This window comes from Lepus europaeus, chromosome X (genome assembly GCF_033115175.1).
Source record: "Lepus europaeus isolate LE1 chromosome X, mLepTim1.pri, whole genome shotgun sequence".
NCBI classification, from domain to species: domain Eukaryota; kingdom Metazoa; phylum Chordata; class Mammalia; order Lagomorpha; family Leporidae; genus Lepus; species Lepus europaeus.
In genome coordinates, this window is record NC_084850.1 from 24,952,301 (window position 1) to 25,024,389 (window position 72,089).

Consider the following 72,089-nt stretch of genomic DNA (forward strand, 5'->3'; position numbering starts at 1 on the left):
ACTAATTAGGTTGCACTAACAGAGAGTTTTATATTCAGATTTAGCTCACAGTTATTGAATAATCATTTGACTGATGAGGAGATAGAGACTCAAATAACTTTGAGGAGCTTGCCAAATGTCACAGGATTACACAGCTAGTAAGTGTCTCTGCCAGGTCTGAAATTCAAGCCCCTTGACACAGAGTCAAAATCTCTTTCCACAAACACTGAGATGTTTAAGTGAACTCCTCTCACTCTATGCTGTATAATTCTTTTTTTAAAAAAAATTACTTATTTATTTGAAAGGCAGAATTACAGAGAGGCAGAGGCAGAGAGAGAGAGAGAGAGAGAGAGAGAGAAAGAATCTTCCATCCGCTGGTTTACTGCCCAAATGGCCGCAACAGCCAGAGCTGAGCCGATCCAAAGTCAGGATCCAGGAGCTTCTTCTGGGTCTCCCACGCGGGTGCAGGGGTCCAAGGACTTGGGCCATCTTCTACTGCTTTCCCAGGCCATAGCAGAGAGCTGGATGGGAAACACAGCAGCTGGGACTCGGACCAGTGCCCATATAGGATGCCAGCACTGCAGGCAGAGTCTTTACTTGCTATGCCAGAGCGCCGGCCCCTGTGCTTTATAATTCTAATGTACTTAGTTGTTTAAATCAGAAACATACTCTGTATAAGCCTAGACAGACAGAAGCTAAATATCTTGAACACATAAGTCTCATTTTGTGTGCACATTTGCTTCCATGTTTATGTATTTGTGTAATTATATTACCCTGTGCATGTTTGCGTATTTATGCATTCATGTATTAATGCATGCACATATTTACATTGCATACTTTTATTGTTCTCTTATGCACTTATATCTTTCTTTATCTTACTTGTGAAGTTGTGAAGCTCCCTCAGTACTATTACATGAGAGTACATCAGTTGATTTTATCTTAATTTCCTATCATTTTTCTGAGTATTCCAGCTTACAACAGATCTTGCATTTCAGTTACAAGAGCCCAGCTCTTGAGTTTCAGGGTGAGAGGACAGAGAGTGCACCTGTGTGCAGAAAAAAATGGCTATCCTTTGGAAACCCCTCCAAGCCATTGGTAGCATTCACTGCTTGAGACGCCTGCATCCCATATCAGAGTACCTAGTGCAAGCTCTCACTCATCTGCTTCTGATCCAGCTTCTTGGTAATATGCACCCTTAGGAGGCAGCAGGGGATGGCTCAGTATTTAGGTCCCTTCTACCTATGCGGGAGACCCAGACTGAGTCCCAGACTCCTGGCATCAGCCTGCTCAAACCTAGCTATTGCAGGCATTTGGGAAGTGAACCAGCAAATTGAAATTCAATCTCTCTCTCTCTCTCTCTCTCTCTCTCTCTCTCTCTCTCTCCCCCCCTTCCTCCTTTCACCCCTGTAAATGCAATGCAAAAAGACAGAAAAGGAAAATGAAGAAAACAAGCCTAGGAGCAAGCAAGAAGTACTGTGACACCGAGGAGGAACCAGAAATCTGAGTGAGCTCAAGAGCTCTAGTTTGCCCAGAAGACTGGAAGGCAGAGTGCAGAGAAAGGGCTAAGATGAGGGAGCTGATGGTTTCCAGCCTGAGAATGATGTGGGATCCTGTGGACGTTTTCAAAAGCAAACAAGAAAAGCTCATGAAAGAATGCAGTGCACTGATGAATGAGGTCAAGGGATTGAAAGAAACCCAGAGAGAGGAAAATTGTCGAATACATATCATGGAAGAGAGAATCGGTATAAACGAGGACCAAATTGAGCTTCAGTCTCCAAAGATAAAAATTTAAACAGACGCCTCTTCATGGTGCAAGAAGAGGTGATGGATGTTGAAAACACATCAAGGTAGTATAATATCCATGTTTGCAGCATCCCTGAAGGTTCAGAAAATGAAAACAGCCTTGCAACCATTATTGAGGACATTACTGACAAAAATTTGTCCAGAACTAAACAGAGATTTCAGCTTAGATACAGATGAAACTTACAGGTATCTTCTCAAATACGCCTTGCACATGAAAAGTCCAATGCACATAATTAAAGTTTTTAAACTTGAACGAAATAAAGAAATCATCCTTCAAGCTGCTCAGAGAGAAAGAAGTCATTTTCTTGAGTCATCTCCCACTGCTTCTCCCAGGCCATTTAGCAGAGAACTGGACTGGAAGTGGAGCAGCCAGGACATGAACCGGCACCCATATGGGATGCCAGCATTGCAGGCAGAGGCTTTACCCTCAAGCCACAATGCCGGCCCCCAAGATGTAATTTTCAACAAAATAAAGATAGGTCTGACACTCAAGTATGCCTTAGTAACAGTGGAAGAAAGATCAAGCTGGAAAAAAACCTGCTATCAGCTGATTTTCTTGGGTCTGAACCCCCAGTGAACAATCAAGCCAAGCTAGCTTTCCCATTTGGTAATAAGTGAAGAATCTTTGACAGTCACAAGGACTTGATGTACAGTGTGAAGGCCCCGACCTGCAGCTTGCCAGGGCTCACAACCCGCACCGCCCTTCAGGACTCCGGCTGCATCCTACCCCATCCCTCATTCAAAAGCTGCTAGCCAGTTCCAGAACCCTGGTCTCCCCCTGCCCCAGGAGTAGGGTCTTAGGTCTGTGACATTCCTAAATAGTCAGAAATATTCACAATTTCTATGTTTCAATTAAAACAAAACAAAACAAAAAACCCTCCTAAATTACTGGCTTTACTGAAAAGAGCTGCAGCCAGCAAGGAGGTACTTCTTCAAGTAAATGACTAAATTCACTTAGAAAGCCAAGTTTCCTAGTAGAATGTAGATCTTATTTTAATGATTAATTGTATTGTGATCAGGGTCATTAGTGGAAAAGGAAGTAAAAACGTAATGATGTACCCAGTTGTTATAATATATGTATGTGTGTATCTACATGCATGCACACATACATACTTCATGGGAAGGGAGGATGGAAAATGTTTTTAAAAAAGAAGGAAAATGGGAAGGGATGAGGGAGGGATTAATGGGAAGCAGGATGTGAATGCATCAAGATAGTAATTCAGGATGGATTGGCTAGGACGACATTGAGCTATGATAGATCAAATAAGAAACCAAAATTGTCAACTTGAACTCAACGAACTATATAAAATTGGCAGAGTTGTTTAGAGAAAGCCCTTCCCCACCCTCTGTCAAGGGCACATGGGTCTTAGGAAAGTTGCCCATGTCCTAGTGCACAAAACAAGTAGAATTCAATGAGATGTGTGGACACTTAAATGAGAGCCTATGAATCTCTGTTGTTTTAAGAAACAGATTGTAAACAGTGGGTTATGTTGCAGTGATGTGTTTTGAAATTGCTAACTTATATTGCTTGTGCAATTTAGACATCTCTATTTAACTTTAATTATATAGCTGATTAATCATACAATAAATGGAAATAAAAGAACCCAGTTGTTGACTTCTGCGCTTTCCTTTGGACAAGTGATTAAAAGTAAATAGAAAAGAGCCCAGTTGTGCATTCCTGAGTAGAATTCTCCTGCTGCTCCCCGCCTTCCCCTTCGAAAATTCCTATGGTGTGGACACATCGGAGGCATGTCAGCCTCTGCAGCAGTAAACTACTTTCCTGGCAATTGGATTTTCAAAGCATTCTGCCTGGGGCCAACTTAAACTATCCTCGAACCCTCCCTGCTGCCTGTCCTAGGCAGTGGGACTGAACCTACCTGCTTTCCTTCTCCAGCCATCAACTTCTTGCAGCACAGAAAACACTTTGCAGCCCACCTTCAGAGCCCTCCTGCATTTTCCAGCTCTGTCTCTGAATCTGTCCCACACTCCATCATGTGCGCAGATGCATATTGTTTCTCACATAGGCAACATTTATCCTGTGATGCTAGGAGGTTTGCTGCTTGGGGACAGCGGACCAGCCAGTAGTCTACTTTTTGTGTGTGGACAGTACACAGGTCATACAGAATTTTGTGGCTCTGCTAGATTGGAACAGAACTAAATACCATCTTCTCTGTCTACCCATTAACCTTACGTTAAATTCACCTAGGCAATCACACTGTTCATTTGCTTTGCGACAGCACCCAGAAGGCTGATCACACAGGACAATGAGTGTTCTGATTAAATAAGTTTCTGGTCTGGTCAATCACTTGCTTTTGAATTATTCTACGAACCCCCTGCACAGCCCTGAAAATGCAGTCACATATAGCTTCTGGAAGTGACTTAAGGCACCAAACTATGGCCTTAACCACTGAAGTGCTTGACCAAGGATACATTGAAACCCAACCTCTGTGGGTTGGCCCCAGCCTTCCTGTCCAGCCCTATTTCCTACCTCCAAAGTAACCCCACATTGCGCTTTGCCCTTGGCAACTCACTTGCCTGCTTGGGCCTCCATTTTTCCCAGAACACCAGTTGCCTGAGTGCCTCTCTAATCTACTCCGCACCCCATGCTACTCCTCTGTGCTGCAGAGAAGGAGAGTGGCTGGGACCAAGCGAGCAGTGGGGAGAGGTGCTAAAATACATTATCAACTTTCGAATGAACCAAACACTCCAGAGATCTGACACAGGCATGATTTCCCCCAGCAGCGAGGTGGGAGCAGGGGGAGGGGCAGCACAGTGCTCATAACTCTCTTGAGAGTGTATAGAAATTATCAGAATTCTTGGGTTGTTTGGAGAAGTTTCTGCTTCCCAAAGAAAATCACTGCCCTAAAACAGAAAACTGTAAGGAAATGGCTCGTTAGCAACAGTTTCAACACAACTCTCTAGAGGGAAAATCCTGATTTGTAACATTTGCTTCAGTGAGGAGAATTCTCTGACCATGACCGATTTTGAGCTGCCACTGTGATGTCACTCAGTGCTGGGTTGAGATAAGATGTACTCATTCGGCTGTCCTGAGCCAGAGTTAGCCAGTTCCAGCACACCACTGGGAATAGGCCAGCTTTGCCTTTGGGATGCTCTTGCTTGGGATACTAAAAAACAGAGTTAGATTGATAATAATAATAATAAAATTATGGGGAAAGGCTCCACAGACTATCCTGTGGCCCTTCATTGCAGGTCCTTCCCTCAAACTCCACCTTGAAGCTCTTCTAGTGCTGCTCTGACCTCTGATCAGCCTTGGAAATGTGAAGGAACTTCAACAAGTTAGTGGAAAAAGCCTATTTGAGGGAAAAAGAACTGTGTGCATTGATTTCAAAGATATGTTTGTGCCCATATAAAATGATCTTAATTCCATTCTTCCATGAACTTTTTGAAGCTGCCCCTTATCTCTAGGACCAGAAACCTTGTCTAACAAATCACTTTAGTGCTGCCTCTACATATTATCATACTCCTGACCTCACATAATCTGGTGTACAGATGCTCTTTAACTTACATTATGGTGATATCCTGATACACCCATTGTAAGTCAAATATGCATTTACTACACCTAGCCTGTGGAGCATCCCAACTTGGCAACACAGTGCACTGGAGTCTTGGTGGCTTCCACTTATAAATGCAAGCCTGATGGGGAGCTGCTCTCGCTGCTGCCAAACCTCACAGGTAAAGAATAGACTGCATGCCACTCTCCTGGGAAAAAAATCACCACTGAAAATCCAAAAACATTTTCTAGTGGATGCACATTACCTTCACACCATTATAAAGTTCAAAAATCGTAAATTGAACCATCACAAGTCGGGGACCATCTGTATATTTAATGAAATCTGCTGTTTAACAGGTGTCTCATAATCCATAAAACGTGACTCTTAAGCCTTTGCTGGAAGAACCCTCTGTTCTAGGTCTGAAAGTGAGAAGGGGTGTGGCCCAAGAATATTTGTGCAGGATAGTAGAGGCTGGAGCTCTCATCCCAGCACCTTCCTCTCCATCCTACCAGCTCAGGGGGCCACAGAGAGTCATTCATTCCTGAAATATTCCATTAAAGAGCTATTCAATAACAGAATAAACCAGATGAGAAGCCCAAGCTTCTTGCAGTGTGTGTGTGTGTGTGTGTGTGAGAGAGAGAGAGAGAGAGAGAGAGAGAGAGAGAGAGAGGCTGACTTAGGGTCAGAGATACACTCTGTGTATCAGGTTCACAATGGAGGAAGACTAACAGGGTCAACGTGAAGAACTCCATCTCAGATAAATCTCACCCCCACAACTCTCACACCCTCTTGACCACTATGCCTGGTTTTATAATTTCGACCACTCAAGCTTTCTCCAGGGAGGGTGTCAAGGTTCAAAACCTACCAAGCTAACCTGGAAACAGAGTTTCTGCCATCTTGTAGTTTGAATGAAGGACTTTTATGAAGACTGAGTAAGAACTCCCTTTAAGACTTCAAAAATATCCCAGAGCAAAAGGCAAGAGGGAGTGTTATTCTCACCCAGGCAGCACTCCCGAACCTTCTCAAGCCTCCACGCCAGGTAGTGAGGGTTCTGGGCTCAGACTGCTGGTCTGAAAATACAAGCTTCAGTCCCAACTTCAGCTTGTAGAGAGACATGGGACTCTATCATTGTTTGCTTCTACAGTATTAATGGTATATTTGATTGGTGCTTTTCTATTTTACAAAAATACTTCCACATTTTGTTCAGCTTAGTTTTGTCATCCCAAGCATCTATTGCAGAGGCAGCACAAGGCAATCATTCAGAACATGGGACTGTATATACAGAGTCTCCAGACTTGACCCTTAGCTCTGCTGCTTTCTGGCTGTGTTGGCTTTGGACAGGTTGCTTATAGCTCTGTGTTACAACATCTTCATCTGTAAAATGGGGCTGATAATGATAGCTAGCCTACAGTGTTGCTATGGGGATGAAATGACTTAAGATTTATACAGCACTTAGTGCCTGATTCTCTCATGGTGATTTGTATATAAATGTTTTGAAAATTGGCATGGATGCTTCCACGCTAGAGATAATAACTGTCACTACTGTGCTCTAAGCAACCACCAGATTTGTCCAATGTAGCTTCTTCAGTGTTTCAAGAACTCTTGTTCTCCCCATCTCTTCCGTTCCCACTGCCCTAGTTTAGGCAAATAGGCACAGCAAACTGCCAGCCCTGCGGGGCTCTACTTGCTGGTCTGCACTATTGCAATCCTCTTCGACTCTGCAGGCTCCCCCTTGTCTGGCTGCCTCCTGCTCATGCTCTATCACAGTGTGTCCTTAGATTCTAGACTCTTCAAGAGGAGAAACCATCATCTTTGAATTTGTTACCGGAGAAATTGCAGGGTTCTTGTCTTCGCGCAAGAAAGAATTCAGGCGTGAGACAGAGAGTAGTGGGAGGTAAAATAGCAAGGTTTATTAAGAAGGAACATCTGTAAGGACGGATGGGCACCTCTCCAGACAGGACCTGAGAGAGAGTGCCCAGTCCCTCAGACTGGGGGAGAGGGGGGGCTGCATGGGTGAGTGGAGAGTACACCCGGCCAGGCCAGGCGGGCAGCTCAGCAAAGATGCAGAGCTGAGCGCGCAGTCCAGTTGAGGCTGGGGGTTTTTAAGGAGATGGGTCTTGCTTCCCCACCTCTGCTCCTCTTGGAACAAAGGGCTTTTTGGATGTAAATAGAAAAACTTCTCTTGAAGGTCTGAAACAAAGGACTTTATGGATGCAAATGTTATCAGACCTGAGGAAGGGAGCAGGGTGTTTGAGATGCAGATACTGGGCTGCACCTGGGAGATTGTGGAAGATTTATCAGGCAGGAAGCAGGAAGGGTGAGGGCCTCCACCTGGCTGGTTATCAGGTAGAAGGGGGCAGGGCAGGCAGGATGCGAAATCTGGGCTTCCCCTGAAACATTGTTAGGATGACTTTGAGATGCAGATGCATATAGATGTCTTCTCTTTAGGCCTGTCACACACACATAAGCTCATAACTGACTTCCTACCTAACAAATTATCAGCATCCACAACAGTGCCCGCCACAAAGAAAGTACTCAACAATCAAGTGTTGAGTTAGTGGCTGCTTGCAGTGTCCCAGACCCTGTGTGTTGATGTACATGAGGGGTCTCATTCAATCCTACCCAGATCCCTACATGGCAGCAAGTGCAATTGTTATCCTCATATCACAAATGAGAAAACTGAGGCTTGGAAATGTTAAATGGCTTGTCCAGAAGCACATAAATGTTCTCATGGCCATTCTCTTCCTTACCCGATCATCTGCAGTGTATAATGATGGAAAATAGGTGAGGATACCAGGAAGCTACAATTGATATCACTTGATCCATGAAATTATGATATTGCATTTGCTCATCAAAGAAACTTTTACCGGGGCTGGCGTTTGGCACACTGGCTAAAGTCACCACTTAAGACACCTGCATCCCATACCAGAGTGCCTAGTTCAAGTCCTTGTTACTCTGACCCAGCTTCCTGGTAATGTACATCCTGAGAGGCAGCAGATGATGATTCAAATACTTAAGTCCATGCCGTGTTGCAGGTTCCACATTCCAGGTGCCTGGCTTCAGCCTGGCCCAGCATTTGGGGAGTGAACTAGCTGATGGAAGACATCTATTTATTTATATTCTCTCTCTCTCCCTCTCTCTCTCTCTCTCTCTCTCTCTCTCTCCCCCCCCCATAAAAAGAAAATAAACTACTTTTAAAAGACCTGTTAATATGTTTTTAGTTTGTTCTCAAAGTATCTTTCCTTAGATAATTTGCAATCTTTTGTGAAGGAAAAAGTCACAGAATGAAAACTTGGCTATTTCTTATCCAATTGGTCTGTAATATTGATACTGCTTATCAATTGGTCCGTGAGACCATTGGAGGCTACACTTTAATCCCATCATGTATGTCAAGGGTCTAGCTAGGGTCTTATCTATGCATTATGATTAAAAATATTTTATGGCCAACAGAAGTTATAAACGGTAGCGCCGTATAGTCAAAATCATGTTATTCTGAGGCAGGCGGGGAAGGTTTTACAGATTAACGGTATTGGTGGTGGTGGTGGTGGCAGTGCCAGGTAGCATTTATTGAGTACTTAGGATGTGCCAGGCCCACTGTGCGATTTTGCTGGCATTATCTCATTTAAGCCCTGTGCAATAGGTTTTGCTGTTTTCTTTGACAAGGAAACTGGGACTCAGAGAATTGAAGTCACTTGCTTGAGGTCACGCATCTAGTGGCTGTGGAAATCTCAATGTGTGGGTCTCGAGAAAGCCTCAGCTTTTATTAAGCTAGACTTTGAAGGTTGTCCACATTACTTAGTCTTCTCTGAGCCTCAGTTTCCCTACCTGTAAAATTGAGGAAAAAAAACTCACTTGACTTGTAGGGTTACTGTGAAGATCAGAAGGAACAGATGTCCGGGACCCAGGAGCACACAGCAGATATTTAAACCATAGTAGTGATGTTTATGCATAAATGGGACATAATAAAATCTCAGATCCCTTTAAAGACACTGGGGAGCTGGAGAGGAGACTCTCCAGTTCTGGATGTCTTAAGAGGCGGCCCTCTCCCCCTCCAGAATAGAGTGGCCCAATGAAACTCTGAGCGACAGGCGAGGGGGCAGGGGCCTGAGTTTGGCTCCAGCAACCTCGGCAGGCAGTCGGGAGAGGGGCGGGGAGCTGGGAGGGGCGTAAAAACTGCGGGCGTCACAGGACTGTAGGTGCTAGGCAGAGTTGGTGTAGGTGGGCTCCCAGAGCCTGGCGGGGGAGGGGAGGAGGTCGGGGCGGGCCGGCGGGCGGGCGGGGGAGAGAGGTAGGCGGGGCTCGCAGCCTGAGAGGCTGTCCTTATACAGCTCTTCGCATGCCGGGCAGTTTGCTGCATCTGGAGGAGCTCACTGGAGAATCTCCAACGTCGGAGCAGCCCTTCAACTACCGTAAGTACCTGCAAATGAGCGCATAGTCCAGTGGCTGAAGATTAATTACTGGCCACCAGATCCCAAAATGAAACCCCGAAATAATCTCCCTGCTGTAATTAATTGTCGTAATTCTAACTGCTCTCCAGACTAGCCCTCGCCACCCCTTCATCCCTTCCTTTCCTCCTCCCTTGTCGGATCCCAGCGCTGTCTTACTGAGAATCTCTGGGCAGTGTGAAATCTTCCTTTATCCTTCTCAGTCTTCCCTCCAAACCCTGAGAGGAGCAGGTACCCGGCACCCCGCCGAGCCCAACCCCTTTGATTCCTGGAGCCCTCAAAGCTATGCAGGGGGCGAACCTTTAGGCATTTCCGGGTCTGTCACCCTCAAAAGCACTGCGGCGCTGCCTAAGGGTGGGGAAAGTGCTTGGGGTGAGGTGAAAGGGGAGGGTAAAACGGCCCAGAGAGCCCAAGTTGGGGGTGGGGGTGCGGGTGAAAGGCCAAAAATGGGCGTGGCCTATTAACCTGCATCCTAGGGCTGTTCACACGTTGCCTGGGCATTAGATTCATCATTTGGTCTGGCTATTCAATGGAGCAGCTGGTTTAGTGATTGAGAAGGGGTCAGCCATGCTGAGAAGCCCAGCTTCCCTGAGTCGCTCAAACTCCCAGGAGGCAAAGAACCTGTTTTGGGGGTCCAGGTGGCAAGTTTGGGACCTCAGATGGCATTTCCTGTGTGGAATCCCAAGTTGAACCTTCCCTCTGGCAATAGAACGTGGCTTCTCCCAATAAATCCTGGCCCAGTGCCTCAGGGGAACAAAGCAACAGGGTGGCACCCAAACCTTGGCCTGGCTCTGAGATAGAAAGAGCGCCTTTAGGGCAGTACACGGGTTTGGATGCCTGCTTTGGAAAGAACAAATAACCGCCTTTTGAAAATGAAATTCTCACTCTATGCCTGGCACCGTACATAACATAATCTCTAATTCATCACAACGACAATGCTAAGCAGCTACCACTCCTCCCCTTAATGGATAAAGAAAGTTCCGAGATGGTCAACTGAGTATTTCTCCAGGCAAAGTGAGACATGAAAAGCAGAGCTCTGCCTCCTTCCATCATTCCCTGGCCACCTCTTTTCCATAGCCCTGATATTGTAAAAATGAAACTTTTCCTCTTCTCACTGCTCTATCCTACTTCGTCTTTATCTATCTATCCATCTATCTATCCATCCATCCATCCTACCTGCTGCTCTATCCTACCTTGCTGGATGAGGTCCTAGGATCAGTTTGGAAAAGCAAAATCACCCCCTGTCTCTGTTCTGGAAACTGCTTCTACCCTACTCTACTGAGCTAGCGTTAGACAGCTGCAGTCAGCTAGGCCCTCAGATGCTGAATACAGAGTTAGTTGAGGAAAATTATCCCGAGTTTATGTAGTGGTGACACACTCTGGGAGGAGAGGAAAAAGGCACAAAATTTCAGGGGTGTACCTTGTAGGTATATGTGGGGGCCTATGGTTAGCAATGACTTCTGGGAAAATCCAAAGACCTCCCCGAACTCAAATAGCTTTGCCATATTTCCTGAAATTCAATCAATTTCCTTTTCCCTGGGGGCAATGAACAAAACTGGTTAAAAGCTATGGGCAGCCAAGAAATCCTTTACACCTTATGTTAACTTAGGTGTAAGCAGCTTGAGTCCCCAGTACCTACTTGAGATGGGAGTATTGAGCTTTGATGGTAAGAGGTAGGAATGAGACTTGTATTTGGATGATCTGAAGCATTTCACAGAAGGGAAGGTTTTGATAGGATTTGATGGGGGGGAGGGAAGTTCAGGAGGGGGACAAGGGCTGCCTTTGGAATAGTGGTTTTAGAGGATGGGTCTTGGTGTTAAATATGCATTTTAATGTTGGCCCTAACTTTTTATATCTTTTGACTTTGAGCAAATTATATATTCTGTCTAAACTTCAGTTCCCTCACCAGCAAAATGGGGATGCTAAGTGTGTTGGAGGACTCAGTGTGTGTGTGTGTGTGTGTGTAAGCAAAGGATCTGAAAAGGAGAGACTGCCAGCTCCCATCTCTTCTGTCCCATGGGGCTTCTGAAGGCTTGTTTGAGTTTGCCTTTTGGGGCCTCTGAGATCCCAGGGGCAAATAGACATTCAACCAAATCTGTCATTGTATAAATCTGTCATTGTACATGCCAGCAAGGACCTTGGAGGGGATGCTGGGAAGTGAGGAAAAGAGACAAGCAGAGCAAGTAGCAAGTGGCCTTGTAATGGCCCGCATGCCTGTGAGGGAGTGGAATGTAGTGTTGTCAAGGGCAGTTCAGTGATCTCAACTAAACTTTAAGGAGCAGGACAAGTCCTGTGAGTAAAAACAGTTCTGCCTTTAGATCCCACCACCTGCTGATAAGCAAAAGCCTTCAAGACCCAGAGCGCACAGCCGGCGCCAGAGGCCCCACAGCCCTGCACAGACCAGGGAAGGAGGCCACCATGCTGCGGACATTCTCTATCTTGCTCTTTTGCATTCGTGAGTACGAGGAAGGGGTGAAGGGAAAAGCAACCGTGTCGGGGGTATCCCAAGAATGAGCACTTTGGGGAGGCGGAGGAGAATGTTGAGGTTTGAGGGTAGAGTGGAAGAATGCAGGGGGCTCTCCTTTACGATAATCTGTCTTTTCAGGGCTGAGCCTGGGTGTGCCATCCCTAGGTAAGTGAGTCTTGCCCTCTCAGGTGCTTTCCTTCCTGAAGGATCCAAGACTTTGGCCTGCCTCCATGACCCTGGACATAGCTGGTTTGAGATCCCAAAGACAGATTAGGCAGGTTGGGGAGCACAGCCCCTCACTGCGTGACTGGCTTCCTGTGGAATAGTGTGGAAGTTTATCTCTGATGGAAAGGAAGGCAGATTTGTACTTTATTCACCAACACACTTGCATTCCTTGAGCTAGTATCCTGGGGTCTGTATCCCACACCCCACACAAATAGACACTGCTGTCCCTAAGGGAAGCCAAAAGAGGGATGTCTGTCAGAGCTAACTTTAGGGGATATTGTGGGGCATGTTGTGGGAGGGAGAAGGCGGGGCTACTCACATCTTTTTGATCTTTGGGAATAATAGTGATGGAATCTCAACCGGAGCTGTGGATAGAGTCCAACTACCCGCAGGCCCCTTGGGAGAATATCACACTGTGGTGCAGGAGCCCCTCTCGGATATCCAGCAAGTTCCTGCTGCTGAAAGATAAGACAGAGATGACCTGGATCCGCCCTTCCTTCAAGACCTTCCAAGTGTCATTTCATATAGGTGCCCTTACTGGATCCAATACAGGTCTTTACAGGTGCTGTTACTGGAAGGAGACAGGCTGGTCGAAGCCCAGCAAAGTTCTGGAGTTGGAGGCACCAGGTAAGAAGACAAAGATAGGTACTTGAGCATAAACTCCAGCTCCTGGGATTCAAACTTGCTTTCCCACGGCAGGATTTGTTTCATTCATTCATTCGTTCGTTCACCTCAAATGCATGCATGTATGCATGCATGCCTTCCACAGTTAGTAAACAAGAACCTCTGTATTAGGCTGTGACTCTGGAACAGAGATCACGCAGTGGAGCCTCATTTGAAGTAAAACTCTACTTTGCTGCTCTTTGGGCAGCACTGTCCCTGCTCTTCCTAATTCCAGTTCATTCTTTCCTTCCAGGACAGCTGCCTAAGCCCATCTTCTGGATCCAAGCTGAGACTCCTCCTCTTCCTGGATGTAATGTCAACATCCTCTGCCATGGCTGGCTGCAGGATCTGGTATTCATGCTGTTTAAAGAGGGATACGCCGAGCCCGTGGATTACCAAGTCCCAACTGGGACAATGGCCATATTCTCCATTGACAACATGACACCTGAGAATGAAGGGGTTTACATCTGCCGCACTCACATCCAGATGCTCCCCACCCTGTGGTCAGAGCCCAGCAACCCCCTGAAGCTGGTTGTAGCAGGTGGGTGTGGCCATGGCTGCTGGCATCTGACAATTGTTGTCCCAGGGATCATGGCTGGGTGAGCCAGGGCTTCTGGTTTTACCTTCCTCATCCATTTCTTAGGCCCTACAAGGCCCGTGAGCTAGAGTCATCTCACATTTTCCTGAGAAAGAATTAGAATCACACACGCTGCAAGTCAGATGGATGGGAGCCCATCATTTGACTAGGGAGTGAACTCAACAAACTGTCCAGCAGCTTTCATTCAGTGCAGCTCTATTGCTCTCTACCTGTTCAATATCATGCCTTCATTCATTCAACCATTATTTATTGAGCACCTAATATGTGCCAGGCACAGCCAATGCAACCTTATAAACCAATTTTTGAAACTTTAGATATAGTCTATTTATGATTATTATTTTCAAGTGTGGAAAATAGAACAAATTGCTAGTGCTGCTGATTAAAAACAAACAAAACAAATGGCAAAGAAAGTGGTAGTTCATGTTGTAGAAATGGCTTTGTAAATTACTTTGGTCCCACAGGAATAGAACCAGAAAGACAGCACCAAGCTCTAAACACAGAAGGCTCCCTAAAATGTCCAAATACCAGACACATACCCCAGTCCTAGCCCTCTCCACTCCTGACCCATGGCCTGGGTGTTGATGGAATTGGCCGTATTTGTTTTGGTCTCTCTATCAAGCTAAATAGGCTTAGGGAAAGCTGTGGTGCTACAGAAAGTACCCTGGACTTAGAAGCAGCAGTAATCTGGTTTCTAGTTCCACCCCTGACACTGCCTCCCTGCATGATCTTGAGCAAATCATTTCACCTCTTTGTGCTTTGGTTTCCTGCACTCTAAAACAGGAAAACAGTGTCTATCCAATCTATTGTGTAATGCCTCTCTGTTCCTCAGTTTCCTGATCTACAAAGTTGGTATAAAAATAATGCCTACCTCACAGGGTTGTTGTGAGGATTTACCTAATTATAACATATGTACAGTGCCTGGCATATATGTTCTCAATAAATGGTAGCTATTAATTTCATTACTATAGCTTTTTATTGAGGATCAAAGAACAAAGAGCTGTCTGTTTGAACTGAATGCATGAATGTTTGTTGTACGCATGCCCTTCCAGCATAGATCCGACTAGCACACACTTTCCTATTTACCTGCGCACCATTACTCCCAACTAGTCCCTGAACTTTTGACTGGCAGGGACCATGCCTTCTTTAACAATGTACTCCTAAACCATCCTAATTCCTCGATAAGCATAATACAGAGATGAGTCTTCCATAATGGATTGTTGGGTGTGCCTGGGGTTGGGGTGAAGGAAAGAAGGAGTGGTATGATGGTGAGGTTTGCCTTCACTTTTGTAGTACAATCTCCTTGCAGTAAAATCCATGAAAATGAGGGCGTGGGCTCATTCTCAGAGCTTACTTTGATTTAACAATCTTATTGGCCAAATTCTATTGATTGGCTTCTTCCAAACTCATGTTGGAAGTAGGGTCTTATGTGAGGTTAAAGTGTTCCAAAGCTCTCAATACAGCAGTGACACTCAGGGTAAACAGAGATTAAAGCAGAGTCATTTTCAGAGTTTGATTCCTCAGGTGGTTGGAAGAACTCCATTTGGCATTTCAGAGACTGAGGACAGTACACACACTCCTCCACATGGCTAGAGCTCAGTAGAGCTTATAAAGTTCAGTAAAAGTGCAGAGGCATAAGCAGACCTACCCTTGATTACCTCTAGTTTCCAAAGAAGGGGCAGAGAGAGGATACAGTAAACTTCAGCTATCATTTCTTGTCCAAAGAAACCAGGAAAATAAAAACCAAAGCCATGAGAGAAGAATCACCCTACCTCTAACTTCAGGGTCTCTTGCCTTTCTAGGACTCTACCCCAAACCAACTCTGACAGCCTATCCTGGGCACATTATGGCACCTGGAGAAAGCCTGAGTCTCAGGTGCCAAGGGCCAATCTATGGAATGGCTTTTGCTTTAATGAGGCTTGAAGACTTGGAGAAGTCCTTTTACCACAAGAAATCCATAAGGAACGAGGCATATTTCTTCTTCCGGTCTTTGAAGAGCCACGACACTGGACATTACCTCTGTTTTTACTATGACGGGTCCTACAGGGGTTCACTTCTTAGTGATATCCTGGAAATCTGGGTAACTGGTAAGAGAGGGGTATGCTGTGGAACCCAGGTTAGGGGATAAGGATACAGAAACTCCCTTCGGGACTCCCTGGAAAACCTAATCGTGCAACCAGGGCTGACAGTGGAGAAGAGTACAGAAGTTGTACAAGTGGGGTTAGGCATGGATTTGCCAACAGTGTGTTGCAGGAAGTGGAGGAAAAGAGCTCTTAAGCTGCAGGAAGAGGAAGCCCATTAGCCATTTCTGTTTTGGGTCTCATTCTAGACACCTTCCCTAAGACCTGGCTACTTGCTCAGCCCAGTTCTGTGGTCCAAACGGGTCAGAATGTGAGCCTGCAGTGTCGAGGACCAATAGTTGGAGTGGGACTTGCCCTCTACAAGAAAGGAGAAGACAAACCACTTCAATTCTTGGATGCTGCCAGCATCAATGACAACAAATCATTCATCCTCAACAATGTGACCCTCAGTGATGCTGGCATCTACAGCTGCCACTATCTTCTCACCTGGAAGACCTCCATTAAGATGACATCACACAACACCGTGGAGCTTGTGGTTGTAGGCAAGTGCTAACAACTGCTTTTTATCATAAGCCTGTTTTTTTAAAATCATTATTACAGTGTTCTAAGAAAGAACTAGTTGTCCTGTACTCTCTCAGAGCTATGAGCCAAGGGGAAAAAAAACACTGGAGGGTGGTGTCGAACTTTTTCCAAAAACTTTAGGGACCTTCTCTCCCAGGATTATTACTCTCAGAATGGCCAAGCTCCATTGTAACCCTGGGAAAAAAATCTTTTCCTTAAGGCCTGGGAAAGTTCATATGTGTAAGTTCTTCCTGATTGAAAGCAGGGAACCATGAGTCTTGGAGCACCATGTAATAGGCCAAGGAATTTTGATTACAGTCAAATTTTGAAGTCACTGGTCAAATGGAAGTGGAAAGGAAGTGAAGACCAAATGCAGAGCATAGAAGCATTAAGTCAGGGAGAGGAGGCCTGGGTTCAAGGTCACTTCTAACTCTAGTCTCTGGATTGGTTTCAGATAAGCCCCCTAAACCCTCCCTGTCAGCTTGGCCCAGCACCGTGTTCAAGCTAGGAAAGGCCATCACTCTTCAGTGCCGAGTAGCTCATCCAGTCCTTGAATTTTCTCTGGAATGGGAAGAAAGAGCAACATTCCAAAAGTTCTCAGTGAATGGAGACTTTGTCATCAGTAATGTTGAAGGGAAAGGCACAGGGACCTACAGCTGCAGCTATCGCATAGAGGCGCACCCTGACATATGGTCACAGCGCAGTGAGCCTCTGAAGCTGATGGGACCAGCAGGTGAGAGGCTAACTCTTCATAGGAGCTCCCCTGCATGCCCCTGGAATTCTACAGCAGTGCCCAGAAAGATGTAAGAGATGGAGTCAGGGGCTTGGAAGTCTGGGCCCGTGGGTTGGGGTCCCCCCTTCCACCCGGGCTGGTGTCACAATCAATTGAAGGCAGTGAGCAGGATGCCTTCAAGGTTCACATCCTCTATGGAAAGGACGGCCACTTCTGCCTCACCTTCTCATCATAAGTAGTTTTGGTAACCAGCTCTCCTTTCCCTATGGAACGTATTCACCTGCCCCTCTCCCCACCAAGGCCCCTGCTTCTGGTCTTCTCTGGCCACAGGCTTTCTCACCTGGAATTACGTTCTGAATGAAGCTATCAGGTTGTCCCTAATCATGCAGCTTGTTGCCTTGCTGGTGGTAGTGCTGTGGATAAGGTGGAAATGTCGGAGACTCAGAATCAGGTAACTGTCTTGACTCAGTCCTCTCTTTCCTGAACCCAGATGAGTCTAGGCCTAGGCTCCCTCTGAGTTTCAGGAACAGGTCATGCTATGCTTGAGATAAATCACAGGGATGTATCCTACAGGTCTCCTGTCTTCTGGGCTCACCTCACAGAGGGGCAGCACCCAAGCCCGAGGGTGGAAAATCGTGTAATTCTCCAGAGCTGGAGAAGTGATCAGAATCACATCCACTGACTGCCACCCCTACCCTCACCCCAAGATCTCCTCCCAAACCATTTTGCCCCTCTGATGTGATTGACTTCCTCCCCCTTACTTGGCCCTAACCTTTTCTCTTCTAAGAAGTTGTGCTGCCCTGCCCCTCAGGTTGTTATCCAACTCCCATGCTCGCTTGCCACCCTCACTGCAACCTCTCAAGGGCTAGAGGGTCTTGTGCTCCATCCTAGTTACTTCACAAAGCTAGCCTGTCACTCTGGCCTCCAACCACCTGTGCAGAGCACTCTTGGGACATAGTCTTCACCTGGATGGGCATCTGATGAGCCTCAGTGGACGGAGCCATGGACTCAGCTTCTTTCCCTAACCCACGAAATGGGAAGCCAGATTGATTCTTCTGCCATTTCCTTTGATGTTTCGGTGTTCTCTGGTCCAGCTACCTTTCTCCCTGCTCACTATGCCTTGTGCTCAGGCTAATGTTCTTGGGAATGAGACCTCAGCTCCTGAATGCCTTGTCCACTCCCTCCCACCCGCTTCTGGCTGCATTACCCTCCTCCACCGGGATCATAGACCTGTGTGTGTCTAAGAGTGTTCAATACACAACGGATGCTGACTATGGTTATGTGTGTCTGTGTTTTCCAGTGGGATATGAGGGATAGATTGTTTGGGCAATGAGGGGGGGGGGCACCTAAGGCTTCTGAAAGAAAAAAAAAAAACACCCTTTGAGTTTTCAAAAAGTTTCAGTGGAGGTCAAGTTCTAGTTTTTGTCAGGATCTTTCCTGAGGCCCATGCACAACAGGATAATCTTTGAGCTAGAGGTTAGGTGAAAAAAAAATGTGTCTTCACATGCCCCACCTGGGCCCAGGACCAGTACATCAAATAATGAGCTCAGAAACTAGATTTCAGAGAAAGCAGCTTTGAAAAGTATGTTTTCCTGATCAGGAAGTAGGGTCAGCATTTTCTAAGTACAAATTGTCCAATGGATTCTGGCTTAATATCATCTAATTCTACAGGACCCATGACACAAAGCTACTGCTGCACATGTCTAGTGATGATCTGGGGGGAGGGAGGGAGGAGGATCCCTGTCCCTGGCAAGTTTAGCTCAGCACTGACTCTTTTCTGGTAATTCCTCTGGCTGCCTAGGCAACCCTCCCATAACAAAGGCAGGTGAGGCAAATTGGTCTGAGGACCAATGCTGCCATAATAACAAATGCTTCCAAACTTAAACTTGATGATGGAGAAACAGACAAGTTTTTTCCTGCCGTCCCGACACATGCCACCCAGAGATGCGGATCACATTGAGCTCCAGGAGTTCAGAGAGCAGGAGATACAAAAGCATTTTCACATCTGACGTCTCTCGATTCCAGCAACAGCCTATTCAGGAGCCACGGGGAGCTGACATATGATATGGGCTGGGGAGGGGGAAAGGGGAGGGGGGCACGTAGGTCATGAACGAGAAAGAGGTTTGCAGGTGGTTAGGCCCTCAAAAAGAAAAAGTCATCAATGTCAACAGAGATTATATCCCATTATCCTGGGAATATCCAATTCCTATTGGGTAGTGAGTAAACCAATGACATAAATTGCCGCCCCCTTCTCTCCGCCCTCCCCCTAATCCCAGCAACTCCTCTCCTCTCTTTTCTGGTCTCACTAGAGAAGCCTGGTTGCTGGGAACAGCTCAAGGGGTCACCATGCTCTTCATAGTCACGGCCCTTCTCTGCTGTGGTGAGTACAAGGGGGTGGGGAAGGGGCCTGGGCAGAAGGCCGGGGTGAAGTGCTGCGGGGGCGGGGGCAGAGCCCTGGCAGCAATTTCTTTTGCAGGACTGTGCAGTGGGGTATTGACAGAAGAGACTGGTGAGTTTTCCCTGCTGCAGACTGGGACATTCCTCTCTGGAGATCCGAAATAACTACAGAGTGTCAGTGGCAGTGGCCAGGGAGTGACTGGTTGGGAGGGAAGGACAGCCAGGAAGGGGCACTTGCTAAAGCTGCTGGCAACATTCACTCTCCAACTCTGCCTTCCTGCCTGCAAAATTTCCCCCAACTTCTGCACTTTGCTGAGCCTCAGCTGAGACATCCGCTGCCCCTTTTCCCCAGCACCTGAGGAAGGAAGGAGGGGAGGAAGGAAGGAAAGGGTCCAGCCTGGGGTTGAGAAGGGAGGTGGGCGGTTGTGATCTGGGGCAGAGGTCCAAGGGCAAGGAAAAGAGGAGGGGGTGCGAAGGAAGAAGATGGCTTCATTAACTCTGCTGTTTCTAGAAATAATCATGCCAACCCCAAAGCCTGAGCTGTGGGCAGAGACCAACTTCCCTCTGGCCCCGTGGAAGAACTTAACCCTGTGGTGCAGAAGCCCTTCTGGCTCAACTAAGGAGTTTGTGTTGCTGAAGGACGGTACCGGGTGGATCGCAACTCGCCCGGCCTCAGAGCAGGTCCGGGCTGCCTTCCCCCTTGGTGCCCTGACCCAGAGCCACACGGGGAGTTACCACTGCCATTCATGGGAGGAGATGGCTGTGTCGGAGCCCAGTGAGGCGCTTGAGCTGGTGGGGACAGGTAAGTGAAGGCAGCAGGCCCTCCGGGGGCGGGTCCCCGGCACCCTTGGGGACTCCAGCATTGTTCCTGGGAGTGGGGGAATGCACACGGAGACCGGAGCCCAAGGGACTGGTGCTGCTGGGAGGAGAGGAGGGGCATGAGGCTGGGGGAGGGGCGGGGAGGGGAGGAGAATGAGAAGAGACTGACAGCCAGAGCAGAGAGCCAGCCCAGGCTAGATCTCTGTTCTGACAAAGTGACGCGGTGTGTGTGGGGGGGTGGGGGGCATCTGAGCACCTCCAAACTTCTGACTTTTTTTCCATCCCATGTTGTTGCCCAGACATCCTCCCCAAACCTGTGCTTTCGGCTTCTCCCCCAGTCCGGGGCCAGGAGCTGCAAATCCAGTGCAAAGGATGGCTGGCAGGCCTGGGGTTCGCTCTGTACAAGGAGGGAGAGCAGGAACCTGTGCAGCAAGTTGGTGCTGCGGGGAGAGAAGCCTTCTTTACAATCCAAAGAATGGAGGATAAAGACCAGGGCAATTACAGCTGCCGCACACACACTGAAAGGCGCCCCTTCAAGTGGTCTGAGCCCAGTGAGCCCCTGCAGCTTGTCATAAAAGGTAGAGCTGGAAAGCGGGTGCGAGGGAGGAGGGGAGGCACAGCTCTGGAGCGGACACTCCTCTCCCCACAGCAAACTTTGCTGCTGGTCCTAGGAGCCTGTGTCCAATCTTAGAGCCAGGCAGGCGTGGCGCTGGGAGTGCCAGGGCCTCTGGCTGCACGATATTAATAGCCATAATCGTTATTAATAGCTTGGGTTTGTGGAGGCTGATTGAATTTTTCTAATTATTTTCCCATCAATTATCTCATTGAGCCATACGGCGGATCTTCAAGGGAGGTGCAGCAAGGCCCCCTTGCCCCCTCTTGTCCGAATGGTCAAACTGAGGCTCAGAGAAGCAGCAGAGCCCTAGTGAGCACTCACTCCTTTCTTCCCCAGCCTCCGCTGCCTGCCCTGATGACAGCCAGGATTCCCTGGAGGAGGGGGCTGGGGTGGAGGAGGACAGGGCTCTGTGTGGGAGATTTTTAAATGCACTGACTTCTGAATGAAACACTACAGAGAAAGCAGAGCAGCTTCTTAGCCCTGGCGTTTGCTTGTTTTCTTAGTTTGTCTTAAGTTGTTGTTGGTGGTGTATTTTGTTGTTTTGCCTTCTAGAAATGTACCCTAAACCTTTCTTCAAGACATGGCGCAGCCCCGTGGTCACCCCTGGTGCCCGAGTGACTTTCAATTGCTCCACCCCTCAGCAGCACATGAGCTTTATTCTGTACAAGGACGGAAGTGAAATAGCATCCAGTGACCGGTCTTGGGCAAGTCCGGGGGCCAGCACCGCTCACTTTCTGATCCTATCAGTGGGTATTGGCGATGGAGGGAACTACAGCTGCCGCTATTACGACTTTGCTATCTGGTCTGAGCCCAGTGACCCAGTGGAGCTTGTGGTGACAGGTTAGGAGGGAGAGAATCCCGGTGGAGGAGGTGCCCCCATCCCTGGGACAGTGGGTGGAAGGGCTGTCAGTGGGAGAGGAAGACAGGCTCCTCCTAAAAGATACTGAGAAAGCGCTTAGGACAGTGCCTGGCACGTGGCAAACAGTCCCATGTAGAACAGCTGTTCTTATTACAGGAAGGAGAGACAAAGGAGAGGGGGAGAGGCAAGTCATTCACTTCTGCAGAAAGAAGTGAGGCAGATGGGGTGGGGGGTGGGGGTGGGGGTCCGCTCCAAGAGCCAAGCTCCAGTTGCCCTAGTTCTGAAATCTTTTTGTGGCTTGGCCTCAAGCTTTAGGTTCAGTGTCCACTTTTTCTTTAGCTGGGCTGTCAGAGATTGGTGGGCTGGACAGCCCTCAGAGAAAGGGAGAAGGCCTTGAAATGTCAGCTGCGCATTATGCAGTCATTACAAACGACACTTTTCAAAGGTTGTTTAACATCACAGGAAGAAGTTAACAACATAAAGTGAAAAAAAATCCAACTACACAACTGTGCATGTGGTAAGGCCTCAGTTATGTGAATAGTTATAGCCACATGGACATGAGCATGCACAGCCAAAAATACATGGAAAAGAAATATAAACAATGGTTATGTTTGACTGATAGAATTGTGTTGGCTTCATTAGCTTTTCCCCCCTGTATATGCTAATTTTCTACTATAAACATATGTTATTTCTTAGTATAGCACAAAGAAAGTGATTTGCAGAATGCTGGGGGAGAGCGTCTCTCATGTTGTGATCTCTTTAATTTCAGAATTCTACCCCAAACCCACTCTCCTGGCACAGCCAGGTCCCGTGGTGCTCCCTGGGAAGAATGTGACCCTGCGCTGCCAAGGAGCTTTCCAGGGCATGAGGTTTGCCCTCTTGCAGGAGGGGGCCCAGGCTCCCTTGCAGTTCCAGAGTGTCTCAGGGAACACGGCAGACTTTCTTCTCCATACAGTTGATGCAGAGGACTCTGGGAACTACAGCTGTATCTATTATGAGACCACCATGTCAAACAGGGGATCGTATCTCAGTATGCCTCTTCTGATCTGGGTGACTGGTAAGGGCACACAAAACATGCGAATGGGATGGAGACAACTGAAGCAAGGGTTAGAGAGAGAACTATAGCATCCAGGAAGGGAGAGATCGAGACTTGATTCTGTGAGTGATAACTTTCCATACTTCCCACTTGACATCTTTGATCTCTTTCTCCTCCTAGACACATTCCCCAAGCCATCACTGTTTGCGGAGCCCAGTTCTGTGGTCCCTGTGGGAGAGAATGTTACTCTGTGGTGCCAAGGGCCGGTGCATGGAGTAGGGTACATTCTGCATAAAGAAGGAGAAGCCACTTCAGTGCCACTATGGGGATCCACTAGTAATGACGGGGCATTCCCCATCACCAATATGTCTGGCGCTAGCATAGGGCGTTATAGTTGCTGCTACCACCCGGACTGGACCAGCCCTATCAAGTTACAGCCCAGCAACACCCTGGAGCTCATAGTCACAGGTAAGGGAAAGGTGCTCTGGAGCGGGCAGGAGAGTGTCCCAAACAGGGAATAGACCAGTTTTGGGGAGGTGGTTTTCAAAGAGCTCAAGGAGAGGCAAGCAGCAGCCTTTCGTCTTTCTCGAACACCGACTTCAGGGGTGATGCCCTGGGAAGTGGCCTCTTCTCTCTGACCAGGAGTACATTTCTTCCAGGCTTACTCCCTAAACCAAACCTACTAGCCCAGCCAGGCCCCATGGTGGCCCCCGGAGAAAATATGACCCTTCAATGTCAAGGAGAACTGCCAGACTCAACATTTGTCCTGTTGAAGGAGGGGACTCAAGAGCCTTTAGAGCAACAGAGGCCAAGCGGGTACAGGGCTGACTTCTGGATGCCAGTGGTGAGAGGTGAAGATTCTGGGATCTATAGCTGTGTTTATTATTTGGATTCTGCTCCCTTTGCAGCTTCAAATCACAGTGACTCCCTGCAGATCTGGGTGACTGGTAAGGTCCTGGAGACTTCAGTTAAGAGTTAGAAGTTTGTAGTTTTTAGCAGTTAGCAAATAAGAGAGTAGAGGGTTGGGCTCAGAGCCACTTCTTCTAACTCTATGTCCTTGTTGGTTGCAGATAAGCCCCCCAAACCCTCTCTGTCAGCCTGGCCCAGCACGGTGTTCAAGCTAGGGAAGGACATCACCCTTCAATGCCGGGGACCCCTGCCAGGTGTTGAATTTGTCCTAGAACATGATGGAGAGGAAGCACCCCAGCAGTTCTCAGAGGATGGAGACTTCGTTATCAACAATGTAGAAGGAAAAGGCATTGGAAACTACAGCTGCAGCTACCGCCTCCAGGCCTATCCAGATATCTGGTCAGAACCCAGTGACCCCCTGGAGCTGGTGGGAGCAGCAGGTGAGGAGACAGTCCCCCTCTGGTGGTCCTGGCATGACGCACGTGGGATCCCAGGGACAGTCCCCATGGAGACACCCCGAACAGGAGAAGGGAGGGGCATTGGAGTCAAGATGTTGAGGAGGTGGGACCTCAGGTTCACTCAGACAGTGAGAGGAATTCTTTCAAGGCCTTTTCCCTCCACCTTTCCTGGGTCACTGACCATCCCTCTGCAGGCTCAGCACATGGCTCCCACGTGAACCCTGGAGGAGGCCAGAGTAAGGAGGCCACACGAGATCAAGGGAGACGCACACGTGCTAACCTCCGTGGCCTTGGTCTCTGCTCTTTGATCACCACAGGGCCAGCTGCTCAGGAGTGCACTGTGGGTAACATTGTCCGGAGTAGCCTGATCGTGGTGGTTGTCGTAGCCTTGGGGGTGGTGCTAGCCATAGAGTGGAAGAAGTGGCCTCGACTCCGAACCAGGTAAATGCCTCATCTCGGCCTCCTTCTGGGACACCTGAGTGCTGCAAGAAAAACAGGGATCCCCATGCTCCTCTAGCATCCAAGCCCTGCCACATAGCCTGCTTTTAGGTTAACAGTCCTGGATTCTCCCTTAGTCCTGTCTTTTTCTTTACACAGGGGTTCAGAGATAGACGGAAGAGACCAGACCATAGTCCTTGAAGAGTGTAATCAAGAAGGAGAACCAGGCACCATTACCAACTCTCCCTCTTCACCCTCTCAGGAAATCTCATTGGAACTGCCAGTGCCGTTGTAGTACTTCCTTTGCAAGAGCTTTCCTGTCCTCTCTTTTACCCTCAGATGCCTGCAAATCTACTGCTTACCCTGGGAGTCAGCCCCATCTACTGATCCTTGACCTTTAATCACCTGAGCTATGTCAAGGGGATTCTGGGGGTTGAGGCTTCTACCAGGGTGAGATGTTTCCTGAAGAGAGGTTCCCCACCCCATAACTCCTCACTGTACTGATTTACTGGTGCATGAAATTCTATTAAAAACATATTCTTCTGAATAAAGAGACTATTCACTATTTAACTGCAAAAAAAATGGTGGCAGTGGTCTTCTATTGTTCTGTTGTCCACTCACAGTTTAGCAGGAGCAATGTATTGGGCCTGATCACCAAGGCATAATATCAGACCATGGAACTACTAGGACAGAGAAAGAAGTTCAAATAACAGGGAGGAGGGAGGGCTGCAAAACAGGTATTTCCCAATTTTGGTTAAGACATGCCACTGACCAGAGGGTCCTTTTGTCCTTCTATTGCATGATTGAATGAATGAATGAAAAGATGAATGAATGAATGAATAGCAGTGTTTCCCTCCAAGCTGAGCCCAAGGATAACTAACACCAAAGTTGCATCCTTTATACCATGTTACTTTCAGGTCCCTGGTATACCTGCTTTCAAACAGCAGGATTAACCCTTTTGGAACACTGAAATTGGCCCAGTGTGCTTTCTGATCCTTATCTAACAATTGCAGACTGCAAATTAGTTCACTTGTAGGGATAGATAACTGAAAAAAGCTGAATCTTTGCCCCTCCCTATATGAAGGACTGTGTTCCCAAAGGAGTGCTCTTCTAGTGGTGGGAATCTCAGGGAATATGCAGGTGAAGTGGATGGTTTACAGCAGGGGATCCCAGATGGGGGCTGGCTCTCATTCCTAGCCCTTGGCCACCTTTCATCTTGGATCAACATGCCCCTTGGTCCATTAGTTTGGGAATTCAGTACACATTAGGGGTGTGAGATTGCAGAAGGAAGCTTACCTAGTTCCTGAACCTTGTTCAAGACCTCAGAAAAAAAGATCTGTGAGTCCCAGAGGAGGTCCTGACCCCTTCAAACAACACCCTAAAGTTCTCTGTTCCCAGCATTGTTTAATTTCTAAGCTAATACTGTTCAATAAAGCAATGTACAAGGGTTTAGCACACAGTGAGTTATTTATCCCTGGTTACAATAAAGTTTAGAAAGCAACTGCTATATTCTTGTATTAGGAAATGTATTTACCCAGCAAGTTAATGAAAAAAGTGCATCCCATTTCCCTTAATCTTTACAGAATGAAACACTCTGAGTATTATAGACTAATTTGTAGTAAGCTCTCTGGAATGTAGAAGTACAAAGTCCCACTCTGATTTCCATTTGATGAGATTCTATTAGTTGCTTATACTAATTTCTTACAGTGTTTCTAAAAATCGCATTTCAAAAGTGCTTTTACATTTGAATGTAGCCAAAACTAATTGTTGATTTTTGCCAAACACCACTCTCTGCCCTCAAACTCTCTGTCTCCAAGCCTCAATCATGCTGTATGTTTTGAACACTGGAAGGAGGCCCATCCTTGATCCTTTATTTTAGGATAAAAGTCTTTTGATCAGGTCTGATTTTTTCTCCAATCTTTGGGTGTTCCAAAATATATATTGTCAAGGCTAGTTGTAGAGCTGTGCAAGTTACCAAGCAATTGCTTGATTGCTTTAGCTGTTCACGAAGATAAAGAGAAATGGGAAGAAAAGAGCAGAGAGCAGAGGACTGAAATTTAGAGAAGCCTTCAAGTTAGCAACACAGGATGAAGATAAAGCAAACACGACAGAAAAAGACTCTTGTGAAATCCAGCCATTGAACCTGGGGTCTGTTGTGTCAAAAAGGTTCAAACAGAGAGCCTCCCACAATCAGAGAAAATTCTGATAAACCTTGCAGTGAGAAACCAAGAGTGAGATACATGTTGACACTGGACTGTTGGTTGGCTTTCTGAAAACATTCATATATTTTATTAGAGAACCAAGTTCTACACATTTGGGGGGTAGTTGTCAATTAGTTGTGAAATACTTAATGACAAAGAATGGCTTTGGGATTTAACTTTTCTAGTCTGTCAGAGCCCTCTCAATGAATTAAGTATCTATTTATAATGCAGAAGTCCTCACAAACTATCTCAATGAATTAAATATCTATTTATAATGCAAACGTAGCTTGTTGCTGACAATTCTCCACATGGTATGTTTTTTCAACCTGGTTGCCATGGGAATCAGTCCCTTTACCCCTGGCTGGCCTCTAATCATCAGCCCAGCATCAAGTAATTTCTGGGAAATGGAATCTCAATTAAGATGGAATGAACTTTTGAGAGGAGAATTTGTCTCTGGGACTCCAGGCAGAAAGGCCAAAGACCTCTACCAAGTCCTAAAAAATAAATGTAAATTACCCCTGATCTTGGGTTCACACATTTTTGGCTCCAGCATCTGAGAGCTATAAAAATTGTCAAGTAAATGTGACCCAATCTGGCACTCTGAATGGAATTCCCTATATATCAAAGCTGACAGGTAGATACACAGCTTCTTCTTGTATACATCCAGGGATAGGGAGCTCACTACTTCATGAGATAATCTGAGAATTTCACATTGCTCAGTTAATCCCATATCTAACTGTTTATATTACCTTCATACTCACTGGTTCTAGTGCAACCCAGATGAAATTTACCTCTTCTTCTGTTTTGCTTTTTTTAATAGAATTTTCCTTTTGGATGCTTTTAGTTTAATTTATCCTTTTATTTTAAATTTTTTACAACACAGAAAAATAACAATTGCACATATTTATGATGTACCTTGTGATGTTTCATTACATGTATACAATGTATAATGTCCAGCCAGGGTAAATGCATCTATCTCCTCAAACACTGAATATTTCCTTATAGTGAAATGTTCAAAATCCTGTCTTCTGGATTTTTAAACTATTTATTAATTTATTTGAAAGGCAGAGAAACAGATGAAGAGAGGTTTTCCATCTGCTGGTTCACTCCCCAAATGTCTGCAACAGCCAGAGCTGGGGAAGAGCAAAACCAGGAGCCCAGAATTTAATCTGAGTCTCCCACACAAGTGGCAGGCACCCAAGTGCTTGTATCATCACTTACTGCTTCATAGGGCACACATTAATAAGAAGCTGAATCAGAATAGAGCTGAGACTTGAACCGAGGCATGCTGGTATGAGACGTGGGTGTCCCAAGTGGTGAATTAACGGCTATGCCATGTGGCAATCTCTATTTTTTTTAAAGATTTATTTATTTACTTGAAATTCAGAGTTACACAGAGAGAGAAGGAGAGGGAGAGGGGGAGAGAGAGAGAGAGAGAGAGAGAGAGAGGTCTTTCATCCATTGGTTCACTCCCCAGTTGGCCGCAATGGACGGAGCTGTGCAGATCTGAAGCCAGGAGCCAGGAGCTTCTGGGTCTCCCACGTGGGCGCAGGGGCCCAAGGACTTGGACCATCTTCCACTGCTTTCCCAGGCCATAGCAGAGAGCTGGATCAGAAGTGGAGCAGCGGGGATTCGAACCAGTGCCCATATGTGATGCTGGCACTGCAGGCAGCAGCTTTACCTTCTAAGCCACAGTGCTGCCCCTGCTATTTTTTAATATAGAAATATACAGTGCATTAACATTATCTGCAGTCATTATACTGTGCGATACAAACATCTACTTCTTGCACATAACAATCACAGAAAATTTGTAAAACGGGAATTGGCCACACAATCTAGTAGTTGTCACTCGGTGGTGCTTCCAGAGTTTGGCCAACATCCATTTGTAGATGGCCCTATGTAATTAACTCTCAATTAGCCAGGTTCCAGAGATACCAAAGTTCATGCTTAAGCCACTTCTGCCAGATTCAATCAAGCATTGTATGCCTTATATTTCTGTCTATTCTTCAAATATTTATTGGTTGCCTTCTATATGGCAGACACTGTTGTGGGCACTGGATACAGTAGTGAATGGGAGAGGCAACAATTCCTACCATTCCAAGGCAGAAAACATAATTAATAGAACCAGTAACACATTATATGAAATATTACATGGTGATGAGTGCTGTGATGAGAAATAAAGGAAGAAGATACAGAGGTGTACTTTGTGGGGAGCTGTGATTGTAAAGGGTAGTCTAGAAGACCTTACTGAGAGGGTGATATTTGAGTTGTGATTTCAAAGACATGAAGTCTTCTAAAAGACATTAAGTCGTGCAGCTGTCTGGCAAAGTATGTTCTAGTCAGAGAGGACAGCGGGTGCCAAAGCCCGGACGCAGGAGAATGCCTGGCTAGTCGGAGGAACTGTGAGTAGGTCAGTGTGGAGGGAACAGAGCAAGCAAGGAGGAAGGTAAGAAAGAGCTGAAGTCAGGGAGGTAATGAGACCATGACCAAGAAAGACCCTATAGGTCTTCGAAAGGACTTTGACTTACACCCTAAATGAAATAAGAAACCAGAGGAGTGTAATTCCATTTCAATAGGACCCTCCAGCCTTCTTCATGCAGAACAGATGGAGAGCGGCCTAGGTGAAAGCAGAGAGATTTGTTAGACTATTGCAATAATCCTGGCAAAGGTGGCTGGGTTAGGCTGGGATGGTAGCAAAAGAGGCAATGAGAAATAGTCGGTTGTTATGATATAATTTAAGGAAAGAGTCGACAGGATTTGCAGACAGATTGAATGTGGGGTGTGTTCTGTAAACATTTTCATTAGAAGAAAGAACTGTTTCAAATATTGCTTTCATGTTTCCCTCTCTGGATTATTTTCATCTCATCCACAAGAAAGAGTTTTCAATTCCTCCCAGCCTAGGTCACCATTTCTGGACAGTTTGTCAATGACTTTGTCATGGTCCATCCAGAAATGCTGGGCACCTGCAGTGATCTCACTAGCACAGAGTACAGAACACAGTGAGAGGATTACATTCTGGGATCTCAATTTAACATTGCCATTAATGCCATCGAAAATTACATTAGTCCTCAGGCAGCCAGATCACACGGTTGCCTCACAGGAAACTTGTGGTCAACTGAAACCCACAGCTCTTTTTCGCACAAGCTTTTGCCAATTCAGTCTTGTACTTTCCTTGTGCAAGTAATGTGTTATTTTGCAATTGAGTTTTTAACTAAAATGTAAGACTTGACATACATTCCTGTTGGGTTTTATTGTAGCAGTCCCAGCTTGCAGAGGTCACACATTACCACTTGGTGAGCCTCTTTCTATTTGTCACTCCTGTAGGCACTGTCTCAACTACCTCCTCACCACAACGGGAGGGAAGCCCTTTGCTATTATTATACCCATCCTACACACATGAGAAAACAAAGGCTCAGAGGGGTTAAAGACTGTGCCCAAGGCCACCCAGCTCATAGCCAAGAGCAGAGCTAGAATCATAATTCGATTTTGTCTACTTCCCAAGTCAGACTCTTCCCACCTTAAATCTCGGAGAGCATAGTACCTATAAATATTTACTAGCTCGACAACCTTTCTACCATACTCTTTTGTTTGTTTTATTGATTGAACATTTATATTCATTGCACAATTGGTAAGTTCTGTTCCAGGGATTTGCCTTTATAAAGCATCTTGATCTTTCCCACACATCTATGAGGTAGGGACTATCATTATTTGCGAATATCACAGAGCAGGAAATGGACGCAGGTAGAAGTTAAGCATGCTGCCTAGGGCACACAGCTAGGAAGTGTTAGGGACAAGATTTGGACCCAGCCTGTCTGGCTGTAGAGTATGTGTTTATAACTGCTAAGCTATGCCATCTCAGGTTTCTTTGAGATCCTGACCTTGCACTCTCCAGGGAAGGAGGTACCTCTGCCTTACTCACTCTTCACTGCACAGAGCTAAACCAGCAGCTTTCCTGTGGAAATCCAACTCAGCTCCCTTTCACCCCTGTTTCCCTTCCTTATCATTGAAAGCTAATCTCCAGGCTTATTAAGAAGAAAGACTTGTGCATGTCCTCCTACCCCACCCCACCACCACCAGATTAGTCTTGAACTCTCTCCTTCTCCATGTAAATTAAGCATATAGGAGCCTGCCTAGTCATGTTTTCAACTGGCTGTGGTATGGATTTGTGGAGAAATTCAAGCCATTCACCTGAGCTCTCCAGCTGTAAAGGATGTCTTTTGTGGTGAAACCCCTTGTTTTTTCAGAAGGTCATCTTTGGCACCCTATGCAAACATCTGGGAACATTCTACAGGAATCATAGGCTTGTAGAACATACAGGAGCCAGAGTTATTTTTGAGCTTGAGACAAATTCTATAAGGGGTCACTTGTTTCAGGAAACTTGCCCAAAGTAGCCAAAGTTCCCTTAATTGAAAGAACATTATTCAAGTCATTACTCCATTTGGATCCCAGCTATCAGTCTTCAGGAATTTATTAAATGATACCTCAGAGTTGCACTTGACCATATTCATTCAGACACAGTGAAGAAATCCTAGATTTGGAGAATTCTGGAATGGGAAGTACATCAGAGGCAATGTGATGCAGACTTTCTACAATATACTTAACAAGTGGCTGACCCACCACTGCTTGATCCCTTCTAGAGGCAGAGGAAGCAGGGCTTATTACCTATACGGAGGAAGTGCTTTTTCATTTATCAAACCCCTGAAAGCTGCTGTCTTCCTGTTTTATACCCGCTGGCTCAAAGAAAATGCATCACCTAAAACTCCTCCTTAAGTCTTCACTTTCCAAGTAAGATACTGCCATTTGCTTCAAATGTAGTAACCAGAGTAAAACAATACCTTAGAGAAGCTCTAATAAAAATTGAACACTAAGAAACTATCACTTTCAATGTGATGGACATTATGCCTCTATTAATATATCTTTGAGACCTCAATAACATATTTAACAACAGCATAAAAGTGTGGGCTGCTATTAAGTTTGACATTAACTAAAACTCCCATGTCTTTTACAGTAGTACTGCTAAGACTTTCTCCTTCTTTCTGAGTTTATGAGCCAAAAGATGCAATTTTGTATTTGCCACAGCTACATTAAGGCAAGAATATATATTTTAATGTTCAGCTTCATAACTACTTGTCTGCTTGGAAAATTATTGAGTCTTTCAACTTCAGTTTTCATTCCCATAAAATGGAGGTAATCATTATTCTAACTTTGTATCACTATGGTAAGTATCAAATGATACAATATATGTGAAAGTGTTTCACAATTATAACATTGTCTCCTCAAAATAAAGATTGATGATGACAATGATGAGCACTTCTGTTTTCTGCTGTACAGTGGGCACAGATATCTCTCCAAGTTTGATCTTCATTTCAGATTCAGTCAAAATCTCACCCTTAGCCAACAAACTTCCTGGGTTTGCAATAATTCATTAAACCCATATGTTTTGTGTATAATCATTTAATGAGTTAAATATTCAATTATCCGTACTATCACTGGCCTCCATTTCTGCATCTGATTTGAAAGAACATCACAGAAGTACTTGCAAAGATTCTCACTAAAGCCCAGGTAAAGCATTTTTTGCAGCTTCCTCTTACAAATCCATCCAAAAGGAAATGAGCTTAGTCTGGCATGACTTGTTCTTAATGAACCCACGCTGGTTCCTAGTGATTAGTAAATCTCTTTCTAAGGGCTAAGAAATCATCTTAATAATCCATTCTAAAAGTTTGCAAGGATCCACGTCAAACTCACCAGGCTAGCATTTCTAGATTCTCCTCCTCGCTTTGGGGAACAAAACTTGTTGTTTTATTTAGTCTTTTTGCACCTCTCTCCTTCTCTACAAATCCTTGAAGACTACCAACAGAGGTATCCAAGCTTACAAGACCAGAAAGAAAGTGCAACATGCTAAGCTGCATATATCTTTTCTTCCCCATTTTTCTTAAGTGGCAACATTCATCTTTGTTACACTGATGTAAACACTCATTCTGCAACTAAGATCATAAGGTTTATATACCATACTTTAGAGAATCCAGAATGCCAGTGAGCAAGATAATTTGAGTACACAGAAGTGTTCTTTCTGGAGTGTACTTTACAGAGTTGACACTTTTACTAGACCTTGAAACATGTCTCTTTTTTCCCTTGAGATAAATTTATTCATTTTTAAATTTATTTTTATTTATATAAGGGGAATGGATTTCATGTATTTCATATTTACAGTCTTAAGAACATAATGATAATTCCTACACTCTCCTATTTCCTTTCTTATTTTTTTTCTATTTTTTGCGATGACATACTTTCAACTTACCTTATAATCATAAGCTTAATCCTCCACTAAATAGAGAATTCGACAAGTGGTAAGCAGAAAGGCCACTGTCCTTCATGAGTATAGACAAATGATCAAATCTCAAGATGCCAATGTGCCCATGAACCACCAGGGCATCCCAGTCAAATGCAGATTCTGATTCAGTAGATCTGGGGCAGCACCCAAGCTTTCATATTTCTCACAAGCTCCCAGGTGATGTTCACGCTGTTGGCACACAGATGACACTTTTTCTAACATGGCTCCAGAAGAATGGCTCTAGACCTCAGTTATACACTAGAAGCACTTGAAGAAAATGTCTTAAAAATCACCACCATCACACTGCCCTCCTGAAGAAATAAACCAGAATCTCTTAGACCAGGGACCAAGGACTCAGTGTTCTTCAAATTCCTTGGATTATGCCTATGCTCAGCTGCAGTTGAGAAGCTCCCCTGAAGGGGCTGGCGCTGTGACACAGTGGCTTAATGCCCTGGCCTGAAGCGCCGGCAACCAATATGGGCACGGGTTCGAGTCCCAGCTGCTCCATATGGATGCCTGTTCGAGTCCTGGCTGCTCCACTTCCGATCCAGCTCTCTGCTATGGCCTGGGAAAGCAGTAGAAGATGCCCAAGTCCTTGGGCCCCTGCACCCACGTGGGAGACCCAGAAGAAGCTCCTGGCTCCTGGCTTTGGATCGGCGCAGCTCTGGCCATTGCAGCCAACTGGGGAGTGAACCAGCTGATGGAAGACCTCTCTTCTCTCTCTCTCTGCCTCTCCTCTCTCTGTGTAACTCTGACTTTCAAATAAATAAATAAATCTTTCTTTAAAAAAAAAAAAAAGCTCTCCTGAAGTTAGTTAGCTTTCATCTTGCTCTTTAGGAGGAATCACCAACTATCCCCTGACTCAGGCAAACTGCTGAATTATAGGTCCACACCTGCCCACTACAGGCCTATTCACAAAGATACCATGTTATTTTTTTAACTTTTATTTAATGAATATAAATTTCCAATGTACAGCTTATGGATTACAATGGCTTCCCCTCCCATAACTTCCCTCCCACCCGCAACCCTCCCCTCTCCCGCTCCCTCTCCCCTTCCATTCACATCAAGATTCATTTTCAATTCTCTTTATATACAGAAGATCAATTTAGTATACATTAAGTAAAGATTTCAACAGTTTGCACCCACATAGAAACACAAAGTGAAACATACTGTTTGAGTACTAGTTATAGCATTAAATCAAAATGTACAGCACATTAAGGACAGAGATCCCACATGAGGAGCAAGTGCACAGTGACACCTGTTGTTGACCCAACAAATTGACACTCTAGTTTATGGCACCAGTAACCACCCTAGGCTGTCGTCATGAGTTGCTAAGGCTATGGAAGCCTTCCAAGTTCGCCGACTCTGATCATATTTAGACAAAGTCATAAAAGACAGGGTGAGGATAGTAACCAATGATCCTAAGAGTGGCATTTACCAGGTCTGAACAATTATACAGCATTAAGTGGGGAAGAGGACCATCAGTACACACAGGTTGGGAGTAGAGCCATTGGTGGTAGAGTAGAGGTTATGATTACAAAGGAATGAGGCCCAAGGATGCTAAACAGGGTCTAGAACAAAGGACAGAGTCATTATTAGAGGAGCTAAGAAAGGTGCTGTCTAAGCTACAATTAAGTTTTCTGATTGAGAGGCAAATAGAACATGACAGAAGGGGCTTGATAATAACCTGGTGGGCTTTAGGCCTTGTAAGTTAAGAGGCCCAGACCTATCTATCTCTTCACATGGGGTACATCCTAAGGGAGGTGTGAACCTCCTAGGGGAAGGCACTCTGTTGACTTTCATTACTTGGCTGGCCTGGGAGGAGAGCTGGCCAGGTAAAGGCAGGGGGCATCTCTAACAAGAAATTTACAGTTCTGCCTGCAATGTTGCTGACCCTACTTGACCATCCCCTCAGCTGCAGTGGTCACTTTGGAAGTTGGGCTGAGTGAAGGGCTTTTCAGCTTAGAGCCAATAAGATCTGTGCCTCTGACCTGGGCATCCTTCGACTCCAGGGCAGGTCCATTCCAGGGATCCAACTCTTGGCAGAGCTGCCAGGGCTCTTCACAATCTGACTTCTGCTGAAGCTCAGGCTTACCACATTGAAAGCCACTGCAGTGGACTGGCCTGTTGGGTCTCCTTGAGGGCAGATCACTGTACAGATCAGCCATTAATAGGCCTGCCACCCGTTGCTTCTGATGCCTAGCTTTCTTTTCCTCCTGGTTTGTGTTAAAGCAGACCAGAGGATGCAAGTCAAGGGAGTGCCCAAATCCCAAGATACCATGTTTTGACAAAATATCGGTAACCAAGGGCAGTGGAAGCCTTGAGAGATTGTTTATTTTTTTAAAGTAGGTGATTTCCAGGGTTACTCTTGGTTTCCTACTGATGCCTACTATCAGAATTGAGGGACAAGAAAGGAGCCATGTGTGAGAGGAAGATTAGGTTAGAAATGGGTTTGTAGCAGTGAAAACTCACTCACACCCCCCCAAGGGTTGTTTTATCGAACTCTACCACTCACACGACAACGTAGAAAGTACTATAGAAATGTGGTTTGGTTTAGAGCTCCACAGAGAACTCCACTTCTAGTAGCTGTGTCTCTTTTGAGCAGAGTGAGTATACACATAAAACAGAATACGCTTTATTGTTAAGCAAACCCTGTGTTTATTGATAGCGGATCAATGAGAGCGGAGGCCGGGCGGGCGCAGACAACCAAAGAATTAGAGACGCAGAATATTAAATCGAAGACTCCAAGACAAATGATTCAAAGGTAGGCTCTTCCACAAAGATTCCCTGACATGGAGGTTAAAGGTCAGCACTCTGAAAGAGCAAGACTGTAACCGAGGGCAAGTGTTGGAATTTCACAGAAGTCGGCGTTTCTGAGTTGAGCAATCGTGATCTAAATCTTCTCCCTGGCAGCCAAGCAAAGGGAGAAAGCATATCGGTGTGCGGGTGGGGTGTGTGAAGGGCAACAGCTTGGCTGGCACTCCAGCTAGGGGCATACCAGAGGGAGAACAGCCAAATGAGGCCAGGCTCAAAGGGGAACAAAGAGCAGACTGGATGGTGGCAGGTCTCAAAAAAGTTCTAGGCAAGATTCCTCCCTCGGCAGCAATTCTTGCTGGCGCCAGACCTGACAATCCTTTGGGACGGCCTGGAAAAGGGCCTCTGAGTGCTGCTAATAGGGTCACTATTATTACACTACGGACCATTTTGCAACAGCAGAGAGTCAACTTGCGACAAATCCCTTCTCTTTACACACTGCTCACACTTTAGAAGATTTCAAAAGGGAAGGCCCGGTAGAAAGAATTAGTGCTTCCTGAGTGCTTTTCAGCAAAGGCCTTGGCAGAAGATTTTGCAGTGACTCATCCCCTCCCAGGGAACCTCTCCAAGACAGAGACGCGATGCGATTGTCACTGGCCCACCCCTCTTTCAGCGCTGAGCTTGTCTCTACTCCTCGGCCCCTTTGAATTCGTCTGACATTTCACTAAATCTTCTATCAGTCTGGTAATGTCAGAGTTAAAAAAAAGAAAGCCTCCTTGTAGCACATCTCAGTTCCAGATGCCACCCAGTGGTTCAAGGGTCACCCTACTGCCAGAGAAGGCTCCGGGCTGGGGGGCTTGGGAATACAAACTGCTCGCGCTCCCGTTCACTCTGCCAGCTGTCCCTCATCACCATCCTTCTTCCGTGGACCCTAGGCATCATTCTACGCTCTCCTTTAAATCCCCCACCTTAGCCTCCTCTTTTTCCTCATCTGACCAAAAACAAGCCACAAACCCGTTACAGGCAGCAACACACACACACACACGCACACACACACACCGTCTCCTGGTACCCTGAGGAGCAGGCGCTGAGGAGCTAAGGAAGCTCGGGGTCTGGTTTGTCTACTTTGCTGCCTACCAGCTGCATGTTTTTAGGTAAACCACTAAAACTTAGCACGGGCTTCAGTGGCTCCTTATGTGAAACAGGAGCGAATGATGACGCGATCAGATCCTGAGCTGTGTGCCGAGGACTGGCCGTGGCATGTGTAAAGCGCTTAGCATACAGCAGGTAATCAATAAACGGCAGCTTTCGTCATTTGCATATAGGTTTTTCTCTTGGAAGCCAGAGAGTAAACAGCAAGCCAGTTTCCAAAGATACTGGTGGCAAACACAAGGTGAAGGCTACTAAGTCACAACAAATTTAAAAGGAAACTATAAGAGAAAGTTTAGTTTTTAAAAAATCACAACTTGAGGATATCGCTGAAACATGAATAGAAACAACCTTGAGTTGTCTCTGCCCCAGGCTTGCTCAACTTCAAAAATGGCTTTTTTTCTTCTTTTTTCTCTAAACTGCAGTATAGTGTAGAGATTAAAGTCCCTGGCCCAGGTGTCAATCCTGTGACCTTGGATACGTCCCTTAGTTTTTCCCAGCCTCAGTGTCCTCACCTCCAGGAAGAGAATAATAGGAGTCCCTGATTCATACACGCGCAATAAGGATGTACTGTGCCTAGCACAATGAAAGATCTCAATGAAAAAGAAGTAATTCTCATTATTTCTTGTCCACACCTTCTCAGAATTCTGGGTCCGTGGTTCCCAGACTCCAGCGACATCTGAGGAGTTCTTTCACCTTCTCTTCCTGCCAACGTCCTCCTATGCATTTGGGCGGGGGAGGGGGAACAAACCTTGAGCTGACTTATTTCCACCTAGTGGTTGAACTGACTTCTTTCAATCACTCCAGCAAGGAGAAAAAGAGCAGAAGCAGCCAAACCCCAAAGCAGAGGACCCCCTGGGACCTTGGAGAGCCCAGGAGGGAGGGGTTGGATGGGAGGCAGAGATTGGAAAGCTTTGCATTTCTGCCTTCTTGACCCCACTTTGACACCTGCCACAAGCAAGCATAGCCTCTGGAAGGCAAGAATAGTGTGTCAGCTCTGTTGCTCCCTCCAGTGGTGGGGCCTGGAGAAGTCATGAGGTGGAGACAGGATGAGAAGGTCCAAGTCTGGGACTGTTTCCCAGTTAGAGCAAATAAAAACATCAGTGGCTGCCATAATAATGATCACAACTGGAAGGAACAGCCTTCTGCAGTAGGCTCCTAGGGAAGAAGGAATAATAATAATGGTAGTATTTGCTGGACTTCTTGAGAAAGAGGGTAAACGCTGTGGAAGGGACACAGAGGTAAATGTGGATAAAGACAATTTATAATAAGACGGAGACCATAGTGATCCTTACTGGGGTCCTTAGCGGAAGACGGAATAATTATGATTGGAAGAGCTAACACGTATCGATTGCTCGCAACACGTCAGGCACTGTGCTAAGTGCTTAATATGTATTATTTCACACTCCCTCACAAGGGACTTGCAACTCAGAAAGATTAAGTAACTTGCCCGCAGTCATAGAGCTGGCAAGTGGCTAATTCCAAAACCTATTCACTTCTTTCTCCTGCACTGCGTAGTGCCAATGGAGGGAAACCAGCTGACCTCTTGGCTTCCCAGTCCCTCACAACAGCAGTTGTCCACAGGGTTCTGAGGCACAGCTGGCTGGTTACCATGGGAGCCACCATCTATCACTAGCCTCTTATTACCAGTCCTGGACCAGGGTGTTTCTGGAAAATAGAATCCTCTCCCACCTCCAGTAGTGTGGCGGAGCTCCCCACTGAGTAGAGCCGTCAAAGACCCAGATAACCAGGTGTGTCATCTTCTCATCAATGTGTGAATTGAGAGACATGAGGGAGATTCCTCCTCCCTAATTACTAATGCTGGAAACTAGACCTTTGGAACATTCTGTCTTTTATTAAAATGCAAATACCTGTTTTGATTCATTTACACCACAGTGTGAATTTTTTAGTTCATCATTTTCAAGAAAGCTAGACTCAGATTTTAGTCTAATGTAGTTAGCATAGCAAAGTGTTTCATAATCTCCCATCCTTTTCTCCCTCTCCAACTACAATTGCTGCTCCCCCTTGCATCCTAACCTCCCCTACCACCCTCCAGCCCAACTCAGCAATTTCTGTTATTCTCTATTTGGAATAACCCTGACACTTCTCTTTTTCACCTGACAAATCTTTAGTTGTCAATCAAAACTCAGTTTAAAGCATTCTACCTTCCAGTAAGCCTCCTTCTGCCCTCAGCCATGACAGTTATATAAGTTTAGTTTGGGTGACCATTCCCTGGGCTATAACAGCAGTATATGTATTGTCTAGTTTTCTATCTGCCATATACACATATCATAAATATTACATATATTTTACTTGGCATGTATCATGTTCTACTTGTAGATAACATATTTATGTAATAACAACGATAATAATGACAATACATGCACACAGTTCAAATATGCAAATAATCCACAAGATTACAAAGTCCCTCCCACTAGAGTCTTAATCCCCAGAGGTAACCTCTGTTAACAGTTTTCTTGTGTATTTTTTCCAGAATTGGTAAATGCATATACAAAAAGATCTACAGATCTATATATCTGCTTTGTTTCCTAACAAACAGGATCTTGCTGTTCTGCACTTTGCTTTTCCCATCAGATGTACTTTATAGTGCTTCCTCTATCAATGTATGTGTGTGTGTGTATGTATATTCTAATCTCTCACACAATATTCAAAAGGTATATAAATGTGTGATTTACTGGCCTATAATGGAGACTTTTTTCTTCCTGCTGTTTTGTTGTGTTGCTGCCCCTCTTGCTTTCCTTTGGTTTGCTAACACAAACCTTGTTTCAGTGAACCTTCCTTTACAAATCTGTATTTGCAGTTGTGCCTAGGATCTTAGAATAAATTATTAGAACTAGACTTGCTAGGTTAAAGGGGATGGACTTTTACAAACCTGATAAATATGGCAAAGTGTCCCCATCAATATACGAAGGTTCCTTGTAAAGTTCATGGAAAATGGAATTGAAAGATAGGTTTATTTTGGTGCAAAACAATTTTGAGGGCCGACGCCATGGCGCACTAGGTGCCGGCATCCCATATGGGCTTGGGTTCTAGTCCCGGTTGCTCCTCTTCCAGTCCAGCTCTCTGCTGTGGCCTGGGATAGCAATAGAAGATAGCTCAAGTGCTTGGGCCCCGGCACCTGCATGGGAAACCAGGAAGAAGCACCTGGCTCCTGGCTTTGGATCGGTGCAGCTCCAGCCGTTGCAGCCATTTGGGGAGTGAACCAACGGAAGGAAGACCTTTCTCTCTGTCTCTCCCTCTCACTGTCTGTAACTCTACCTGTCAAATAAATAAATAAAATCTTTAAAAAAAACCCCACAATTTTGAAATCCATGCATACATCAAAAAGTTCCAAGTTTTACTTGCACTAACTGTACATAAGGGCACATCCACATACCCCTCAAAAACATCACATTTTTAAAAAACTTGAGTTTTAGCACTCTGGCCTCAGAATCAACCCTTAAGGCATTCAGATTTGGCTGAAGAGCCCATGAGAGTATTTTGGTCATGGAAAGCCAAGACACTCTGGCAAAAAAAAAAAAAAAAAAAAAAAAAACAACTAAATGAAAGATCTCTGCGAGTGAGATCCCAGCAGAAAGAACGGGGCCATCAAAGAAGGAGGTACCTTTCTCTGAAGGGAGGAGAGAACTTCCACTTTGACTATGACCTTGTCTAAATAAGATTGGTGTCAGCGAACTCAAAAGGCTTCCATAGCCTTAGCAACTCATGACTAGAGCCTAGGGAGATTACTGACGCCATAAACAAGAGTGTCAATTTGTTAAATCATCAACAGGAGTCACTGTGCACTTACTCCTCATGTAGGATCTCTGTCCTTAATGTGTTGTACAATGTAAATTAATGCTATAACTAGTACTCAAACAGTATTTTACACTTTATGCTCTGTGTGGGTGCAAACTGATGAAATCTTTAATTAATATATACTAAATTGATCTTCTGTATATAAAGAGAATTGAAAATGAATCTTGATGTAAATGGATGGGAGGGTTGCAGGTGGGAGGGAAGTTATGGGGGGCAAAAGCCATTGTAATCCATAAAATGTACTTTGGAAATTTATATTTACTAAATAAGAGTTAAAAAATAAATAAATAAAAACTTGAGTTTTAAAACTTGAGTTTTCTAAAACCTGAGTTCAGTAGGATAAAATTACATCTCCTTTTTAAATTTATTTAAGAACATAGTGATACTTCCCACCCTACTCTCCCTCCCGCCCACACTCCCACCCTTCTTCCTCCTCTCTCTCCTATTCCTGCTTTTAATTTTTGCAAAGATCTAGTTTTAGTTTACACTCACAAGGTTAACCCTACACTAAGTAGAGAGTTCAACAAATAGTATGGAAAAAAAAAAACCCACTGTTCTTCATCAGTAGAGACAAGGGCTGTAAGCAATCATTGAATCTCAAAATGTTCATTTCACTGCAATAGATTACATTTTAGGTACTCTGGTTACCACAGATCAGGTCTTTAAACAATTATAAGTAAGCTTAAGAAGAATTGTTATATTCGTTAGGTATTTATATCTCTATATAATTCTTTAGCCAATTTTCTTTATAGCATTTTCTCTTCATAAACTGTAAAATGCTTTATGTATATGGGTTTAAAAGTCATCAGTTATCAAATACATAATACACCTTTTTCCTAGTTTGTCATTTGTTTTTTTTTTACTCTCTTACTTTGTTACCATTGCTGTACAGAAATGATTATGTTTCTATAGTCAAATATATCAATCATTTCCCTCATTGCATCTGTTTTTTGTAGCATATTTATTTGGAAGAGTCTCCTTCATAGAGTGATTATAAAAACAGTCACCATGTTTTCATCTAGTGCACTGTGTGCTTTTTTTAATATATAAATTGTTCATCAATCTGGAATTTATTTTGATGGAAGGGGTCAGGTAGGGATCCAGATGTTTAATTCAAATGGCTAGCTGCTTGTCCAATTGCTTTGTATTTTTTAATGTTTACTTGTCTCACTAGACCCTGAGTTCTTCCAAGAAAAGACCCCATACCTCATTAATTATTGTTACCCAAGATCTGACGCCATGTCTGGCAAATAATAGCACTTGCTGAATACATGTAGGATGAATGCCAGATACTTGCTTCAACTTCCTCTGTTGGTGTACAAAACCTCCTTAATGACTATTGATAACCCACATGGCCCACATTTTGCTAGGTCTACTGTTAACCTAGTGGGAGGCTCTTCTCATCAGCTACTGCCTGGTATCTATGAGTGCTGAACCAAGCTAGATGATTAAAAAGGCCAGGTAGACATGACTTGAGCCTAATTAAATATTGTAGGTACAGGGTAAAATGAAACATAATAAAATTCCATCTAGCCAATAAGTCCCCTACTCCATTCATTACTAGTTCTGAAATGCTATCTTTAGGACTTTATGTCCCTTATTAAAATACAAATGTCTCTCCCTCTCACTGTCTGTAACTCTACCTGTCAAATAAAAAAAAAATACAAACGTCTTGCTGAGATGGGTTTCTTTTTTTATTTTTATTTTTTGACAGAGTTACACAGTGAGAGAGAGAGAGAGAGAGAGAGAGAGAGAGAGAGAAAGGTCTTCCTTTTCTGTTGGTTCACCCCTCAAATGGCCACTACGGCCGGCGCACTGCGCTGATCTGAAGCCAGGAGCCAGGTGCTTCCTCCTGGTCTCCCATGCGGGTGCAGGGCCCAAGCTCTTGGGCCATCCTGCACTGTACTCCCGGGCCACAGCAGAGAGCTGGACTGAAAGAGGAGAAACCGGGACAGAATCCGGCACCCCAACCGGGACTAGAACCCAGGGTGCCAGCGCCGCAGGAGAAGGATTAGCCTAGTGAGCTGTGGCGCCGGCCAAAGCTGGGTTTCTTTATTCATTGATACCATAATGTGATTTTTTGTTGGCTGGTTCAATGCAAAAACAACATGGAATACACAAGTGTATGAAAACATGTTTTGAGAGGAAGGCCAGTAAAAGGTAAAGGCCATCAGAGGGCAGGAGAGGGATGACTAGGTAACAAGGAGCAAGGAAGTAGCAGAGAGAACATTTACAATTCATGTTCTAACAATGACACTTTAATGTATCAAGCTGCTTAATCAGAAAATACATCATCCCACTCACCTCTCCTTGAACCTGAGTAATCTAGACTCTTTCGTCCAATTTTCAAGGGACTATTTAGATTAGAGAAGATCACATGAGTCAGTTAAGGGCTAATTTCTTTGGAGTGTTTCTGAGAATTTTAGCTTGAAAGAGCATTTAGATATAATTTTCCTTTAAAGAATCTAATGGTTGATTCTGGTGCCCAAAGTGTCTTCTCTTCCTCTGTTGAACTCAAGCTGAACATCTACCTGATTAAAAGTACTTTAGGGAAAAAAGTGGTCAAAGAAAAAGGCCAAGATGAATCTCAGCATCCTTCCAATTTGTGGTGTTAAAATACACTTTGCCTAGCTGAAAGGAAACCAAAATTGAAGGATCTTAAATTGGTGTGACAGGTAAACTTGCAAGTCTGCTCAGCATCAGGGCCTGTGCTTTTCAGCTTGACGTCAATGAGCAATGGGGGTTAAGAAAGTCATTTTCCTGGTTTATTAGAATCTCTCTCTTTAGGCCCAGGTCGTTCTTCACATGCCCTGGTCACGTCGGTCTGAGCTTCTTCCATCTACAAGCTGTTTTTCATTTCCTAGTTTGTGTGAAAAATTGACCATAAAAGTCCGTATATGAGTCGCTTGTTTATTGCTAATCTATCCCTGGAGTTGAATGGAATGAGATAACTAATGGACTCTGAAATTAAGAGACTGTCCCTATTAAAAGTGTAAATTCAATGGAAGGTGCAGGATTTGAATTAATATCCATTCATATCATAGTGTGACTTTGCGTCAGGGTCTTCCCTACAGGACCACTTACAGCAAAGAATAGAAAATAAGAGCCAGAAAGGGAAATGGAGCCCTGAACCCTTGGGGTAGGGCGACCCCCAGGCCTAAAAAGACCCTGAAACAAGAATGGTACTAGAAAAGAAATCTTCAGTTTCCCCCTTGCAATCATCTGAAATCTGATCTCAGGACTGGATGTTCTGGTCCTGGATTATAATTCGGGTGATGATAATGATGAGAATGATGATGGACATACTGATGATAATAAACACAAGACACATTTACTGGATGCTTACTTTGTGCCAAACCCAGTGTAGATAGAAACTCATCTAAGCTTGAGCATAACTCTAAGGAGAGTATTTTCAATTTTCAGAGGAGAAAATTAAGGCTCAGAGAGATCAGAAACCTGCCCAGTGTCTTAGGACTAATAAGTGGAGTCCTCCACAAAGTTGAGAACCATATCTGAGCCATGAAGCCCTTTTCTGCACCAGTGTCCTAGCTAGCAGCAGGCTTGAACTCTGCTATCGTTATTTCCAGGTCTTTGGTCCCGAGAAATCCCCATCCTGGACAGAGTTGGCCTTTCTATATCTTTCTCTTCCTGCCTGGGCCCCACATCTCTAGATCCTTTGGGAGCCACTTCTGCACCCTGCCTTACCACCTCCCTCCTTAGTTAGCAGGTACAGATCAAATGAGAGAGGGTACAGTAATATGTTATGCACGTCAGGAACTTTCCTGTGTACTTTCACATTTGCTTTTCTCTCTTTTTTTTAATTCTTGTTTTTGTTTATTTGAGAAGCAAAGAAACAGACAAACAGATAGACAGAGCTCCCATATATTGACTCATTCCCCAAACACCTACAATGACTGAAACTGGACCAGGACAAAGCCAGAAGCCTGGAACTCAGTCTGGGTCTGTGACATGAGTGGTAGGGACCCAATGACTTGAACCGTCACCTGCTGCTTCCCAGGGTCTGCGTTAACAGGAGGCTGGAATTGGGGCTGGGATTAGAACTTTGGTATTGTGATAGAGGACACAGGTATCTTAACTGCTAAGCCAAATGCTCACCCTGCTTCTCTCTTTTAATCTGTCAAATTTTCATGTAGAGATTATCATACCCATTTGATAGATGGGCCAACTGTAGCTACAACAGGTTAAGAATCTAAGACAAGTGACAATTTGGACACGAGTCTCTGACTTCAGAATTTAAGAGGACTCATGAGGTATGAATAATTTATTTCTTTCAGGAACATTTGCCTGTTAAAAGGAGACTTGCAGAACGGAATCACTAATGTTGACAATCTCTAGTAAAGAGACCATGTAGATGAGCTATATATTTTGGGACAAGAGGCCTCTGTCCTGGGATTCTCTTCACATCAACTCAGGCAGGTAGCTTGCTCATTAGCCCCGTGTGCCTCCTCCCCAACACGCACAAAGATAGCACGGGCTAAGCTGGCCCTTCCCTGGCCTATTCTTCCCCTTGCTGGGATTACTCTGTGAAACATGACAGAGAAAGGTCAGGCTCCAGCTCAGCTCTCATTCCCTGGCTCAGCCTGCCCTTTCATAATTAGAGAGTATAACACACATCAGGCAAGTTCGATGAGTGTAGTGGAGTTTCTCTTGCCCCTCCAATCGGGCAAAGATGCTTGGGAAGAATGAATGAGTTCTGGCAGAGCCATGTGGGTTCAAGCCCAATTAGGACTCAGACCACCCTTCTTCCTCCAGTCCTAGGGACCACTCAATGTCCTCTGCTTTTTCTCCCCAACACTGATGAGTCATTAAGTAAGTTCTTTATTTCTAATTTCAATAAATTAGAATAAGGACTCAGACATTCTAAAACAGAGAATTATATTTACCCAGTCACTTAATGAAAAATGCATCATTGAAGCCTTGCAGTACCTAAGCACTCGGAGCACAATAGATTAATTTTATTAAGTTGTTTTGCCTTTAGGATACCAAGCACCTACTCTCAGTTTTATTAGATGAGAACCCATTAGGCTCGTATGTTAATTTTATTGTGAATCTGAAATTTTCAGCTGCAAATCACTTCTCTCTTTGTCTTTAATGAAGATACTCTGACACTGCAAAACATTCTCTTCCCATCTCCTCCAAAATTACTGAATAGTACCACTTTGAACATGACCTGCCGCCACTAAAACTTCCCTGCCTTGACACACTAAAGTCATACTTGGTCTTAAATTGAAGATCTCGTATCTGTAGAAAAAGCCGATGTTTTAACATGTGGATGGTAATGAGTTTGGATTTTCCAACTATCCTTTCCTTCGCCCCTTTTAAAGCGAAGTTCCAGATACAGGCCTCGGAAGTCAGCCCTCTATGAAGATAATCAGCCTACAAAGTTGTTCAAGAATTTGGTATCTTCTGCACTGTATCTGGATTCAGGTGTACGAGTGATTGCTGATCACTTTTTGTGGTCTCTGAGAGTCACTCATTTTGCAGCAGGTATTTGGCACAGTGGTTAAGCTGTTGCTTGGAATGTCTGCATCCCCTATGGGAGTTCCTGTACTGAAGTCCCATCTCTGCTCTCAAGTCCACTTTCCTGCTGATGTACATCCTGTGAGGAAGTAAGTGATTACTCTAGTGCTTGGGTCTCTGCCACCCACGTGTGGGACCCAGTTTGAGTTCTAGGCTCCCTGGCCCAGTCCTAGCTGTAGTAGGCATTTGGTGAGTGAACTAGCAAATGAAAGATATTCAAAGTGGGTGGGGGAGACCTCAGCAGTTGAGCCTCTTCCTGGCCAATTGCAGACCCCAGACTCTCCTTTTTATTTCTCACTCCCTCTCCTATCTCATTTCGTCCATCACACTGTTATGCTGATCTTAGTTTCTATCTTGTTCTCTGGGCATCTCTCTCTCTCTCTCCTCCCTTTCAAATTCATCAAATAAATAAATAATTTTAAAATAAAAAACATTCCCTTTGGATCCAAGGCACTCTTCACAAATTATCATCTCATGGGTTGTTAAACTTTGCCCACAATTCACAACTTCTGTTTGCATGAAACACTTCATACAAAGTCATTGCTGTATTAGAGGTATTTCTCTAGTTGAGAGAAAGTATAACTATCGCTGGCCTATTCCTGGGGAAAGTGACTAAAAGTGAACTATGCACATATATACATGGTTTCCCCTGCAGCCCAAACCCTCACAAATAGCAGTATATATATATATATATATATATATATATATATATACACATATATATATATATAAATAATACTGTAGGAGCCAGCATTGTGGCACAGTGGATTAAGCTGCCACCTGAGACATCAGCATCCCATATGAGCACCAGTTTGTTTCCTGGCTGCTCCACTTTTAATTCAGCTCCCTGTTAATGCACCTGGGAAGGCCACAAAAGATGGCCCAAATAATTGGGGCTTTGCCACCCACATGGGACACCTGGATGAAGTTCCAGGTTTCTGACTTCTGCCTAGTCCAACCCCAGCTGTTGCGGCCAGCAGTTAGAAGGTTCTCTACCTCTGTTTCTCCCTCCCTTTCTGTAACTCTGCTTTTCAAATAAGTAAATAAATCTTTTAAAAATAAAATTGATACTTCTACAATAGAAATTAAGAATAAGAAATATATTTACATATCATACATTTTGAGAAATAATATTTAGTGCTAAGGTGGAGAGAATAAGATTAATGGAGGAAATCACAGCTAAAGAATATGTCATATAGGATGGTTGAATAAGGTGGCTATGACTCCAGGTGATATCAAGCCCAAAGAGAGGAGATGTAGGTAGTTTATAAAGGCCATAAGAAACTTATTTGTTAATATACTCAGTTTTGAGCAGCTGAGTGGTTTTATCCCTTATGTCTTCTCTGCCTAATGGTGTCAGGCAGTGGGTAGCACAGTTGTTTTTGCCAGGATAGATTTATTATTATGGATGTTTCGTCAAGAGAATTAAGTGTTTAGCCAAATGCAAGAGATACAGAGAACCTCCATGCCCAGCAGATGAACCACTCACACATTCCTCTCAGCAGCATGCTCTCTTTCCTCAAAGCCTTGATGAGTATGTAGGTGGTGACTGAAAGAAGTATCATCTGGAGGCAAATAGGTTCTTAAAACCCAAGGTGATGGGGCTGATGTTGTAGCATAGTGGGCAAAGCTGCCATCTGAGGCACTGGCATCCCATATGGGCATTGATTCGTATCCCAGCTACTCCACTTCTGAGGCAACTCCCTGCTAATGGCCTGGTACAAGCAACCAAAGAAGATGGCCCAAGTTCTTGGGTCCCTGCCACCCACATGGGAGACCTAGAGGAAGCTCCTGGCTCCTAGCTCCTGGCTTTGGCCTGGCCCACTGCTGTCCATTGCAGCCATCTGGGGAGTGAACCAGTGGATGGAAGATTCTCTCTATCTCCCTCTCTCTCTTTCTCTCTCTGTCTCTCCTTCTCTCTCTGTAACTTTGCCTTTCAAGTAAATAAATCTTTAAAAACAAAACAAAACCAAGGTGAGGGGCAGTTGTTTGGTGCAGTGGTAAAATCCCACTTTGAATGCCCACATCCAATATGATAGTGCCTGGTTCAAGTCCTGGCTCCTCAGCTTTCGATCCATCTTCCTGGGAGGCAGTGGTAATGGTTCAAATAGTTTGGTCCCTGCTACTCATGTGGGAAACCCAAATGGAGTTCTGGGCCCCTGGGTTAGGCCTGGCTGTTATGCGCATCTGCAGAATGAACCAGTGGATGAAAGGTCTCTCTCTGACTGTCTTTGTCTCTCTATCTATGAAAATAAAGTGAAAATAAATAAATAAATAAATAAATAAATTTTAAAAACAAATTCAGGGCCAGAGTTGTAGCATGAAGTTAAGCTGCCACCTGCAATAGCAGCATCCCATATGAGCACCCATTCAAGTTCCAGTTGTGCCACTTCTGCTCTAGGTCCCTGCTGATGCACATGAAAGCAGCAGAAGATGGCTTAAGACTTGGACCCTTGCACCAACATGGGAGACCTGGAAGAAGCTCCTGGCTATGGCTTGTCCAATCCTGGTAGTTGCAGCTATTTGGGGAGTGAACCAGCAGATGCAAGATCTCTCTCTCTCTCTCTCTCTCTCTCTCTCATTCCCACTCCCTCTCTCTCACTTTAACTTTGCCTTTAAAGTAAATAAATAAATCTTATAAAAAGGAAACCCAACATAAGCACTAACCAAAAATCCAAAAACATTAATAGGAAATCAACACCACAAAATGGAGTCACCAAAAAAAAGATGGAATCAAAAACTCAATAATCATGATTAATGCCCAAAGAAACAGTGTCAATAGAATGTTTAAAAAATAAAGCAAAGACAATCTGACTTGCCCCAAATGATAGAGTTAGATACGTGCCAGGGGATTCCAATTCAATCCCATCAAGGTGGCATGTATCAATGCCATCTCACTAGTCAAAGTGATCAGTTTCAGTTCACAATTGATCACACTGATAGGATTAAGAGTCAAGAGATCACACAAACAAGACTAGTGTCTGCTAATACTAACTGATAGAATTAAAAGGGGAGAACGATCCAACATGGGAAGTGGGATACACAGCAGACTCATAGAATGGCAGATGTCCTAAACAACACTCTGGCCTCAGAATCAGCCCTTAAGGCATTCAGACCTGGCTGAAGAGCCCATGAGAGTATTTTAGGCATGGGAAGCCAAGACACTCTGGAAAAAAAAAGAAGACCTAAATGAAAGATCTCTGTGAGTGAGATCCCAGTGGAAAGAACAGGGCCATCAAAGAAGGAGGTACCTTTCTCTGAAGGGAGGAGAGAACTTCCATTTTGACTATGACCTTGTCTAAATAAGATCGAAGTCAGTGAACTCAAAATGCTTCCATAGCCTTGGCAACTCATGACAAAAGCCTAGGGTGATTACTGATGCCATAAACGAGAGTGTCAATTTGCTAAGTCAGCAACAGGAGCCACTGTGCACTTACTCTTCATGTAGGATCTCTGTCCTCAATGTGTTGTACAATGTAAATTAATGCTATAACTAGTACTCAAACCCTTTGTGTTTCTGTGTGGGTGCAAACTGTTGAAATCCTTACTTAATATATACTAAATTGATCTTCTGTATATAAAGATAATTGAAAATGAATCTTGATGCGAATGGAATGGGAGAGGGAGTGGGAGATGGGAGGGTTGCGGGTGGGAGGGAAGTTATGGGAGGGGAAGCCATTGTAATCCATAAACTATATTTTGGAAATTTATATTTATTAAATAAAAGTTAAAAAAGCAAAGAAAATTGAAGGGGAAATTGATCTAAAAACCAACAATCAGAGTGAATATTTGGCCTAGCAGTTAAGATGCTGGTTAATATGTTTGTGTCCCATATTAGAGTGTCTAGGTTCAATATCTGCATTTTCTCCTCACTCCAGCTTCTTGCTAGTGCAGATCCTGGAAGGCAACAGTGATGGTTCCAGTGTTTGGGTCCCAGCCACCCACATATGAAACCTATTGCATTCTTAGCTCCTTGCTGCAGCCCCAGCCTAGTCTCAGCAATTATGGACATTCGGGGAGTGAACCAGCGGAAGGGACTGTGCTCTCTCTTTCCCTCTCAAATATGACTATTTTCTTAGAATTGCATCTACAAAATACATGAAATATGTTCTACTTATATTAATAAAAATGTGAAAAAGAAAAAAATTTAAAACAGTAATATAAAAATTTCTCCAAGTTGAGGAAAGACAAAAATCTTCAAATAAAAATCACACATCAACTATGGGGAGCAATAGCTTAATAAAAAGCATCCATACTAAGATATATCATGATGAAATTCCAGAACTCCCAAAACAAACAAAACCAAATCTGCGAAAGTTTCCAAAATGAGAAGCAGGCTACCCACACAGGAATGAGAACCCAGCTAGTAGCAGATTGTTTATCAGCAATATTCACTGTTTAGAAATAGTAGTGGATTAGCTTCAAATGTATGAGCAAAGATAATTGGAAAGCTCGAATACTTTCAAAGAGTACACTAAGATTAACATTTAAGTTGGGGTTTAGGGCTAAAGATGCTTTACTAACTGCAATTTATCTTTGTATGAGTTACTGGAGGACATACTATAATAAAACACAAAGATAATCCAAGGGGATGATCTGGAGTAAAAGAAAAAATGATGAGCACAGAAACCAGTAAAAATTATAAATAAATCTAAGTCATTGTTATTGTAAACAAGTAAATATTTGGAATGAAATGTCAGATGATTTTAACAAGGAAATTATGAGGTTTAGAAGGGGTGAATGTTGTGCTAGAGCTGGCTAAGCCACTGCTTGCAATGCTGGCAGCCCATACAGGAGTGCTGGTTTGAGTTGTGGTTGATCTGCTCCCTTTTAATGCACCTGGGAAAGCAGCAAAAGATGGCCCTGTTACTTGGGGCTTTGTCACCCATGTGGGAGACCCAGATGGAATTCCTGGCTCCTGCTTTTGGCCTGGTTCAAGTCTGGCTTCTGTGGCCATTTGGGAAGATCTCTCTCTCCCAATCTCTTTGTCATTCTGTCTCAAATGAATAAATAAATGTTTTAAAAATATATTTTAGAATAAAAGAAAAAACACAAGTAAAATATTGTTATGATGCTTTTTCAGGATGAGAATACAGATATTCATAAATTCTAGAAATGTGGGGAGAATAAACCTTTGAACAATTTTTAAGAAATTAAGAGTGATTTATGAGTATAAAACTTACAAAAACTACTCCAGAACAAATAAAAGACAAAAATCCCACAAATTGCTGGAAAGGAAAGAAAGTCAGTCATGATAAGAGAAAAGATAAGATGGCAGGAACAATCACAAATATCAATGTTCATATCATATCAGAATGGGCTGAATTCCCTTATTAAAGGACAGATAATCTCAGATTGGAGAAATTAACAATATCTAACCGTATGCAGCTTTAAAGAGACTCGCCTTAAATAAAATGACACATGAAACTTGGAAGTAGATGAATTGAGAAAGCTACATAAAGGAAATGTCAACAAAACTAAAGTAGGTATAGCAACATTAATGTCAGCCAAAATAAAACACGGACAAAAATTAAAAGGGGCAAGAGGGACATTTTTGTTGGTATAATCTACTAAGAGGATATGCTAATAATTAGACTATTCATAAAAACACAGCTTTGAAATAACTGATTTAAATATGAATAAGAAAACAAAAAGAAATTGACAATCCACAACATTAATGGGAAACTTTTCTATGTCTATCTCTTGGAAACTTGGCAACAAATTAAGTAGAGACAAGAATAAAGAGAATTTAGAGAACGCAATAAGTTTGATAAAAAAGTTATGTACATGATTTTATCCAAGCAAGCATAGACTAGACATCCTATAAACACAAACAGAACATGCACAGAATTTGACTTACAAAGCTATGTATATGGTCACCAAAAAATTCTCAATAAATTCTGAAAAGTATAAAATATTAAGACTATACATGGATGAACTGAATATATATAAATACCATTAGATATTTTCAATAATGATCAACCAAAACTTTTTAAAAGAATTTCCACATAAAAGTTTTTTAAAAACTCTACTCATTGACTCTAGATCAAAGAAAAACATCAAAATTAAAATTGGAAACTATTCATAAATGAAAAAGGATGGGAACACTGCATAGTAAAACTGATGGAGCACAGCCAAAATGACACTCAAAGAATAGATAGCCTAAATAACTGTATTAGAAAACTAGCCAGAGCAAGTAGGCAAAATAAAGAAAGGGCATGCACATCAGAAATGAGGAAGTCAAATTGTTGCTGTTTGCAGATGGTATTATGTTAAAGATAGAAAACCTAAAGACTACCAACAAACTATTAGCCCCAATAAACAAATTGATCAAAGTTGCAGCATCCAAAGTCAGTGTGTGGGCTGGCACTGTGGCATAACAAGTAAAGCTGCTGCCTGCCGTGCCAGCATCCAGTTTCAGGGCAGATTCGAGTCCTGGCTGTTCCACTTCCAATCAGCTCCCTGCTAATGTGCCTGAAAGAGCAGTGGAAGATGATCCAAGTCCTTAAGTCCCTGCACCCATGTGGAAGACCTGAATGAAGCTTCTGGCTCCTGGCTTTGGCCCGTGCAGCCCCAGCCATTGCAGAGATTTGGGGAGTTAACTAGCAGATGGAAGACCTCTCTCTCTCTCCCTCTCTCTCTCTCTCTCTTTCACTCTCTCACTGTGTCTGTAACTCTGCTTTTCAAATAAATAAAATAAATCTTTAAAAAAACAAAGTCCAGGCAGGCACCACGGCTCACTAGGCTAATCCTCTGCCTGCGGCGCCGGCACACCAGGTTCTAGTCCCGGTCGGGGCGCCGGATTCTATCCCGGTTGCTCCTCTTCCAGTCCAGCTCTCTGCTGTGGCCCGGGAGTGCAGTGGAGGATGGCCCAAGTGCTTGGGCCCTGCACCCACATGGGAGACCAGGAGAGGCACCTGGCTCCTGGCTTCAGATCAGCGAAATGCGCCGGCCGCAGCAGCCATTGGGGGGTGAACCAACAGCAAAAAGGAAGACCTTTCTCTCTGTCTCTCTCTCTCTCTCACTGTCTACTCTGCTTGTCCAAAAAAAAAAAAGTCCATGTGCAAAATCAGTAGTGTTGTTACACACCAATAGTCAGCCATCTGAAATAGAAATTAAAAAAAAAGCAATCCCATTTCCAATAGTTACACACACATCCACATCCACACACACAAATTACCCATGAATTAATTTAATCAGAGAGGTGAAAGATCTCTACAATGAAAACTGTAAATCATTGATGAAAAAAGTTGAAGAAGATACAAAGAAATGAAAAGTATCCCGTGTTCAAGGATTGGAGGAATAAATATCACTGAAATTTGCATACAACATCAAGTTATTTACAAATTCTATGCAATCTCTATCAAAATTCTAATGATTTTTTCACAGAATGAGGAAAAACACTGTTAAATTTGTATGGGACCACAGAAGAATACAAATAGCCAAAGCAATCTTGTGTAAACAGAACAAAACCAGAAGGAGTTACACTGCTTTATATGTACTACAAAGCCAAGGTATGGGAATAGAAACAGATCCAAAGATCAATGGAACAGAATATAAACTGCAGAGGATAGTGGGGAGGTAGGATCAAGAAAGGTTGGTTGATGGGTTACAACTAGATTTGAATAAGCAGCTCTGAGATTCTGTTGCTTAGTAGGGTGACTATAAAAAATGCTAACATACAGTTTACTTCTCTATATTAAAATACCTAGAAGATAGGATATTGGATGTCATCACCACATAGAAACGTTGAATGTTTGAAGAGATAGCTATATTTACCCTGATTGAACACTACACCGTGTATACGTGTATAGAAACACTACACGGTATCCCATAAGTATGTATAATTTTTATAGCTATGAAAACACAAGGTTTAAATAAACATCATTTGCAACAATAGCTAAAATGAGTACATTACAAAAGACATTAAATGTTGTAAAATGTATTTAGGTATTATTTTATGACAATAACATTTTGAAAATCAGTACTTACTGAACTATTTTCTAGGAGAAAACGAATTGCAAACATTGACTCAAGAAGAGCTAGGACATATGAACTGACTGATAATGAGATAGGTAGTTGTAGATCTACCCCTAAAAAAAAGCACAGGGCCCAAAAGTTTAAACAGACAAGTTTTCAAATACTCAAGGAGCAAATACCTTTCAGGATTTATGAAATACTCCAGAGCACAGACAAAGAAGGAAGCACTCTCAAAAAATTTTGCAAGTGCAGCATAATTTTGATGCCAAAAGTTGGACAAGCAGCAGAAAAAAAGAAACTATGGGGCCAATATTGTTTATGAAGATAGATGCAGAACACTAAATTAAATATTAGCAATTCAAACCTGGAAGTGTACTGAAAAATACACCATGAGTCATGGACCAGTAAGACTTTTCCCATGACATAAATATGGCTTAACATTGTGAGATTTATTAAGGCAAGTCACTACGTTAACAGATCGAAAGATAAAGATAATATAATCACCTCAATAGGCATCCCAAATTATTTCATGAAACTAGCAATGCTCAAAATGATGCACACAATTCTAGTAGAGCTTACTTTAGTATTAATAAAACATTACTGTTTGCATTCAGTGTTTTAAGCTTAGAGGTATAGCATGTATTGCCCAAGTTGCACTCTTCCGTATGGATTACAACTCAGTATTTGAATTGGTTGCCTCAAGTTAACTCATCTTTAGAACTTTTTTTGTTTTATGTCTCTTTCTCTAATGTTCTTTTTGATTTTATTGTTTTAGAGTTAGCTTCTTTTTTATTTTTAGATTTAATAGTTTTATATTTTGCTGTATTACTTTCTGTGTAGATATTATATACATACTCACACATGTTCTTTTTCTTTAAAACAGGAATATGAATATCATAAAATATGGGATTCAGAACATAAATTATAAAAAGAGTAAAGAGTATAGCATTATATAAGGGATATAATTCAGTGAAAACAACATTTATAAATATATATATATATATATATATATATACACCAAATAATATGGCACCCTCACATTCTTTATACAATCTCTATATATACCAACATCCTCATATAAGAGAAAGCATATAGAATTTGTTTTTCTGTTTCTGGCTTATTTCATATAGCATAATGATCTCCATTTCCATTCATTGTGTTACAGATGTCAAGACTTCATTCTTATTTATGGCTGAATAATATTCCATCACACACATACACACACACACACACACACACATATATATCTCCACGCAATAGCTGAAACCCTAGGTTGAATACTCATTCGTGTTTTATTTCTTTTTGAATCCCTAGGGCCAAACACAGAGTCTGGACTGTTGTGAGCACTGAAGTAATATTTGTTGAATGAATAAGATAAAAGAAGAAATCAATTAGAAAATGTAAAAGAAAAAAAAAGTTTCATTCCCAATTGGAAAAATATTGAAAAAGAAAGAAAGAAGGGCAATAAAACATACTTAAACCTGATAAACCTAATAAGGCATATACAAGACCTATCTAAAGAAAATTCTAAACTTTAGGGCATAGAAAAAGAACAGAAGAAACAAAGAGACTCACAATATTACTAGATAGGTTGAATCACTGTTATAGAAATGTGGGGGGCTAGGATGGTTACTGGCGCCATAAACTAGAGTGTCAATTTGTTGGGTCAACAACAGGAGCCACTGTGCACTTGCTCCTCATGTGGGATCTCTGTCCTTAATGTGCTGTACATTGTGATTTAATGCTATAACTAGTACTCAAACAGTATGTTTCACTTTGTGTTTCTATGTGGGTGCAAACTGTTGAAATCATTATACTAAATTGATCTTCTGTATATAAAGAGAATTGAAAATGAATCTTGATGCAAATGGAAGGGGAGAGGGAGCGGGAGAGGGGAGGGTTGCGGGTGGGAGGGAAGTTATGGGAGGGGGAAGCCATTGTAATCCATAAGCTGTACACTGGAAATTTATATTCATTAAATAAAAGTTAAAAAAAAAAGAAATGTGGGGGGCTGGCGCCGTGGTGCAATAGGTTAATCATCTGCCTGAGGCACAGGCATCCCAGGTGGGCGCCAGTTCTAGTCCTGGCTGCTCCTCTTCAGATCCAGCTCTCTGCTATGGCCTGGGAAAGCAGTAGAAGATGGCCCAAGTGCTTGGACCCCTGTACCCATGTGGGAGACTGGAAGAAGCTCCTGGCTCCTGGCTTCAGATTGGCGCAGCTCCAGCCGTGGCAAATTGGGGAGTGAACCAATGGATGGAAGACCTTTCTCTGTCTCTCCCTCTCACTGTCTGTAACTCTACCTCTCAAATAAATAAATAAAAGTCTTTTAAAAAAAAAGAAATGTCGTTTCTGTCCAAATTATTCCACAAATTAAATGCAGTTACAATCAAAATTCAACATAATTTGAAGCTGATGCTAGAACTCATCCAGAAAAGAAACTGCATAAAAGAAGCCAAGACAATTTTAGAAAAGAAAAAAAAGTGAGCATTTATTCTAGCAGGTATCACATCTTAGAAAGCTACAGTTGTTCAGATAGTATAGTATTCATACAAGAATAGTCGAAGATATCAGTGAAACAAAACACAGATCCTAAGCTAGATCCATTTGTATAAATGAAAATTCAGGATATGATTAATAAAGAAGTATTTCAAATCAGTGTGAAGAGGATGAACTCTTCAGTAAGTGTTGTTTCACTTGGTGATTAGAAAAAATATGTGCTTATGTGTATTTGAATATATAACATATATATGTATTACACCTGTATGTATGTATATCCATGTATATATACATGAGTACTTCAAAAAGCTCATGGATAATGAAATTAAAAGAAAAGTTATTTTGATGTAAAAATTTGAGAATCCATGCATAGGTTTTCATAATACATATTTTCCACAAAATTTTTGAAGACCCCTCCTGTGTACGGATTTCAAATTTTTTTTTGCACCAAAATAAAGTTCTTTTAATATAGTTGTCCATGAACTTTTTGAAGTATCCTCATGTATATGTATTTATATACACATAAAGATAGAGACACAAAGAGACAAAAAGAGAAATCCCTACCTCATAATATGAGCAAAAATTAATTCCATATGGATTGAAGAACTCCACAAAATTGCAAAACTATTAAATGATTAGAAGAAAATATAGTAGAAGTAATTTAAGAGGAGAAAACGACATTTTAAGTAAGACTCAAAACCCAGAAATCCTAAAGATAAAAGTGGATAAAGCTGACGAGATCAAGAATTTTTAGCTTCTGTATCTTATTCACCACAAGTAAATAAATGATATTTTATTTAGCAATAACATAATTACAATGTAGCTATGATTTTACAGCTATTGGCATTTTGTTATATGAATATAAAAATATAATTGTCAATATCAATACCAAAATATAAACAATTAAAATAAATGGGCCAGGGATATGGATGAGCAACTCACCAACAAAAAGAAATGCCAATAGACAATAAAGATAGGGTAAAATGGTCCGCGTTACAAGTAACCAGGGATGCCGTTTGCATTCATAAACTGTCAAATGGAAATCGGACCATATCAAGTGTTGATAAAGTTGCAGTGAGACTGCCTGCAAGTGTATAAATTGGTACTAGCGTTTTAGAGACCAATTTTAGTGTTTAATAAAACTGAAATATTAAAAACCTACCAATTTTCCATCAAGGAATATACCCTAAAGAAACACGTGTACATGCAGACAAGAAGATGCCCCAGGTTGTCCACTGCAGAATTGGAACTAGTATCATTTGTAAACAACTTAAATAGTTATCATTGGGAAAACAGCTAAACAGATTATGGTATGTATATCCTATGCTGCAGTTAAAATGAATGAGATAGATTTACATGTACTGCCATGTTGATATCCTCAAGACATGCTATTGAATGAAAAAAACAATCAACTTGCAGCACAGCAGATTCACTCTGATGTGATTTATTTAAAAAAAAAATAACCCCACCAAACTACACATAACTGCTTGTGTACAGATAACAATTATCTGGAAGATTTCACTCCAAGCACAATTTCTGTCTTGGAAGAGATGTGAAGTAGGGCACTGAAGGAGGATATTGGTATTATTTAACATGTTCACATTGAGAAAATATTCACTTATTAGTTCTGAGTTTCTAAAAATACATTCAAAATAGAAGTGATGAGGAACAAAGGTAGGGACTCTATTTCCACTTTGGTGTTTTGTAAGTGAGAAAAGGGAGTTCAAGACAAACTGAGCGGCTGTCTCAAGATCACACTGTTAATTAGTGGCAGAAGTAAAATTGGACTCGAGGTTCCTGATCTTCCAGGCCAGGGAACACCAAGTAGGTAATCATTTCCATTAGTAGTTCTAATCCCACTTCTTCCAATCAACAATAGAAGTCATTTTGTGATGTTACCAGGATTGTCGTTTGGGAATTATTAGACCAATGCCATCTTTGTAAAAGCTATATAGGCCCAGCGCCCGTGGCTTAACAGGCTAATCCTCCGCCTTGCGGCACCGGCACACCAGGTTCTAGTCCCGGTCAGGGCACCGGATTCTATCCCGGTTGCCCCTCTTCCAGGCCAGCTCTCTGCTATGGCCCGGGAAGGCAGTGGAGGATGGCCCAAGTCCTTGGGCCCTGCACCCGCATGGGAGACCAGGAGAAGCACCTGGCTCCTGGCTTCGGATCAGCGAAATGCGCCGGCCGCAGCAGCCATTGGAGGGTGAACCAACGGCAAAAGGAAGACCTTTCTCTCTGTCTCTCTCTCTCTCACTATCCACTCTGCCTGTCAAAAAAAAAAAAGCTATATAGACCAGACTGGGGCCAGCACTGCACCAATGCAGGTTAAAGCCCTGGCCTGAGGTGCCAGTATTCTATATGGGCACCAGTTCTAGTCCCTGCTGCTCCTCTTCTTATCCAGCTCTCTACTGTGGCCTGGGGTAGCAGTGGAAGGTGGCCCAAGTCCTTGGGAATTAAAAAAAAAAAAGAAAAAAAAGCTATATAGGCCAAACAGAACCCTCTGGTTCATATAGAATGGAAGACAACAAAACAGCATTTTCTCTAACAACCTATTAACCTTAAGACAAATTATCTTGGTAATCACAATATTGGATTTTTTTCTGTGATGTGCATGGGGAAAACAAGTCACAGTAGACCTCATCTAATGCTCATGGTGCTAAATGACTACTTTTATTAAATACGTTTTTCTTAGGGCTTTAGTGTTTTATTTTTCTGCAAAACCCTTTGTACAGCTCTGAAAATAGTTTTATTTATAGTTTCTGAAAACTTCTTTAGCTCCAGAAACTTGGTCTTTAATAATTGTAATACTAGATAAAGCAAAAAGGATACATTCTTTGAATCAACATTTGGACCCTCCTCAATATGACCTCAGATAACCATTGCAGGAATTCTTTCTCTACTGACCTGTAAGAATTGATGCCTCTTCTCCAACTGCACTAGGCTACTAATGTCACTGGGCCACATCTTTTCCACTCTTACCCCTAGGACATTTCTCAGGCTTGTGTGTATCTCCAGCTTGGTACTTCTATCTACCTATTCAAACGCAAAACTAGCATAAGTGCAATGGTTTTCCAAAAAGCCCAAATTCTGGGGAAAGACAGGAGTTCAAATCTCTGTCTCTTACATTTTCTGTGTGATCTTAAGCAATTTACTTACTATATTGGAGTTTCAGTCTTTTCATGTTGAAAATGGCAGTAATAATACCTATCTCATAGAGAGAGCTTGAGGACACGTAACACGTTTAGCACAGTAGGTGGAAAATGGTAAGCCGTTATTATCATTACCCATTTTTTAGCAATCTCCCTACAAGGACTTTATCCTCAAATACGTGCAAACATCTGATCACATGCACACATGAGTTGACAGGAGCTTGCCTGCTCACAGATTTCATACATGGGGAAAAACCAAGTGATGTTTGTCTTAGCAACCAAAAAGAGTCAGGTCAATTGTGATCCAATAGCATTGTAAAGTGCCCTGCCCCGGTTTTCATACTCTGACGTTGACAAAAGCCCACATTCAGTTCTCAAGTGTGCTCTGCTTGGACTACAAGTGTGGAATGGTTGACTCCAAAAGTATCTGAAGAAATGAGCTTCTGCAAGTGGGGAAAAACAACAGTGTCACCTCAAACAGCCATACTAGAGCTGTGACTTAATTAGGGAAGAGAAAGAGCCCCTATTTCCCCCACCATGGGTCAGGTTTACTGCTGTCTTGAAATTTTCCCATTAGAATTTGAAGTCTACACGACCCGGAATTTGTGGTCATGTGGAAGCCTTTCTGGAAAACAGGTTATTTGTGAGCATGGGAATTTGAAAGGAAGTACTACTGTCTCTGGACTAAGTGGCAGGTCTTGATGAAAATGCAAATGGTGTTTTCATCCATTTACACCTCATTGTGAATTTCTGGATCAAGTGTATTCCAAGAAAAACACCAAGGAACACAAGCTTTAAAAGATCAAGATTAGAGAGAAGAAAAGGTCACTGCAGTATGCCTGGGTAACTACCTCCAGGCAGAAGGACACAGGAAGAGGGCTATGCACAGGATAGCACTTAAAGATCATGTCCCAGGCCTGCGCCGAGGCTCAACAGGCTAATCCTCCGCCTTGCGGCCCAGGCACACCGGGTTCTAGTCCCAGTCAGGGCGCCGGATGCTGTCCCAGTTGCCCCTCTTCCAGGCCAGCTCTCTGCTGTGGCCAGAGAGTGCAGTGGAGGATAGTCCAAGTTCTTGGGCCCTGCACCCGCATGGGAGACCAGGAGAAGCACCTGGCTCCTGCCATCGGATCAGCACAGTGTGCCGGCCACAGCGCGCCAGACACGGCAGCCACTGGAGGGTGAACCAATGGCAAAGGAAGACCTTTCTCTCTGTCTCTCTCTCTCTCTCTCACTGTCCACTCTGCCTGTCAAAAAAAATCATGTCCTGATGCAGGAACATTGATTTACAAAGCAAGTTAATACAAAAAATGCATCCCACTTACTTTTTTATGTACCAAAGCAATCTAAGCTCTTCAGAATCATTGGATATATTTGTATGAGACTATTTCTGGTAGAGGGGATCACTTTAGTTGGTTGTGGACTAATTTCCTAGAATATTTCCCAGAATCTCAATGGAAAACAGCATTTGAGCACTCTATTTTTCTTGAAAGACTTCAATTGATGATTCATATGATGAACATATTTCCTTGTCTTCCACCAAAAACAACCCCATTTTTAAAATAAAATGGTGACTTTGAGAATTTGCTACTCACATGAACCTGGAGAAGGAAGAGGGGTAACTTGTAAGTCAGGAACATTTGTTCCTACAAAGGTAAATCCTCACAACTGACCTCGCTGCCCACTCTGGCTGAAGTTTCCATGCTGTAAATCAGTCTCTACTAGCACTGCTATACTATTTTGGCATCTTCTACCAAAGTCTCTGAATCCTTCAAGATAAAAGTTTCAGAAAAGTAGGGGGACTATGGCTTCATCATCCCTGGATCTTAAGATGTTCAACTCTGCAGTGTCTGGAACCTAAGAGATATTCAGTGGAGTTGATCAAAGAAATGAATGTGGGAAGGAAGGAAGGAAGGAGGGAAGGAAGAAGTGAAGGAAGAAAAGAAGGAAGGAAGGGGTAAATGAAGGAATAGATGACTGAAGGGAAGTCAAGAAGTCAGAGTGGGGGACTGCGGCAAGATGGCGGAATAGGAAGGGAGCACACTGATAATCCGGGGAGAGAGAGTTTAATAAAAGTGGAGATACTGCAGGTTCAAGAAAGAGTAGGGGAAGAAGCAGCAGAGGAAACTCTTCCGGAACTAGTGATTCACAGTGGACCTGCGTGGAGAGTGTGGGAGCCCAAGTTCAGGACACGAGTGGCAGACTCAACACACCAGCGCTGGAACACGAGCTGTGCAGAATTACTTCCCTTTTGAATAAAAAAAAAGAAAGAAAGAAAGAAAGAAAGAGAGAGAGAGATTTACAACACCTAACCTGGGAGTGTCACTTTTGGCACACCCTCAACCCTGAGGGACCAACAGAGCACTCAGGCCACACTCATCTCAAGCCTCTAAGGCTCCATCAAAAGCAGACAGTCCACTTAATCTAGAGTCATAGTATAACAAGAAAAAACACCACAGTGAAGAACCTAAAGAATATTTCCAATATGCCAAACAACAAATGCAAAAACCGAGGTAACAAGAACAAGGAAGACACTATGACGCCCCCAAATGAAAAAGACAACCCAATTCAAGATTATGAAGATGATGAGATAGAAGAATTGCAAGAAGTGGATCTCAAAAAATTGATAAGAACATTAAGAAGTTCTCAAAAACAAATTCTTGAACTACAGAAATCCTTCATGGACAAGATAGAAAATCTCTCTCGTGAAAATGAAATATTAAGGAGGAATCAAAATGAAATGAAACAACTAGTAGAACAAGAAACTGTGATAGTGACGAGAAATCATAATGAAATGAAGAATTCAATAGATCAAATGACAAACACATTAGAGAGCCTTAAAAACAAAATGGGTGAAGCAGAAGAGAGAATATCGGACTTAGAAGACAGAGAACAGGAAAGGAAACAGGCAAACCAAAGAAAAGAAGAGGAAATTAGAAATCTAAAAAATATTGTCGGGAATCTACAGGATACTATTAAAAAACCCAACATTCAGGTTCTAGGAGTTCCTGAAGGTATGGAGAGAGAGAAAGGATTAGAAGGCATTTTCAGTGAGATACTAGCAGAAAATTTCCCAGGTTTGGAGAAGGACAGAGGCATCTTGGTACAGGAAGCTTATAGAACCCCTAATAAACATGACCAAAAGAGATCCTCACCACGACACGTTGTAATCAAACTCACCACTGTGAAACATAAAGAAAAGATCCTAAAATGTGCAAGAGAGAAACGTCAGATTACTCTTAGAGGATCCCCAATTGGACTCACAGCAGACTTCTCATCAGAAACCCTACAAGCTAGAAGGGAATGGCAAGACATAGCCCAGGTACTAAGAGAGAATAACTGCCAGCTCAGAATATTATATCTTGCAAAGCTCTCATTTGTGAATGAAGGTGAAATTAAGAGTTTTCATAGCAAACAGAAATTGAAAGAATTTGTTGCCACTCGTCCTGCCCTGCAAAAGATGCTTAAAGATGTGTAACACACAAAAACACAGAAACACGGTCATCAACATGAAAGAAGGTAAAGGAAGGAAACCTCACAGCAAAAGATCACAGGAAGCTCAATTTCTCTTTGACATAGAATTAAACTCTGATTCTCTGTTAAAGCAATGGTTTAAAGTAATCTATTATGTTCTCTTGATGTCTGTTAAATTCTAATTGTTCAAAAACAGCTGAATTTTTATTAAGAGCTATGGGTTATTTAAATATGTGCTTAATTTCAAAGATTTGAATAATCACCTTGTAACAATGATCAAATTTGGTCTATGTTATGTCATGATTTTAAGAAATCTTATTTCAACCAGATATTTTGGATTTTGAGCCTTCTTGGCATTCTTGACAGGCATTCAAAAAATCAAAGTTTCAAACAATCTGGACTCTAAAATTTCCAGTAAATCTTGGACTTTGGTTTTTCCAGTTTGTGCCCAACTGAAAAAATTGAAGGACCTATGTCTCTCATCTTATAGAGACACCAACTAATCAGGCTATTTGGATTATATTAGAAGTACTGTCAGGATGTGACGTGATACTAAAGTTTAAGTTTCTATAATGGAAAATGCTATTAATACAAATGTTTGAGAATTAAAAAGTCTAATGATCTTGTGTTACTAGACATGATAGTTATCTTAATGAGAAAGCCCCAGAGGCTTAAAGGGTTAAATACTTGTAAAATCCTACAGGTGCTTTCAAAAATACTGTGAAGTAAGCAAGTGCCTCTTGTTGGCTGATGAGTTTATAATTTTAAACATAGCAACTTAAAGGTTTTTGTCATCCACAGTTATATATGATTTGCTGCTCATAAAACTAAAGCGTTGTTGGTTCTGTGTTTAGCTGTCCTCCTATAGGTTCCTATGGACTTTTTCCAGCCACTTTTATTGTATTCAGTACTTCGGGATAGCCCTGTAAACAGATGAAGCCAATAATGTATTAACAGTACCAACTGAGAGAAAGTATGGTTAACTGAGGTTACTAAAAACAAAAAGCCATTCAAATCGGCAATTTTCAAAGAGAGTTAAAGATTTTAAAAGCTATTATTAAAATTGCTATATTGGTCTATTTTGTTATGTTATATGTGTGTACATATTGTATGTCCACATGGGAAAATTTTATTAAGAATTTTATTTTAATTAGCTTATATATAAGATTGCCCATAAATTTAAGCTGCTAAATTTAATCAAACATACATTTTAATTCGTGTGACCTGAATCTCTGTATCATATGTTTTATATTTGTTGGTAGAAAGAAACTAAAAACATTTTATATGTTTGTACTTAAGTTTACTGGTTAAACAAACTACACAATGTTAGATTTTTAAGAGGTGTTTCCAAATACATGATTCTTAAAATTTATAGAAGGCATTGGACCTTCTGGTAAATGTTTTCTTAGGTTGTTATCTAATGCTTGAAACTGTTTGCTAAGTATTCATGTAATATTGCTATTGTCAGCAAGCGATCTAGGACTTGCTCCCTCATTTCTCTATTCTAAGCCCAACTTGTTCTTTCATTTCTCTATTCTCTTCAAGGTAGGAAACTAATTCTATTATGAAGGAATCTGTAGGATGCACAATTTAATCTTTAGACCTTATACAAGAGATGGCTAACATTTTTCTGTAATAGCATAGCCAAAATAAGAACTTAAATAATAATCTCATAGCTAGATTCACTTCGCCATCAGCGAAGTATACAGTAAGTAGAAAAAACCTCCCTTTCAGACCAAAGGGAAAGAAAGTTTTTAAGTGAGAATATAATTTTCCTCATGGGCATTGTCTACCTTAGAAAAACTACTACAGAACATGCCTGTGACTATAGACTTGTAGTTCAGGCTACCGAAGATTAGAGATGGGACTTGGGCACTCCCTTAACTTGCATCCTCTGGTCTGCTTTAACACAAACCAGGAGGAAAAGAAAGCTAGGCATCAGTTATTTAAATATGTGCTTATTTTCAAAAATTTGAATAATCACCTTGTAACAATGATCAAATTTGGTCTATGTTATGTCATGATTTTAAGAAATCTTATTTCAACCAGATATTTTGGATTTTGAGCCTTCTTGGCATTCTTGACAGGCATTCAAAAAATCAAAGTTTCAAACAATCTGGTCTCTAAAATTTCCAGTAAACACTGGACTTTGGTTTTTCCAGTTTGGGCCCAACTGAAAAAATTGAAGGACCTATGTTTCTCATCTTATAGAGACACCAACTAATCAGTCTATTTGGAGTATATTAGAAGTACTGTCAAGATGTGATGTGGTACCAGACTTTAAGTTTCTATAATGGAAAATGCTATTAATACAAATGTTTGAGAATTAAAAAGTCTAATGATCTTGTGTTACTTGACATGATAGTTATCTTAATGAGAAAGCCCCAGAGGCTTAAAGGGTTAAATACTTGTAAAATCCTACAGGTGCTTTCAAAAATACTGTGAAGTAAGCAAGTGCCTCTTGTTGGTTGATGAGTTTATAATTTTAAACATGGCGACTTAAAGTCTTTTGTCATCCACAGTTATATATGATCTGCTGCTCATAAAACTAAAGCGTTGTTGGTTCTGTGTTTAGCTGTCCTCCTATAGGTTCCTATGGACTTTTTCCAGCCACTTTTATTGTATTCAGTACTTTGGGATGGCTCTGTAAACAGATGAAGCCAATAATGTATTAACAGTACCAACTGAGAGAAAGTATGGTTAACTGAGGTTACTAAAAAGAAAAAGCAATTCAAATCAATTGGCAATCTACAAAAAGAGTTAAAGATTTTAAAAGCTATTATTAAAATTGCTATATTGGTCTATTATGCTATGTTATATGTGTGTACATATTGTATGTCCACATGAGGAAATTTTATTAAGAGTTCTATTTTAAATGGCTTATAGATAAGATTGTCCATAAATTTAAGCTGCTAAAATCAATCAAAGATACATTTTAATTTGTGTGACCTGAATCTGTGTATCATATGTTTTAGACTTGTTGGTAGAAAGAAACTAAAAACATTTTAGATGGTTGTGCTTAAGTTTACTGGTTAAACAAACTACACCATGTTAGATATTTAAGAGGTGTTTTCAAATACATGATTCTTAAAATTTATAGAAGGCATTGGACCTTCTGGTAAATGTTTTCTTAAGTTGTTATCTAATGGTTGAAACGGTTTGCTAAGTATTCATGTGATATTGCTATTGTCAGCAAGCGATCTAGGACTTGCTCCCTCATTTCTCTATTCTAAGCCCAACTTGTTCTTTCATTTCTCTATTCTCTTCAAGGTAGGAAACTAATTCTATTATGAAGGAATCTGTAGGATGCACAATTTAATCTTTAGACCTTATACAAGAGATGGCTAACATATTTCTGCAATAGCATAGCCAAAATAAGAACTTAAATAATAATCTCATAGCTAGATTCACTTCGCCATCAGCGAAATATACAGTAAGTAGAAAAAACCTCCCTTTCAGACCAAAGGGAAAGAAAGTTTTCAAGTGAGAATATAATTTTCCTCATGGGCATTGACTACCTTAGAAAAACTACTACAGAACATGCCTGTGACTATAGACTTGTAGTTCAGGCCACCGAAGATTAGAGATGGGAAACGGGCACTCCCTTGACTTGCATCCTCTGGTCTGCTTTAACACAAACCAGGAGGAAAAGAAAGCTCGGCATCAGAAGCAATGGGTGGCAGGCCTATTAATGGCTGATCTGTACAGTGATCTGCCCTCAAGGAGACCCAACAGGCCAGTCCACTGCAGTGGCTTTCAATGTGGTAAGCCTGGGCTTCAGCAGAAGTCAGCTTGTGAAGAGCCCTGGCAGCTCTGCCAAGAGTTGGATCACTGGAAATGGACCTGCCCTGGAGTCGAAGGATGCCCAGGTCAGAGCCACAGATCTTATTGGCTCTAAGCTGAAAAGCCCTTCACTCAGCCCAACTTCCAAAGTGTCCACTGCAGCTGAGGGTATGGTCAAGTAGGGTCAGCAACATTGCAGGCAGAACTGTAAATTTCTTGTTAAGATGCCCCCTGCCTTGACCTGGCCAGCTCTCCTCCCAGGCCAGCCAAGTAATGAAAGTCAACAGAGTGCCTTCCCCTAGGAGGTTCACACCTCCCTTAGGATATACCCCATGTGAAGAGATAGATAGGTCTGGGCCTCTGAATTTACAAGGCCTAAAGCCCACCAGATTATTATCAAGCCCCTTCTATCAGGTTCTATTTGCCTCTCAATTAGAAAACTTCATTGTAGCTTAGACAGCACTTTTCTTAGCTCCTCTAATAATGACTCTGTCCTTTGTTCTAGGCCCTGTCTAGTGCACTTGGGCCTCATTCCTTTGTAATCATAACCTCTACTCTACCACCAATGGCTCTACTCCCAACATGTGTGTACTGATGGTCCTCTTCCCCACTTAATGCTGTATAATTGTTCAAACCTGGTAAATGCCACTCTTAGGATCATTGGTTACTATCCTCACTCTGTCTTTTATGACCTTGTCTAAATATGATCAGAGTCGGCAAACTTGGAAGGCTTCCATAGCCTTGGCAACTCATGACGACAGCCTAGGATGGTTACTGGCGCCATAAACTAGAGTGTCAATTTGTTGGGTCAACAACAGGAGCCACTGTGCACTTGCTCCTCATGTGGGATCTCTGTCCTTAATGTGCTGTACATTGTGATTTAATGCTATAACTAGTACTCAAACAGTATGTTTCACTTTGTGTTTCTATGTGGGTGCAAACTGTTGAAATCTTTATACTAAATTGATCTTCTGTATATAAAGAGAATTGAAAATGAATCTTGATGCAAATGGAAGGGGAGAGGGAGCGGGAGAGGGGAGGGTTGCGGGTGGGAGGGAAGTTATGGGGGGGGGGAAGCCATTGTAATCCATAAGCTGTACACTGGAAATTTATATTCATTAAATAAATGTTAAAAAAAAAGAAAAAGAAAAAATAAATAAATTATGCAAAGTAAGGCATTCTGTGGGTTTGATGCATTCTCAATAAATCTCAGGTATTTATTGTTCAAAAAAAAAAAAAAGAAAGAAAGCTCGGCATCAGAAGCAATGGGTGGCAGGCCTATTAATGGCTGATCTGTACAGTGATCTGCCCTCAAGGAGACCCAACAGGCCAGTCCACTGCAGTGGCTTTCAATGTGGTAAGCCTGGGCTTCAGCAGAAGTCAGCTTGTGAAGAGCCCTGGCAGCTCTGCCAAGAGTTGGATCACTGGAAATGGACCTGCCCTGGAGTCGAAGGATGCCCAGGTTAGAGGCACAGTTCTTATTGGCTCTAAGCTGAAAAGCCCTTCACTCAGCCCAACTTCCAAAGTGTCCACTGCAGCTAAGGGGACAGCCAAGTAGGGTCAGCGACATTGCAGGCAGAACTGTAAATTTCTTGTTAGAGATGCCACCTGCCTTGACCTGGCCAGCTCTCCTCCCAGGCCAGCCAAGTAATGAAAGTCAACAGAGTGCCTTCCCCTAGGAGGTTCACACCTCCCTTAGGATGTACTCCATGTGAAGAGATAGATAGGTCTGGGCCTCTTAACTTACAAGGCCTAAAGCCCACCAGATTATTATCAAGCCCCTTCTATCAGGTTCTATTTGCCTCTCAATCAGAAAACTTCATTGTAGCTTAGACAGCACTTTTCTTAGCTCCTCTAATAATGACTCTGTCCTTTGTTCTAGACCCTGTCTAGCGCCCTTGGGCCTCATTCCTTTGTAATCATAACCTCTACTCTACCACCAATGGCTCTACTCCCAACCTGTGTGTACTGATGGTCCTCTTCCCCACTTAATGCTGTATATTTGTTCAGACCTGGTTAATGCCACTCTTAGGATCATTGGTTACTATCCTCACCCTGTCTTTTATGACCTTGTCTAAATATGATCAGAGTCAGCGAACTTAGAAGGCTTCCATAGCCTTGGCAACTCATGACGAGAGCCTAGGGTGGTTTCTGGTGCCATAAACTAGAGTGTCAATTTGTTGGGTCAACAACAGGAGCCACTGTGCTCTTGCTCCTCATGTGGGATCTCTGTCCTTAATGTGCTGTACATTTTGATTTAATGCTATAACTAGTACTCAAATAGTATGTTTCACTTTGTGTTTCTATGTGGGTGCAAACTGTTGAAATCTTTTCTTAATATATACTAAGTTGATCTTCTGTATATAAAGGGAATTGAAAATGAATCTTGATGTGAATGGAAGGGGAGAGGGAGCAGGAGGGGGAGGGTTGTGGGTGGGAGGGAAGTTATGGGAGGGGGAAGCCATTGTAATCCATAAGCGGTACATTGGAAATTTATATTCATTAAATAAAAGTTAAAAAAAAAGAAGTCAGAGTGTGCAGAACTCTTGGCTCAGGTCTTTTTTTTTGTCATTTTTTTAAAATTAAACTTTTATTTAATGAATATAAATTTCCAAAGTACAGCTTATGGGTTACAATGGCTTCCTCCTCCAAAAACTTCCCTCCCACCCACAACCCTCCCCTTTCCTTCTCCCTCTCCCCTTCCAATCACATCATGATTCATTTTCTATTCTCTTTATATACGGAAGATCAGTTTAGTATATATTAGGTAACGATTTCAACAGTTTGCCCCCATATAGCAACACAAAGTGAAAAAAAAATACTCTTGGAGTACTAGTTATAGCATTAAATAAGAGTGTACAGCACATTAAAGACAGAGATCCTACATAATATTTTTTTTAAATTAATTAATTTTCTATGCAATTTCCAATTTAACACCAGGGTTTTTTTTTCATTTCCAATTATCTTTATATACAGAAGATCAATTCAGTATATAATTAGTAAAGATCTCATCAGTTTGTACCCACACAGAAACACAAAGTGTAAAAATACTGTTTCACTACTAGTTATAGCATCACTGCACATTAGACAACACATTAAGGACAGATCCCACGTGGAATGTAAGTACACAGTGACTTCTGTTGCTGACTTAACAATTTGACACTCCTGTTCATGGCATCAGTAATCTCCCTAGGCTCTAGTCATGAGTTGTCAGGGCTATGGAAGCCTTTAGAGTTCGCTGACTTTGATCTTATTCCGATAGGGTCATAGTCAAAGTGGAAGTTCTCTCCTCCCTTCAGAGAAAGGTACCTCCTTCTTTGATGGCCCTGTTCTTTCCACTGGGATCTCACTCGCAGAGATCTTTCATTTAGGTCTTCTTCTTCTTTTTTTTTTCTTTTCCATGGTATCTTGGCTTTCCATGCCTACAATACTCTCATGGGCTCTTCAGCCAGATCCGAATGCCTTAAGGGCTGATTCTGAGGCCAGAGTGTTGTTTAGGACGTCTGCCATTCTATGAGTCTGCTGTGTATCCCACTTCCCATGTTGGATCTTTCTCTCCCTTTTTGATTCTATCAGTTAGTATTAGCAGACACTTGTCTTGTTTGTGTGATCCCTTTGACTCTTAGACCTATCGGAGCCATCGATTGTGAGCTGAAATTGATCACTTGGACTAGTGAGATGGCATTGGTACATGCCACCTTGATGGGATTGTATTGGAATCCCCTGGCACATTTCTAACTCCACCATTTGGGGCAAGTCTGATTGTGCATGTCCCAAATTGTACATCTCCTCCCTCTCTTTTTCCACTCTTAAATTTAACAGGGATCACCTTTCAGTTAAAATTTAAACACCTAAGAATAATTGTGTGTTAATTACAGAGTTCAACCACTAGTACTAGAACAACAACAACAACAACAAATACTGAAAAGGATAAAGTATTACATTGTACATCTAGAGTCAGGACAAGAGCTGATCAGTTCATTGTTTCTTATAGTGTCCATTTCACTTCAACAGGTTTCCCCTTTGGTGCTCAGTTGTCGCCGATCAGGGAAAACAAATGATATTTGTCTCTTTGGGACTGGCTTAATTCACTCAGCATGATGCTTTCCAGATTACTCCATCTTGTTGCAAATGACTGGGTTTCATTGTTCCTTACTGCTGTATAGTATTCTATGGAGTACATGTCCCATAATTTCTTTATCCAGTCTACTGTTGATGGGCATTTGGGTTGGTTCCAGGTCTTAGCTATTGTGAATTGAGCTGCAATAAACATTAATGTGCAGATGGCTTTTTTATTAGCCAAATTAATTTCCTTTGGGTAAATTCCAAGGAGTGGGATGGCTGGGTTGTATGGTAGGGTTATGTTCAGGTTTCTGAGGAATCTCCAGACTGACTTCCATAGTGGCTTAACCAGTTTGCATTCCCACCAACAGTGGGTTAGTGTCCCTTTCTCCCCACATCCTCTCCAGCATCTATTGTTGGTAGATTTCTGAATGTGATTGGCTCAGGTCTTTAAGGCCTACCGTGGGTACAGGGTACAATAGGAGACTGAGAATGAGTTATTTGCCTTTACCCTAAGGGGAAGAGATTAGAGGGCTCAAGGTAAAGTGCTGCTGCAAACCCCAGCTGCAAAAGCCCTGGTGTTGTAACACACAGAAAGAATCTTCAAAGAGCCCTCTCCTACATGCTTCCAGCCTTGGCCAACAACACCACCTCTCCTGAGAATAGGTGGTCCTCAACTCCTGCACACTCTCCTAGTGGTGCAAAAGAAGAACCAGATCTGGAGCCAGAAGACCAGGATTCAAATCCTGATTCT

General features: G+C 42.8%; 1 protein-coding gene across 1 annotated transcript; it reads left to right on the forward strand.

Annotated features, from left to right (window-relative positions):
• Positions 1-12,157: 12,157 nt before the first annotated feature.
• IGSF1 (immunoglobulin superfamily member 1) lies at positions 12,158-25,091 on the forward strand. Its single transcript, XM_062183456.1, has 19 exons — positions 12,158-12,194; positions 12,345-12,371; positions 12,777-13,058; positions 13,348-13,635; positions 15,492-15,776; positions 16,019-16,312; positions 16,813-17,064; positions 17,395-17,515; positions 19,374-19,444; positions 19,541-19,573; positions 19,973-20,263; positions 20,580-20,858; positions 21,449-21,736; positions 22,525-22,812; positions 22,972-23,259; positions 23,451-23,738; positions 23,862-24,140; positions 24,476-24,599; positions 24,756-25,091. Exons 1-19 carry the CDS (start codon positions 12,158-12,160, stop codon positions 24,889-24,891), a joined length of 3,951 nt encoding a protein of 1,316 aa, XP_062039440.1. The 3' UTR covers positions 24,892-25,091.
• The last annotated feature ends 46,998 nt before the right edge of the window (positions 25,092-72,089 follow it).

Coding starts and splice junctions, on each gene's coding strand:
- IGSF1 (XM_062183456.1), top strand. CDS start 12,158: ATGCTGCGGACATTCTCTATCTTGCTCTTTTGCATTC. Junction 17,065..17,394: donor GAAGCTGATGGGACCAGCAG/GTGAGAGGCTAA, acceptor CTCTGGCCACAG/GCTTTCTCACCTGGAATTAC. Junction 24,600..24,755: donor TGGCCTCGACTCCGAACCAG/GTAAATGCCTCA, acceptor TTCTTTACACAG/GGGTTCAGAGATAGACGGAA.